We start from the raw sequence: 70,220 nt of genomic DNA, 5'->3' as shown, positions 1-70,220 counted from the left end.
GGGAAACAAAATTTAAAACTACATGTCCCCGTGTGAAAAAGCGTTTGCCCCCTAAACCTAATAACTGTTTGGGCCACCCTTAACAGCAACAACTGCAGTCAGGTTTTTGCCATCCCTTGCAATGAGTCTGTTGCAGTGCTGTGGAGGAATTTTGGTCCACTCATCTATGCAGAATTGTTGTAATTCAGCCACATTGGAGGGATTTCGAGCATGAACCGCCTTTTTAAGGTCATGCCACAGCATCTCAATAGGATTCAGGACATTGACTAGTCCACTCCAAAGTCTTAATTTCGTTGTTCTTCAGCCATTCAGAGGTGGGCTTGCATTGTCCTGCTATAGAACCCAAATTTGCTTCAGCTTGAGGTCACGAACAGTCGGCCAGACATTCTCATTTAGGATTTTTTTGGTAAACAACAGAATTTATGGTTCTATTTATCACAGGAAGTCTTCCAGGTCCTGAAGCAGTAAAACAGCCCCAGACCATCATACCACCACCACCATATTTTACTGTTGGTATGATGTTCTTTTTCTGAAATGCGGTGTTACTTTTACACCAGACGTAATGGGATTAACACCTTCCAAAAAGTTAAACTTTTGTCTTGTCAGTCTACAGATTATTTTCCCAAAGTCTTGGGGATCATCAAGATGATTTCTGCCAAAACTGAGACGAGCCTTTATGTTCTTTTTGCTCAGCAGCGGTTTTCATCTTGGAACTCTGTCATGCAGACCATTTTTGCCGTCTCTTTCTTATGGTGGAGTCATAAACACTGACCTTAACTGAGGCAAGTGAGGCCTGCAGTTCTTTGGATGTTGTTGTGGGGTCTTTTGTGACCTCTTGGATGAGTCGTTGCTGTGCTCTTGGGGCAATTTTGGTTGGCCGGCCACTCCTGGGAAGTTTCTCCACTGTTCCATGTTTTCGCATTTGTGAATAATGGCTTTCAGTGTGGTTCGCCAAAGCGTTTATATAGCGTTTATATAACCTATATAACCTTTTCTTATATTTGAACTCAGCTGTGATAAACCACAGTTTTAACAGAAGGGCAAACATTCATTTAAAAACTGCATGTTGTGTTCACTTGTGTTATCTTTTACTAATATTTAAATCAGTTTGATGATCTGAAACTTTAAAGTGTGACAAACATGCAAAAAAAAAGAAATCAGAAACACCTTTTCACACCACTGTATTAGTTTTGACTTATAATTATATATTTTAAAAACTATGTAACTATTAGTTTTCTGATTGTTTGTATGATCTGCAGTATGTATTACTTTCATATTAATGTTGCCTTTGGATTTTGATGTTTGATACCAGGTAAAAATCTCCTTGTGTATAGTGTGATAACTAAAATATTTGGTTGTAATTTTATATTTAATTAAATGTTTAGAATTTAATGTTATTGCATTTGTAGCCACAAAATTATTCCATCAAAACATCACTAATTAAAAACAAATAAGCTAAAAGGACTTTTCTTTTTAAAAGCACAAAAAAAAATAAAAATATATATATATATATATATATATATATATATATATATATATATATATATATATATATATTTTATTTTTTTTTTATTTTTTTTTTTACTTACATTGCACATTTGGCAAAAAATTGAGAATGACAAAAATCCTAGAAAAGTGTGGAAATTTTGTTTAAAATAATGCAACAATAATTCTCTCAAACAATTGAGTTAATTAAGATATTAATAGGTAAAAAATTATTTTGTTAACTTTAAATTGTCCATAAGTGTGGACACTATACATAAAAAGTGTTATAAGGTTTGAATGACGGTGAGAAGGCAATAAGTCTAAAATCAAATTAATTTATGTTTTTTCACCCCATTACTAAACATGTTCACCTTCATTTTTCTTTACCTCATATTTCATCTTCTCCTTGAGATGTGGGTTGATTTTGCAGAAGTCTTGGCTACAGGATTTACACTGCTCAGAACACAAAAGCTACACAGCAAACTAGCTTTTACGTTACTTATTAACTAACAAAAAAATTTGACCGGATTGTGTAGGATAACAAGGGCAAACAAAAAAAAGTAGCCCAAAATAACAAACTGCATAAACTATTTGAATTAAATGCCTTGTTAATTCAGACCTTGTTCAATATCCCTTGTTCTTCTTATACATTGTCAAAAGTTGTATTCATAAGCAACATGAGAGAGAATGTACAAGAAGGACAAGAGGCATTGGACATGGTCTAAATAAACAAGGCATTGAATCCAGTTTAAGTTGTTTACCCTTTGTGCTATTAATCATCATTCTCATCATTCTTCTTCCTCCAAACACGTTTAGTGGAATAATGACCCAAAAGTTCTATTTTGGTCTCATCTGACCACATGACTTTCTCCCATGACTCCTCTGGATCATCCAGATGGTCATGGGCAAACTTAAGACGTGCCTGGACATGTGCTGGTTTAAGCAGGGGAACCTTCCGTGCCATGCATGATTTCAAACCATGACGTCTTAGTGTATTACCAACAGTAACCTTGGAAACGGTGGTCCCAGCTCTTTTCAGGTCATTGACCAGCTCCTCCCGTGTAGTTCTGCGCTGATTTCTCACCTTTCTTAGGATCATTGAGACCCCACGAGGTGAGATCTTGCATGGAGCCCCAGTCCGAAGGCTATTGACAGCCATGTTTAGCTTCTTCCATTTTCTAATGATTGCTCCAACAGTGGACCTTTTTTCACCAAGCTGCTTGGCAATTTCCCCGTAGCCCTTTCCAGCCTTGTGGAGGTGTACAATTTTGTCTCTAGTGTCTTTGGACAGCTCTTTGGTCTTGGCCATGTTAGTAGTTGGATTCTTACTGATTGTATGGGGTGGACTGGTGTCTTTATGCAGCTAACGACCTCAAACAGGTGCATCTAATTTAGGATAATAAATGTAGTGGAGGTGGACATTTTAAAGGCAGACTAACAGGTCTTTGAGGGTCAGAATTCTAGCTGATAGACAGGTGTTCAAATACTTATTTGCAGCTGTATCATACAAATAAATAGTTTAAAAATCATATATTGTGATTTCTGAATTTTTTTTTTAGATTATGTCTCTCACAGTGGACATGAACCTACGATGACAATTTCAGACCCCTCCATGATTTTTAAGTGGGAGAACTTGCAAAATAGCAGGGTGTTCAAATACTTATTTTTTTTCTCACTGTATATTCCTGGACAGATTTTCAGAAAAGGTGATGACACAGTAGACCAAGGCAGTGTATATGATTTCTATTTATTGTGCAGATTTATTCTGTTTATTCTGCCATTGTCTTCTTCATGTCATCTTTACTGCAGAACCTCCTGTACAACACGAAGACACATGCAGACACAGATAGATCAATCTAGAAAATCTAAAATTTTTATGAAATAAACAGAGACACAATTTATAACTTGAGTTCTGTGACATTATCTTTTACCCTGAAGTGCTCCCATCCATTAATTTCACTGTAGAGGGCATCTCCAGGGCAGGAGGTGTTTACCAGCTGTCTGTGCCCATGTATGGTGAAGTTTGAGACCAGCTTCCCTCCATCTGTGGCACAGTTTGCCAGCTGTTCTCTCACTAGATCCATAGTGCGTTGGGAAGGGAGGCTGGACATGTAGTCTCCTATGAAGGACACGCCGTAGCCTTTAGAGTTGTGGTTTTTGGTGTGGGCACCCACCCAGAGCCAGCCACGGCCTTCATACACGTAGCCATCAGAACCCGCAACAAAGCTGAAGAGGCACAAAAAGAGTAGATTGGAAATATGGGACTATGTGACTGCTAAGTTAGAGGTAAATATAAACCAGAAATTGTAAAGAACCTTGGGACCGGTCTGCTTTTTATTTATAAGTATTAATAAGTGATCATCGTCAACTGTTTTACAGTTGACAATGTTATATATTTGCATACTAACATGATTTTAAAAGCATACTATTTTGACATTTTCATTTTTTAAAGTTGCTAATGTACTTGTGGGAATGTAGAATAATCTTTTTATTGTTGTACCATTACGTGTCAAATGATTGTGGAAAGATTGATGAGCCAGTGGACCATCTGAAATATTTTCAGTCTTATCATAAATATAGTTGATGGCATGCATTTACATTTAAAACACCACTGTTATTTTTGTTTTAATTACTAAATGATGGCCAAGGGTACACGGACACCATAAAACTCATATGTGCTCTTCTGTTCAGGTTTCCCCCTGAATGATAGAATGATTTGGAGGGAGATATTTGACCCTTTCTGAGATAAGAGCATTAGTGAGATCAGGTGCTCATGTAGGGTGAAAAGGCCTGGTGAATTGTAGCCATTCCGGTTTATCCCAAGGGTATTCCTTGGGGGTGAGGTCAGGGCTTTGTCCAGGCCACTCAAATTCTTTTACTCCAAACTTGGCAAATCATGTCTTCATGAGGCTTGTTTTATGCACAAGGGAACTGTCATGCTAGAATAGGTTTGGGCCTCCTAGTTCCAGTGAAGGGAAAATGTAATGTTACACCATACAAAGACATCCTATACAATTCAAGCTTTGAGGAAACAGTTTGGAAATGACCCACATATGGGTGTGATTATGAGATATATACAGATAGCTTTATAGTGTATATACAGCGGAAAAAAAAACATTTAGGATGTATGGTGAACCATGCCATGACTATGCTTCTTCTCTTATATTGTACTAACCATCTGTTCTTTTGCCAAATATTTTGAATATCAGTGGTTTCTGCTCATACCTGTATCCAATATCGTCCCAGCCACGATCATCCTGGTGGAAGCGCTGCATAGCCCTCATGTCTCGAGAGCACTGCTGGAAGGACAGACATGGCTGGGATGGCTCATAAGTGTGATGAATATATAGGAAAGATAAAGGCAGGGATAGCAGAGTGGGAGTGCCCCGATAAGGCTGAGCTTCCCACATGCAACGTGTAATGATGGCTGGACAGACTGAGAATAAGGCGGAGACATAATAGTTAATCTTATAATAGCATAATTGAAGTGACTTCATAATACAAGAGAAAATATATAATAAAATAGCTTCAAAAACTTGTGCTTACATCTAGCCTATATTATAACATGCTACTTTGTGCCCAAGTCTATTTCATACTTCAGTAAATAATTTCACTTGGACACTGTAGATTTGTAGAACATGTCGACTTTTATGCTGTAATTACAACAACTTTTCTGTACTCATTCTTTTCTGTTCTACAAATGTTTTAAAATGCTTTTAAATAACCTAGAGTCATTTAGACTAGAATGGATCAGCATTTGCATCAAATATTTCTATAGATCTAGGGTTAGTGACAATGTCAAATGTCATAAAGCAACATACCCATGTAACTGTGGACAAATTCATTCAGCCCTTCATCTATCTCCACCTTTAGTTTTTTCTTCTTCTGGGATTCATCCAACTTTTGATATCTATTCAGAGACCTAGCTAAATGCTTTTTCAGTGAAGCAATGCTGACAAGCTTTCTAAAGCTGCGTCTGCGAAGCTGGCTGATCAGAGCAGGTGCAGCATCGAGCCCTGAACTGTTCAACTGGTAGGTGTAGTACTGTTTCAGCAATGCGCTCAGTGTTAGCAGTTGTTTGTTAGGTTTAGCAACATGCCTCCCTAAAATCACTCCATCCATGCCTCCATTTATTAGAGAATCTGTAGCCAGGGAGGCCACACCAGAGAGAGTGAAGACCTTAGGTTCTGTCACATTGTCCCAACATCCGCCAGGGCCTAGATTTGATGAGGTGGAAGTTTTGTTAATGGAATGCTGAACGAATGAAAGAGCTAGGTTCTTAGTGAGGGAAAGAGGGTAGAGACCAGGGATACGCGGCCAGGAAGTGGACATCAAACCGGCTTCAAGGCCCAACAGAAGAGGAGTTAGAGCAACAGTGGTTCCATCTGCTGTGAGTACTACACCTTCTTCCACATTCTCCACCACCTGGTGTTTAAGAACGCTGGAGATGAACTCACTGAGTGTTGACTTTAATTGAAGACTCTGTGCATTACTGAGGGGACCAAGATAATGCTGAATAAATGGCGTATCAATGCCAACAGCTTTACGCAAACCCCTCAGCACCGCTAGAGGCCCAAGTCCAGGGTTGTCTGATTCAATAATCTCCACCACTTTAATGAAGTTGTCCATGTGCTTTGTGTAACGGTCTAACCAGAACAAAGAGCAGAGAAGAAATTAGTATTAGCATTGGTATAATAAAGTTGACAATATAATCCATTAGTTATTTTATAACCCCAAATATTAACTAAGTTAAATGAATTATATGATTCATTGACAAAGATTCTAATAATGACCTTGGCAATGTTTCGATCTCCACCTGTTTTGTGACCTTTGTGTCTATGCATTTTCTTATCTACCTTTAATTCGGGCTAAGGCAAACATCTACTGTTGTTTTAAGAAAACTATGTCCTGAAAGCAGTAAAAGAAATCTTAAGATGGTTTCAATTACTCCGCTTAAGACTGAAGAAATTGTATCACCTTTGCATTCATTCAACACAATGGGGAAATATCTATTTAATTACTCAGCAAAATATTTCTAATTACACCAACGCACTGGTGAATTGTTTATAACAGTATTTTGAAATTAGTGTTGACGACAAAGTATATAAATGCTTTCCTTCTAATAACTTATTTCTAAAGTAATAACTATTACCTCTATTACCTTATTAACTTGATTATTATTAACGCTAAGGTAATAAGTAGCAATACGATGGAGTCACAATGTAATGTAATTCTGATTAACTGATATTTAATACAGGAAAAAAACCCAGATTTATATGCTGATGTGTATAAAAGATTTATGGAAGAAGGCTTGGGAGTCTCGTGTGTTTTCTGCCATTATGGAGTCTTTAAGACAGTATTTTCAACGTTTTCCAGTAACAAAACAAGCTGCATTTTTGTGTCAGTAACACTAAGGCTGGTGCTGCAATGAAAATAATAAAAGAAACCTACATCCTACATGAATCCTAGAATAATGCTAAATATAACTATTATTCTATAAACAGTACAAGTGTTTTTCGATGCAATTCAAAATGTATAATGAGTGGTAATTTCTGTGTGATAAAACAATCGACTTTAAAACCAATTATCTTTGGGGTACATTGATAAAGTCACATTTCTTTAGCATTGAACATTTCCTGAGAAGCACTCTCTATATTTAATAAATTTTAAGACGCAAAAAAAATGCAGAAAGCTAAATATCTAAAAAATAAAAATTACAACTAGAGATTAATGAAATGGCTAAGCAGGCTAAACCAGAGAATACTTGGGGCAATAGACTGTAAAAAGGATAAAAACAATTTTTTTAAATGAATGAAAAAGAATGAAAAACAACCAGACTGACTGCTGGGAAAAACACACAGGTAAATTCCCCAATTTAAATATCATGGGGATAAACATAATAATGCTTGGAAGGGGTGAGATCATATCTCATCTCATGTATCAGACAATACATAGACACACATACACCACACACAAACACACACACACACACACACACACACACACGCATATATATATATATATATATATATATATATATATATATATATATATATATATATATATATATACATACATACATACATACATACACACACACACACACACACACACACACATATGTGTGTGTGTGTGTGTGTGTGTGTGTGTGTGTGTGTGTGTGTGTGTGTGTGTGTGTGTGGTGTATGTGTTGCTATGTATTGTCTGATTGTGTGTTTGCATGTTTAAAACATATCCTATTAAAATAGCAATACATTAATGTCATGTGATCGGATGCTGCAGATTTTGTATTTAGTAGGTTTGTTTTAAAAATTTTATAGAAAAATAAAAAAATGCCGACAATAAATTTACTTACCATCTGTGAAACATGTGACTACCAGCACACACACAAAAAACATCCATCTGAATTTCAAATCCATGAGTACGAACCTCTCAGAACACAACAGCTTTAAAAAAAAGAGAACAATACACTGCCTGCGGTATATATATGCTGCCTTTTATATCCACATCCCCTTGATATCCTGTTACATAAGAGTATATACTGATAGGGAAGCCACGTGAAACCGGATTCTGGCCACTGAAATCATGGGAAAATGCCATGTGCAAAATGGGCCCTTCCAGCTTAAACATTAAACTCCCACAATATTTATTTTCCACTCATAAAAAATAAGCCTAAAATTTATTTTCCTTAGCCTAGCATGAGAACATCAACAGCACTGCAGTGAGTATTTATTAACCAGTCTGCCAGAATGTCATTCTACAGTAGTTTTATTATGTGGTACCACTAAATCATTCAAATGCCACAGCATTGTTCCATGTCTGAAGATGGAGGGAACCTATAGATGTACATACAGGAAATCCCACCAATTCAGGATTACAAGGACACGATGTATACGAGTAAGAGTACTGATTCATTCAATAATTTGATTCAACAACCTGAACTAGAAAATAAGGCATGGAGTGTTTCTTTCCACCAAGCAGGAGCAAAGCCCAAACCCAAGTGCTTAAACAAGTGGAATCATGCAGCATTCATCACTGGGAGGTTTTCAACAAGTCAACAGAGGAAAAAATTAATTAGAACTGCCCTATCTTCTTTTTTTTAAGCATTCACATTTGATTTGTGTAGTTGTACAGTGTATTGAAGACATAGGCAATTATTTTTACTAGTGATTAGACATTACAGGCACTACAACAGGTGGTGGTTGTGTGTGTGTGTGTGTGTTGGGTGGATTAAAGCTGCATTAAACTTGCTGAAATATTCACAAAAGTATTAAACACTAACTTGCTGCACAGCCATATGATTTTTAAGGGAAAGGTGCTGAAGCTGTGTGAACAGCCCTGGATAGGAAGTAGGAAACCCCAGTATGGACTATACACAAAGTCAGTATTAGTTCCAGTTCTGCAAGCTGGTAAAAATCAGACTGGACATTCCAGTTATAAAATTAGAAATGTAGTTTTAATAATATAAACAACAGAACTGTGAAAACATTTTTGTTAACCCTGTGAAGCTTGACATATGAAATAATTACCACAAAATTCTATTTTGTGGACAAGTTTGAGTGTATTCCACAGGTTTTTGTTTATACCAGTTGTGCAGAGTTCTCAGAAATTGTGTGCGTGTGTGTGTATATATATAAAATATATATAAAATGATATAGACCTAAAAAAAATCTGAATACTTCATAGAACAAAAAAAAAAAAAAATTGTTAGTGAATTGTTGTCCTTCTGGAAAGTATGTTAATTAACTGTACATGTACTTAATACTTGGTAGGGGGCTCCTTTTGCTTTTACTGCTTAAATTTGGCATGGCATGTAGGGGATCAGTCTGTGGCACTGCTGAGGTGGCATGGAAGCCCAGGTTTTTTTTTACCAGTGGCCTTCAGTTTACGATACAAGTTTCGCTTTTTGTATTGCATTACTAAAATAAAATAATTTTGATATTGAAATACACCTGTATGATACTTAGCATGTGCCAGAAACTTGCCATCTTTTTCCCAGTGGTCAATTATAATACACACTTGGCAACATTTACCAAGCTCAAAGAACAAAATAAACATTCCAAAAATTTTTTTTATTTGGTAATAAGTCTTAAAGAAAATCACTTTTTTAAAATAAAACATGGAAAGAAAAAAAATAAGACAATGTGGGGTTTTATGTTCTTTATTTAAGGGCCATGTAATGGCCCAGATATCTTTACAGGTGTAAAGTTATAAATGTTTGAAACTTGTACAAAAAAAAGTAGTGAAAAGTATGAGCATAATGGAATATATATTTATATATATATAAAAAAAAAAAAAATCCCCAAAAAAAGTGCATCTTCACTACTGCAGACTTCAAGACATGAAGATGGAAAACCAGTCATAAATTTTTACAGGGAGGAACATTAACAGTCATAACATGAAATATAGAAGTTACGCAAGGCAATAAATTATACTGTGCATTTGCAGGTGTGCACAAATTTATCTAGGGGAAGTTAGGAGGGGGCATGGAAAAGGGCATCATGGGTTGCATGGACTGCTGCTGAGGGGTGAAGGGAAACTGTGCATTGTGATTTACACCATTCTGAGCAGCTCCCTGGCTCGCACCTTGGAACGGTTTGTTCTGAAAACCCTGATTACTGAAGCTACCAGCCTGATTGCTATTAAAGCTGGACTGTCCATTGTATGCCCCATTAAAGCCATTACTGCTGGTTCCAATGTAATTGCTGGCCCCATTACTGTATGTTGCCCCATTCTGTGTCTGGCTACTGAAGGGTTTCTTTGGTCCACTGTCGTAACTGCGGTCGCTGCTGTGACTGTCTTTGCTGTAGTTATAATCCCGTCTGCCTCCGGAGTAACGATCCCTGCGATCATCTCTATACCCGCCACCTCTCCCGCCCCTTGAACGACCTGCAGAAGAAAAGTTACATTTAAAAATACATGTGAGACAGTCCTTATTTTTTTTATTGTTTGTATAAAACTTGCGTTGAACTGTCTTAAAATTGCTACACTGAAGACTTAGTGGAAAAAAATAAATGTGGCTGCAGAAGAGCCACAGTTCCTGTATCTCACCAATTGGATTTACCTCCTCTGTCTTCTGCCATCTGGATGAGTTTTGGATTGATGGCCTGGTTGGCTTCACGGAGGACAGACACAAGGTCTTGTGCCTGCTTAAAGTTGTTGGGCGTGAAGAAAGTGTACGCTGTTCCGGTTTTCTGGCTCCGGGCTGTGCGGCCAATGCGGTGGATGTAGTCCTCGGAGTTGTTGGGATAATCGAAATTAATTACAAACTTGACATCCTCGACATCTGTGGAAATCATTGTGATGCAGTGTGGTGGAAAGGGAGCAAAGTATGCACACCACCACAGCAAAGAGACATTAATATATAAATCAACATGGAGGTAATAAGCAAATTAAAAAGATAACGCTAAATTATCAAGCAGCCAAGCAAAACACGCCTCATTGTCCCATGAATCTCTCCGGCTGAGTCTTGAAGCAACTACACTGCTCCCCCTACAGGTTTAACTGAATCAAGTGCTGGGTCTTGCTCAGACAGATGCAAAGACATCCTAAAGTCCAAGTGTTACATCTTGCTTGAATCAAGCCATTAAAAACTCAGATTTGACCATATTAGTCAAGACAGTCTTTACAAATCAATCAGCAGTCACTTGACAAGGTCTCTCTTTGGCAGGACTCGACATGATCGAAGCCAGAACAGGAGGGAACTCCTCAGCTAGCCTGGGAATCACATTCAGTACAGAGGCATGCACATAACCAACAGCTGCTCTCGTTTCAAAAGGCCAAATAGTGTGGAAGTGGCCCCATTGAGTGAGACCTCAAAGTATTTCCACAATGGCAGCTGAAGATATGCTAGAGGAGTCACCGGAGCTATCCCACAATGCCGTGCTCCTCGGTGGCCGGCCAGCACACCAAGGACACGAAAACTCCGACACCTCTGTACACGATTTGATTGGCTGGCAGAAAAGGCAGAACTCCAGCAAAGGAGCTCCAGACCCCTCCGGAGACTCTGGACACGTCATGCCAAGGTCCTGCCTCCAAGACTGCACCTTTAGGTGAAGGATAACTCGGAGAGAGGGACAGCAGTTTAAAATCTCCATGAAAACTACTAAAATGTATTACAAATCATTGAGTAACAAAAACATACGTACCCAGACCTCTCGATGCCACATCAGTAGCAACGAGAATGGGTGCTTTGCCAAACTTGAATTCTACGGAAACGGGGAGAAAAAAATTAATAACTCGGCAACTAAACCCAATGACATACACACATCACGTCATATGTAAAAGGCGATTAAGTAAAATTAAATTTTTCATACCATTGAGCACCCAGTCTCTCTCCTGCTGGCTTTTGTCTCCATGTATACCCATTGCAGGCCATCTAAAACAAAATTCAAAATGTTGAGTGCTTAATGGAAACCACATACAGAATGATACTCTGACAAGTGAATGGATACTTACCCATCCCTGCGCATCCTTCTTGTAAGGTCATCACACCGCCTCTTAGTTTCCACAAAAATGATGGTCTTGTTCTCTTTCTCGCTCATGATCTCCTCTAGAAGGCGGAGCAACCTGAAAGAACATGGGTGGTTTATAAAGCAGCTCTTCGAAATCAAGAAAATCCAGAGCTCTCCAAAACCTCCGACTTTACATTTTTCACAAGCTTAACACACGACGGCAAACAGGTCCTAATGACTTACTGCTCTAAGGGAAATGCTTCACTAAAAGCGAACAAATGTTGAAAAAATAAAAAGAATAAAATGGCACACTCACTTGTCCTCTTTCTCTCCATCATTGCATACATCGACTATCTGTAGGATGTTGTGGTTGGCACTGAGCTGCAGAGCTCCCACATTGATCTGGACGTAATCTTTCAAGAAGTCCTCAGCCAGCTGACGCACCTCTTTGGGCCAGGTAGCGCTCCACATCAGAGTCTGTCTGTCCGGCTGTGAAAAGCACAAGAGATACATTGTAGAACAAGCATTTTCCTTTTAGCCAACAAAAGGAGCTTGATTACAATAGAGCCAATGCTGAAGTATACAAAAATCATACCCTGATCTGGTCGACAATTTTGCGGATTTGAGGTTCAAAGCCCATATCCAACATTCTATCAGCCTCATCCAGCACCAGATACGTGCACCTGCGCAGATTTGTCTTTCCGGCTTCCAGGAAGTCAATAAGCCTTCCTGGAGTAGCAATGCAGATCTCGACCCCTGAAAAACATTACAGGAGGTGAACACAGAACCAGGTGCAACAGTTTTATGTATTAAAAAGATGCAGTAAACATACCTCTCTCCAGGTCACGAATCTGTGGTCCTTTGGGAGCGCCTCCATAGATGCAGGTGGACTTGAGACGAGAAGCTTTGCCGTATTCTGCTGCGACCTGCTGGACTTGTTGGGCTAACTCACGAGTGGGAGCCAACACCAGGCACTGAGGAACAGACCACAGCTTAGCATCTCAACCAGAAAGGCAAAAATATGAGATCAAAAGAATGATCAAACCATCACTTACGATTGGTCCGTCACCACGCTCCAGGAATGCTTGGTGGTTTATGTGCACAATAGCAGGGAGCAAATACTGGGGGAAAAAAAATAAATAAAAAATGAACACCACATACTTACAACACGGCAATCAGTTAGCACGAGTTCTTTCTTACCGAAAGAGTTTTCCCAGAGCCAGTTTGGGCAATGCCAACCATGTCTTTACCACTTAGTGCCAGTGGCCACCCCTGAGATTGGATCGGAGTTGGTTCGGTCCAGTTCTGTTTATTAATCACGTCCATGACATAGGCTGCAAACAAAAGCAAATCTAAATAAATCGAGAACAATGTGCGTTACGGCACTCTTATTTAAAGGGCAGTGTGTTCAACTTACATGGGAAGTTTGCTTCATGGAATCTAATTGTCGGTTTGGGGCAGTCTCTCCCTTTGACTGTGATCTCTTTGCTCCTCCTGTACTGTTCGACTTCTTGCTATAAGTAGTAAAGCAGAATGATGAGTTCTGGGTGACCATAACAGCAGCAATAAAATAAAAATAGAAGTCAGTCAACTATGCCTGTCCATGGGCATGCCAGGACACCGATTTCTTATTAAATTGACAATAATAGTACTATTAATAATAGTAATTGACAAACTTCTTTTTCTTGCTCTGCCAACACAATGTTTTTTAAACTGTGCTGTTATAAGGGTCAAAGCACAGGGTCAACCATGACATAGCATCCCTGAGAGAGGGACTCTTAAGGGCCCAACAGTGGCCCCTCAGACCTTCAGATCAATAACCTCAGAACCATAATCAGAGCTGAATTCAGAAAGTTACTTCTGCTTCATTGACTGTACTGTAAATGTGTAAAATGTCAAATAGGGGTTATTTGATTTGACTGAACCGTGTGGAAATGATCTCTGTATAATGATCTGTATATTATATTCATAGTACATGTATATTCACCTGTATATTATGTTAATGGTACACATACATGTGTAAAATACTGTTTATAATCCTATAATACCATTCTATTTAATTTATGTAAATCATGTAAACACTATATCCTGCACTCTGGTTAGACCCAACTGCATTTCGTTGCTTTGTACTTGTGTAATGACAATACAGTTTAATCTAATCTAAAATGAAGATCGAATGAGATTTCTCACAATCACCGCAAAAGAACTGCACCAATTTTTCCCTTGATGCGCTTACCGACGACATGTGCGCTACATCCGGGTTTTCTTGGTAGAAGTTCTTCTCGAATTTGGGCAGCTCGTCCAGGTTCCAGTGTTTCTTGCGCAGTCTGTCTCCGGGACTGCCGAACTTCTTCCCGGAAGGTGGACCATTTCGACTCCCACCAAACCGCGGAGGGCCGCTGCTGTAACTGTTGCCATAACCCCTGTATAACACAATCACGAACCATTAATAAGCTTCATTAGAACAAATAATCAAGCATGACAATCACTTGAAAAACGGATGAAAATAGGTAAAAAAGATGAAGCCCGGTGAAAATAGTGCTCATGGTCTGAGTCACGCTTTAAAAACCCGCTGCCATTTTACCAGCAGGGAAACAAAGAAAAAGCCGGCCGGCATTTTGTATTAGCAGCAACGCCATCAGCCACATGGTGAGGCCTACAAACATTTCTTATAAAAATACAAGCGACGAGCAACAGATCTGAATCAAAACATTTAATATGAGCAGAAGTCGCCACATTTACACGATCAATCAAGTCTGACCGTATAACCGAAAATTATAATTATTTTAATTGTTAGCTTTCACGGTTATGAAACTAACTTTATATAATCTAAATAGGACCTAAAACATATATCCTATTTGGGATTTCACCGTTACTTAAACGCAAGTTTGTAAAGATAAAACCGATACATTTTTATAAATAATCGTTTTTTTTTTAAAAAAGAAATGAGGCCGCCATGCCGGTGAACCAGCATCCGAGCGGGGAGAGAAAATCTTACCTTCGGTCGCGGTTTTGGTCTCTGTCAGAATATCCGGGCATTTTTTAACGAACGAGGTTAACAAACGAATACTCTAATAAATAAAAAAAAATACAATAAAATATGACTATGGACCTAATTTGATGCCTCACTCCTTCCTGGATCAGCAGTGATGGCGTCTTCAATGCCGGCGGTAACGCGCCCTCGACCGAGTTTTATACCAACCGGAAATGACATCTTGGAAAATACGTCACTTTCATTCACGCGCCTTGGATTACTTCCTGCTTTAGGAAACCCCACCCCCTGTCCGTCTTACGAACACATTTCACCGACATGTTTAATGCGTTCTTATAGAAGTGTTATCATTCATCAATATTATTGACTCATGTTTCATTATTTAGAAATAACTTTAATACAAAATATAGACCATCAACTGACGTTTATTTATCTGGAAAAAAAAGGAACCCTTAAAGTTTCATCATGCTGAGACTGAATAACAAGTAAAAATCAGGAAGTGTATAACCCTTCTTTTAAACACTAGCAGTTATTTATCTATCTATCTATCTATCTATCTATCTATCTATCTATCTATCTATCTATCTATCTATCTATCTATCTATCTATCTATCTATCTATCTATAAAAATTATATATATATATATATATATATATATATATATATATATATATATATATATATATATATATATAATCTCATGAACTACATCATGAACCTTTAAGTGTTCCTTCCTTTTAGATAATGATATAATGAACTTCATCTATAACAAAATGTTGGATGGCTGTAGAACCTCTTGGATTTTTTACTTTATGACCATGAAATGGACGAATTGACATCTCAAAAGTACACTTTGTTCAGCTGGTATTGAGCAAGAGGCATTGTCACAACATAGCTTTACATTTCAGAAATCCAGATATAAAAACCCAGACACAACATTGTCATCAGTCTTTAGGGACAGCATCATATCTTTTTTGCTTTTGCTTTGAGTTTTTCAGTGTCCATGTGTATGACCTTTTTTTCTGTCCCACATGCTTTAACGGCTATTAGATAATTTTTTTTTTTTTACTTATACAGCTTCCTTATTGTTGCTGTTTCACCAAGTAATAACTGTGTAATGTATTAAATGGTCATTAGATAGGCCACACTCAAAACTGGCTGCCACCTGCCTCTGTAACTATTCACTAGGGGCTATTTGCACCCCTTATCCTCTCACTGAAAACAAAAGAAAAATCCTTTATTATTCAAACAAAGGCAATTGCTTTCTTTGTGACAGACACTGAAATATGGCACATTGGAACACCCTGATCTACATTAGAATAGGCAGTCATGATAAATCAATGTGCATGTAATCTTAGAGGTGATACTCAAAAAAAAAAAAAGTCCTTAAAATTGTTTTGGGACTGTTACTAAAACTCTATAGGCACATACACAATCACACAAAGGAAGATAAAGACACATTATTGGTGCCAAAGGCCAGATTTAATCAGAACTAATTACACACAAAAATAAAATACTCTTACAAAAAAAAAGATGTTACATCAAACAAATTTCACCTGTCAACTATGAGATTATAGTCCTGCTAGTAAGTCATGCTGAAATAAACCAGAGATGCCTCTCATTTTAACAGAGCAGTATGACGTCCAGTCCAACATCCGGGAGGCAGCTGTACATCAAAAGTGACAGAAAAAGAGAGTAAAGACTACAAGGAGAGAATCTGTGTGTGTGCACTGGACTTGAGAGTAAACACATTATTTAATAAAATAAAAAAAAAAAGAAAGGAAATCAGTCCATTCATTAAGAGTTTGGTAAATAGATTTTGCCTATTATTTACAGCAATTACAGTCTGCATGTGTGCAAAATGTACCCCCCCCCCCCATGTATTATCATTATTTTATTTTTTTACATCTTTCTATTTTAGTTAAAGATATATGACATTTTGTGATCCACATAGCTGTATAAGGACAATATTTTTTTACTGTACAAAGCACCTTCTCAGGATATTTCTGTTGATTTACCCAGAGGCTTATCTTCGTTTTCAACCCCCCCCCCCAACCCCTAATGCGCACGCACACACACGAGCGCGCGCGCACACACACACACACACAGTCTATTAAAAAAATTTAATACAAGAAGAAGTGTAATTCATTTTCAGCATATGCACATTTTTAAACAACAGTCCATGGTCATAGAAGATTGCTATAGACAAGGAGCATTTCATTCAACCAACTATACGAGCTTATAAAATAAAATAAATATGATGTTTTAATAAAAGAAGAAAAATTGAACCCATTATATAAGAATCGAAAATGTTGATTGGGAATCCTATAATGGAATAAAAGCGTTGCACTATATTTGAAGCTACACGTTTAAAAGAATACAAATGGTACAAGGGACATGCTTTTGAGGCATTCCGCTATACTGTTAACATTTATTTTAATATTTAATCACTGATGCTTTTATTTTCCCAAAAATAACATACCCGATATCAATTCTAACTTTTTAATTACATCAATTTGAAAATACTTCATTACTCAGCATCATTATTTGCCCATTTGCTGCTCAAATTGACTAAACTATAAAAAAAAAATATAATTGGATAAAATTTAAGATGCATGAGTCAGTGTAGGCAAAGTTAGTGTTAGAATTCAGCTGACCCATTCAGTCTAATCCAGACGCTCGAGTTTTACGTCTGCACGGCCTTTGTTAAAACATATTTCAGTACTCAACCAAGATTCCATGACTGAGAGACAGAAAGTAAGATACATTAACACCTCGTCAGCATGCTGCTACATATGCATCTGCATACATGCACATTTGGTTAGGCGGCAAGAGATCCACATTTGTTGGAATAAAATCATTAATAAAAACAATAATAATGCCGCTAAAATAAGTTCCTTAAAAACATTCAGCTTTTTTGTAAATAGCCAAATCACCTAGTAGTCGTCGATGACATTGCAATGTACATATTCTACTTCATTTTCGCATTGTTTCTGCAGTATGAGTAATAAATAAAGTATGAGATACAGGCGGGTGACAAAGAGGGAAAAAAAAGGACTAGCTTTTATGCAGGGAAACATTCCTGGCATGGTTTGCAAGAGAAGCAGGGTTTTTTTTATTATTATCATCAATAAAGTGATTCGGACTGATTCCCTTTATTCTATAATGAAACATTTCTATCTTGTGGGAATCGTCTCTTCCTGGATGACCCCACCCCCTCCAGAGTGCACAAGAGGACACTGAATGGCTTGAAGAAGATAAAAATGAAGCAAATAATATGCTTTGGTGTTAATAATCACCGGTTATCAATGATTTGATCACCAATGGGAGAGTGTTAGAGTTTTCTATTGCAATCATCGATACACCAAAAGATGGAGAAGAAAAACAAAACAAAAACAAACTATATTCATTCCCTAAGTACAGTTTCAGAAACATGTAGACAAAGACATTGTTGTTTATTCCCTTATCACCGGTGTATCTTTTGTTTTTCTCTATTTTCCCAGTCAGCATCAAATACATGTAAAACCGGACCTTTTGTTTTTCTCTATTTTCCCAGCCAGCATCAAATACATGTAAAACCGGACCATCGACCTAATCAGATCATTTATTTGTTCTATCAAAGACACTTCTACATCAGACTACTGGTGAGATTTATTAGGGAATGGAACACAGGATAGTGAAATAGTGTGTGGGAGCTTTAAAAGTGGCCAGTATGACACATCTTTTGACTGCCTTCATCATAGGGCCCACAAATGTTTGCTTTACAATAAGATATTTGCTCACAAAACCTTGCACTACAGATGTAGCTGCCACTGGCATATTTCTATTTGTAGTGCTACTCTGTATGCTTATGCAGCAATGTTCTGCTGGTATCTCAACGGTGTCTCTTTTTTCCTCAGTCAGTTGGTACAGACGCTACATGAAATACTGTCTTTTTTCCCCTTTAATGCTTTAAAAAAAAGACAAAAGAGGAAAAGCCAACATTTTCGCATGTTCCAAAAAAGGTATAAAGTCAAAGAGTTACTAGCAGCTGAAACATGAAGTCCATTCTTCAATAAGAATGAAAAAAATTAAATATACAAGGAAGCAGAGAAACCAAAATGGTCCATCCTCAATAACCTATTCCTAAATTCTGTCCCTTCTTCTGATAACAGGGGCAGTGCTAGAGATCCAGACGCCACACCCTAGCGGTGTAGAGTGACTGGTTTACTCCTTCCAAAAAAACTGCTTCCTCATGTCGCATGCCCTCTAGTGGCAGGATTCACTCGACAGCAAAGCCGCAGGTCTCCTCTATGGCCGTCAGGAGTTTGTCATAGAGCTTGTCATAGTGCTCATATGGAGGAATGTCAATGCGGTTAAAGCTGTAGAGAACAGAGACATGTGTCAAATGTAATACTTTACTGTGGCAAAAAAAATCTAATAAAAAATGGATATTTAAATAAAAGGTTTTAATTGTTCACTCACCATGTGTGAGCTTTAGGCAGGTTATCGGTGTTGGCATCAATCTGATGGATGGTGAACAAGCGTGGACCTGCAGCTCCTGGACCACCAAACGTGAGGAAGAGAAAACGTACACAAAAAGCAATATTACTAAAACAGTGGTGTTACGGCAAAACACGAAACAGCATTATATATTGTATGACTTAAATGTGCGGACACCTTACCATCACACCCATACGTGGGCTTCCCCCTAACTGTAACCAAAAAGCTGAAAGCACACAACATTCTAAGAGATCACTGTATGCTTTTTCCTTACCATTTTCTAGCATAGAGCCCTGACTTTAAAGCAGTGTCCACTAGATGGCACATCAGAGCCAAAACAGCTGTCAATGCGATTGCAGTCATTATCTGCATCTCAATCAAACATACATAAAAAAGTTTGTACTGATCTAGAAAATCCAGAAAAGTCTTACTCATAACCAACCTTATGAGAGCTTAAAGAAGTTATAAAATTCAACCACTAACCCTAATAAGACAACCTTTAATTGTCCTATTCCTATTCTATCCGGCACTATGTGATTTGAAACACACTGCTACCTTTATTTGGTTGAAGAAAAGGTGTCAAATGCTGCTATACTTCCTCTATTAATTAGGGTCCTGTAGAAATTAATAATTAAATAAAGTAATCTCCAAGTACATGCAAGAGCTCCGCACACCAAAGGACCACAAGATAGTTTATTTGCATAATATACAATATTTCTTCCATTAAGTCACAAATTTGGTGTCAAACTATTCAGCAGAGAGTGAATTTCAGTGTCACAAATAAAAAAAATATTTTTTTTTTTAAGATTTGTGGATGATGGGGCCACCACATGGCTATCAGTGTTAGCAACTTGAGTGTAGCTCAATTCATTTATATATTTACAGCATTTCACAGGCAACCAGAGCAATCAATTATTAATAGACTTGCTTAAGAGCCTGGCAATAGCAGCTTGGCAGTGCTGGGGTTTGAATTCATACCCTCCTGGTGAAACGTCCAATCACTGAGCGAACACTTCTCATTTATCCACATTCGAAAAGCTGATTTTTTGAAAGTTACATTTCTTGCATGGTTCAGATGTCCCTTAATAACGAGATCACAAAGAATGGCTCAAAAAGGTCAGTTCACCCTGCCATGTTTTATCCTTACACATGAAATATGCAGATGGCCAGTGTAAATATTTTAAATGGTAAATCTAAAAATAAACCATCATGCCACAGTCACAAAAGCACAATACCACTACAGTAAGCAACCATATTCATAGTTCATCCGCACACGTTAAGGTAACTAATGCTATCAGCCCTCAGATTAACCAAATTTTATCAAAGCGGCCAGTAGCAGTCAGTAACATTTATCTGGTTGTGTTCAGAATAGGAAGTAGTGTGACTCTATTCTTATGCAGAGAAGTTAGTACACTGGGGATGAAACAGACAGTTCTCATATACCTTGTAAGGCTTTGAAACCCTGCAGTGGGACTCTAGATGAACCCGTGACAAACTGCAATAGTCGAGCTCTGCGCTCCTCATCAAATGACTCAACAGCATGCCAGAACCACTTCACAATGTTGCTGTCAGGGGTGCAGTGCTTCAACCGTGTGTTGGACTTCCAGTCATTAACATCAATCTTACCCAGGCCACAGACGATAAGCTGAGAAAGAGCAAGAAGGATATCATGGTAAGCGGACATGCCGGGATAACGTATAGGTAAATCATATTTGCACATCACATTCGTTACAATTTCATAAAGGAATGAATATATGTATGATTTCAGTACCTCTAGCTCTTTTTCGTCGAAGGCTTTGAGCAGATGTTGCGGTATGACCTCATTAAAGCCTTTTTGCAGGGCTAAAAACTGAGCCTCGATGCCTCTCAGGAAGCGCCAGTTCACATAAAGCCTAAATGATGCCCAGACACATGACATCAGCATCACAATGTGGTGAGGGAATAATCAACATTCATTTCGCCTGTCGCATCGCAGGAGTTCAGTTTGAGTACAGGAGCTGTGCACGCTTATGAAATGTACCTGACGTATTCCTTCTTGGTGTCCTGAGTGACCGCAATGCTCTTGCCATTGGGTTTTAGCTCATGCTGAATGATCTCTCCATATGCATTGTGTTCAACACAGAATGTGTGGTCTAAAACCCCTGTGATGTCGTTGTCACTAAGAACAAAGAAATAAAGAGCATGCTTTTATGTCACTGTGAGGAGGCTCATTTTTATTTCAATCTCATCAAACCAGGATAAATTATTGCTTTATCCATATTTTGATGAAATCATTTAAGCCTATATGGTTTAAAATATATAAAGAGATTCATAACATCATAATCTATGGGAGGCCTCATATTACTATATAAGCTTGAAGTGTGTAAAACTGTCTAATACCAAATAACCATACCACAAGCTACGTATTTATATTAACTGGTGTACAGATGATGCAGTGATCAAAGGACACTCACAGGATCCAGACAAGACTATTGTGGAGATCAGGATCCACAGACTCCATATCATCCAGAGTGATGGGTTTGCCAAGCAGCTGCTTGTAGAAGGGTAAAGTGAAGCCGCCATCGATGTAGTGCCCGTGGAAAACGGCCATACCCATTATGCGGCCCACAAAGTGAAAATAGGACAAGTGTTCCTAAAACAAAAACAGTCCTACAATTAATAAGAGCTTTTTACAGTAAATAAAGAGTGCACACACATAAAACTTATAACAGCACTTACAGTAAAAAAAAAATTTAAAAAGCGTCATTTTTTATGCACAAATTGTTATATAAAAAACTGCATACTAAAATTGTACCAATCCTCATGGAGCAATTTTCTAAATAAATTGTGGAAAAAAAAAAAATTGTTGTGACATTTGGACTTACAGTTGGACATTCTGCAGTCATAAAAATGTAGATGCTTTAACCTAATATCAATGTACAGTGCTATTTACCGGATTAACAGCAGAATCTGGGTTGATCTGTAGCGTGTAGATGTCATCACGTGAATACTGGAAGAGTCCATAGTATGGGTTCAACATCTCATGAGACAGAAGGTATAACCACTCTCTGTAAAGATGAACACAAAGTAGACATCGTGAAAAGGGCACCATTCTCAATGCTGGCACTGGATTTTCACACGAATAAATACGATTAAAATGTTCTGTAGTTCAGGGAACAGTATTAATTCTGCAGACACTGTGACCTGTTTGTGTAATATCAGTATGTCACCAGCAGAGGGCAAATGAATTGACCACAGACACAGGTGAACCAAACAGATTAAATGACGGATTCTGTACAAGTGTTCCCATTAGGGATTAACTTTATATATTTAATGATCTGATAATACTAAAAGACTTAACAAATAAGCCTTTACAATATAATGGTAAAAAAAAAAAGTGTAACTGTAAAAAAAAGTCACTGCATTACCTGATTATTTGAATAAAGAAGTTTCAGGTTACGATTATGATACCTTGCTACGCCTCCGTAATCCAGTCCTTCTTCTCCTCTGAACTTCACCATTAGTCTTTTCCAAAGGTCTTTTGGCCTCATCTTCATTACCTGTCTATATGACTCCTGGTGAGGCAGAGTGGATAATAGTAAACATCTCAGAGTAGTTTACTCTCACAGTATCCAGTATTACAGTTTGGTTGTGAAATTTGTGTCGAGAGACAGAAGTTCACTAAACTACGAATTTATGCAAACATTGTGTTCAGCCAATCAGACAAGGGTGTTCACCTGTAGCAAATGGACACATGCTGACAGAAGGCTGTAATGAATTACCTGTAGTTTTAAAACACTATGAAAAACACATTTGCCCGTTTTTACGAGTAAACAAGTGCACACTGACGTATGCGCACGCAGATGTGGACACACAGACAGACTTTGCTCTAGGGGTCTATAATCTGTCTCCTGCAGCCCTGCATGCCTTTCTAGCTCTGGAGGGAAACGCAGAGGAATGAAGGAATGCTGCAACAAAAACAGCCGCACACGCCCAAAAAGACGGATGAGCACAAACTCAGGCAAAATCACTTCAAGCTGTGAAGACAAGAGAGAACACTCACAAAGCTCCAAAGCCTACCACAGCAGCTTCATGGTTAGGGACAAGGTGTCCATGGCTGTGCATCACAATGGGAGCTAATGGCCACCAGGCTAGTGTATCCTTCCCACGTGAGTTCAGCCGAATAAATAAAGGCAGCTGGTGCACTGAGGACAGTTTCATTAGCGGCAGAAAGGATTAATAACAAGGCAAGTGTCCAGGTTTGTTTATCGGTGATTAAAATAGCTGGAAGACTCCGATTGACTGCCTTAATCTGGACTTTTGCCGGTTGAGGGTGTGAGACAACAGAGACGGCCATGGAAATGGAAGCAACAGTTTCACATGGGGCTAAACAAAACAAAATATCGCAGACGCAACCTTTTCTCTTGTGAGAGCTCTTGGATACTCTTCCTCAAATATTTAGCAAAAATAAGTGACTGGCCTTTAACCCAAAATGTTACGGTTGTATATCTCTTGAAGTGTCACTATTAAATAAAGTTGACTTCACTATTTTTGTTTTTGCTTTTATTCGTTTGTGGGGTATTACCTCGAAAATCTCCTCACGGGACACCTCAATGCGGCAGTGCCCTGCCTGTGGCTGCTGCTGGGAAAGCTCCTGCCGGAGGATCTTCAGCTTCTGCACCAGGTCTCTTTTGTACTTGGGCACGGTAAGACACTCTGCATCATCTGGCAGATTCCCGGGAGACAGCACTGACTGGGTCTGCTCTTTCAGCTGACCCACACGACTGCACAAACACAAACACAGAAGCACAAGTTCCTTGGTAATGCTGATTTTCCCTACTTAACACTGACTTTAAAGTAAAACTGAGTATTTTATTTGAATTATAGATTCGAAGATGTGATTATAGAGTAGACACTTCTCAGAGTCAGTGATTCACACTCAAATTGTACAAATAATCAAAAGATCACCTCGTCCATTATTAAGAAACACCCAGTGTGACAGCATCTCTTTACTGTCACACTGCATTTATTTTTAAGGTGAGACTAAAAATGATCCTCATCTGCTCTGACAATTTAATCTTTCTTTTATTAGTCCAGACAGTTAACAGCTAGGTGCTATATGGCTAATTCATTGGCAATGATCATTAGCTAGCTTATGCCCATATTTACTAGTTTCCTAGCAACAATGTTCTCACCACTTGAACTGTGGGTGTATGTTCTGTTTGCCTTGCAGGTCAATAGTAACATTTCACTGTGACAGTTTTAGAACCGGTTTTGAATATTCTAATAAAATATTCAGTTTCCGGTTAGCTAAAAAATATGATTCATTGTAAAGACCTTCAGTGAACTTTATGTAACCTTATTACTGTAAAGAAAAAACTAATTCCTAAATACCTAAAAAAACCAAAACAATCAAGCATTAATTTGTCATTCAGCAGCAAAGAAGAAGTAGCACATGGAAGGACGAGCTTAGGCAGAGGGACTGAGGGAAACAGGAAATGCTATTGTATAAGGACACGAGGGAATCAAAGTTAGAGGAAGGCTGAGAGAAAGAGATGAATGGTGCCCCAAAGAACGGAAGGGTGAAATCAGAGGAACCCGGGGACTCTGCTACAGAGATGCCTAAATTACTTTAGGGCCAGAAGATCAATTCCACTTAGCAGCTAATAACCAGCTCACAACTCATTCTATATATTGTGTGTTTAGTGCATTCTTGTACCAGTCTCACGAGACATCTTTAACAACTCATCACTATACATTAGGAGAGTGCCTTCAATGAAGTCATATACAAGTTGAGGACACATGGGCCCTATTTGGATTGGATTCATTGTGTCTCAGAGGATAGTATTTTCTACTAATCTGGAGGTGCGCACCCTGGTGGTGAGTTCCTTAAATGTCGTGGTTTTACTGTTCAGACTAAGTATATAAATGGGTGCCTCTTCTCAAGCATCCAGGTTTTATTTTGTGATTTGGAAAGTGTTAAATATCTGGGGTTGGTGTCGAAGATGTGTGCGACCTTTAAACCAGAGGGGACTACATTTATTAGATGATCACTGAATTGCCTAAAAACTGCCTGATTCGGCCTGTAATTTCTTTCAGTGGCGTTTGGAGAAAATCACTGAAATGGCCTTTCCAGAGGTAAATTACTGAGTGGTTCCTGTAAAATAGGAAATTACCCCAAAGACCCCATGTAAATGTAATCTTGTCCAGAGAGGGATATTGACGCATTTCATTAAATGTGTGTACTGAATCAGATTCAGAAAGTCAGAAAGGAGCACAGCTAATCCTTTTTATTGCAGAACATATTACTAATGCAAAGCTGTATTGTTGTAGAGACTTATCAAAAAAACATCACCTTATGAACTATAAACTCCAACAACAGTGGCAACAACAAAGGAGCTTCAAGGTCTAACGTCTATGTGGATGCAGCGGGGCTAATTTTTTCCGGTTCGTTTTCTCCACTCTAATCAATGAAAATGTTATCAGATACTATTAGTGAAGACTGCCGTGCCATATGGTCTGTTAGAAACCTGAGTCATGATTCATACTGATTCTGTTCGGACTGCACTGGAACAATCAATAGTCTACGCTATTTCCAGTTTTATCCTCATATCCCCGCTTGTACTCTTTGTACCCTGGATAAAGACTGCTAACCAAATTCAGCGTGCATTCTTAAATATGGTAATGAATCTTACATATAATCATTCCTAAATCAGGGCAATGAAATAAACAACAAAATATAGAATCTTTCTTGTACTTTGCACTACAGCATTGTCCTCTGGAAAAAAATAAAACGTGTTTATACAAGTGCTTTTGCGAGGGAGATGTGCACCCACTGAGCAAGATTCCTCTAATGTTTTTACCAGAGTGTGTCCGTCACAAGGAATGTCCAGCTGGAGAGCTTTTAGATAGCGAGTATGGTCAGGGACTCAAATGGAAACGTCTCATGACTTTCGCGCTCATACCTCAGATAACAAAATGGAGTTTGTCTGGACAGTTCTGCAACCATGCAGTGAAATCCTTTCTATCTGCTCAGGAGACATGCTCAAAGAAATTATTTTATGTGTTATAACATAGCTGCTCTCCATGTAGTACATCCTAAATGCTGCTAATGATAACTATAAACTGTAAAGCTGAAAGTTAACACGTCAATTAACCAGGTACGTTACTAATCATACATGTTTTTCTGTCGTTTTCAAACATGCAAAAACTAGAGTAGAGTGTGTGGCATCGTATTAAGACATTACAACATTCTTTCTTAACTGGAAGGAAGGGGGGGGGTCTTTGATCTGTCAGAACAGGAAAAGGGAAACCTGATCTCTTCATCACTGCATTCTTCGGACACGCATTTGCACACACACACACACACACACACACACACACACACACACACACACACACACACACACACACACACACACACACACACACACACACACACACACACACACACACACACACACACACACACACACACACACACACACACACACGTAACTTAAGCACACAGAGATTGCAGGAGAGGAGCTTTTAGACAGAAAGAAAATACTGTCCAAAGCTTAATGACCAATGCTTTTCACATCTGTGCATAATAGCTGTTTATAACCACCCTTATTTTATTTTATTTTACGTGCTAAATACTGACATGGGTATGTATAGGGTATTTTTAAACAAACAAATGATTGAGGAAGACGGTCATACCTGTTTGGAGTCTCACCAGCGCTTCGTGAACCATTAGGACTAGGACTGAAAGTGCAAACAAATGTGCAGGATAAATATCTAATCTAAATGTACTATTTTTCATTTAGTTTGTGAATGTGTTGATTATTACACTTAAATTAAGCCTCTGTGAATTAATAACTATAGAAAGTGTAAAAGTTTCAAATATACTTAATATTTTAACTTTAGAACTACTGTCAAAAGTTGTCAGGACATGAACAACGCTCACTTGAGGACAAGGTGAAGGTTGGCAGAAAGCCGTGGGTCTGTAAATTGTGTCGTTCTGTTGTTGTGGTCAACAAAGTAAACACGGCCCGTAGCTGTGTTCCGAATCTCCCAACCTGGAGGCAGTGGACCCAGCTCCTCACAATTCACATTACTAAGATCCCTAGAGAGAGAGAGAGAGAGAGAGAGAGAGAGAGAGAGAGAGAGAGCGAGCGAGAGAGAGAGAGAGAGAGAGAGAGAGAGAGAGAGAGAGAGAGAGAGAGAGAGAGAGAAAATTAATATAAAATAATCACAGCAAGTAATTCTTAGCACAAACAGCGAACATACATCAGACTACCACTAAGGACATACAGACACTTAGACAAAAGGCTCGAAGATGTCAATGTCCAATCCCATAGTTTTGGGATGCATTATGTCTCTATTGACCCACGACCGACCCCCAACCCCACCCCATATCAATCCACCACTTTCTCCCATTCTATTGCTCTCATTCTCCCTCTATCCCACCAATATTGTTGAATGTCCTCACAGCAGATGGTAATACTGTATTAAGTGCACATGGTCCACGAGTCTCTCCAAAATGACGGCTTCATCTTGTAAATGAGCTTTTAAAGCTAAATTACAGTTTGCAATTTTCAAGGCATTACTGGAACAATCTACATCTTTCTAGTCTCCTCTTTACCCAAACCCACAGAAGTCAGGAAAGACAAAAGACAAAAGCATAACATTTTTGGAATAAGAAAGACATTGTGTCTCATGATTAGCAGACGCATTTAACATGGTAACGACTGCATTAAATCAATGTGAAGTTTTACCTCGGCACTCTGGGATCATGCCACGTGCTGACGCCCGTCTGAGTGTGCAGGAAGTACACCTGGCCCTGCTGTGTGGTCCGCTGCTCTGTGGGCCAATCAAGGAGAAAGGATGCAGGATAAGTCAATTGCGATTAGTCAAGAGAAAGTATGAGAATAAAAAAAAAAAAAGGATGTCCTTATATCCCTAGTAAGACGATCACCATCTATAAGGATGCATTTTCGTATCTGGAAAATATTTACATATTCTGCTTTTCATTTTCATGCTAAACACATGACTGCTAAAACATACAGAATCTAATTATTTGAAATATCATCCCATGTTAGCTATAGAATTATTGCCATAAAATGGCAAAGAGAATGACACTGTAGTTCATGAGCTTCATCTCACAAACTAAAACTTAATACGTTGCTCCAAGATACATTATCAGGTCCATAATGCCATGTAACCCACATTACCACAGATCCTATAGCATACTTAACACCAGTTCCTTTCTGTATAAACATCTCCACTTACAAACAGCCTTTACATAGTACCTATATCTCCAGGCACTGTTGGTTTTGCTTAAATAAAATAAAAGTCTACTGCCACACCTAATGATTGTTAGTATGTTCAATCCTCAGTTACCAGAAAACTATGGATGAACACTTATGAGTCCCTAAACAAACAGGTGAACTTAAATAAATGGAAAATGGAAACAAGCTTCAGCACTGGGAATATAGTGTTTTGGACTGTGATAGCAAACCATATGTGATAGCAAACCATTTGATTTGATGCCATTGATAACAGTATAATAATATACAGTGAGGAAAATAAGTATTTGAACACCCTGCTATTTTGCAAGTTCTCCCACTTAGAAATCATGGAGGGGTCTGAAATTGTCATCCTAGGATCATAATGTATGATTTTTTAACTATTTATTTGTATGATACAGCTGCAAATAAGTATTTGAACACCTGAGAAAGTCAATGTTAATATTTGGTACAGTAGCCTTTGTTTGCAATTACAGAGGTCAAACGTTTCCTGTAGTTTTTCACCAGGTTTGCACACACTGCAGGAGGGATTTTGGCCCACTCCTCCACACAGATCTTCTCTAGATCAGTCAGGTTTCTGGCATGTCGCTGAGAAACATGGAGTTTGAGCTCCCTCCAAAGATTCTCTATTGGGTTTAGGTCTGGAGACTGGCTAGGCCACACCAGAACCTTGATATGCTTCTTACAGAGCCACTCCTTGGTTATCCTGGCTGTGTGCTTCGGGTCATTGTCATGTTGGAAGACCCAGCCTCGACCCATCTTTAATGCTCTAACTGAGGGAAGGAGGTTGTTCCCCAAAATCTCGTAATACATGGCCCCGGTCAGCCTCTCCTTAATACAGTGCAGTCGCCCTCTCCCATGTGCAGAAAAACACCCTCAAAGGATGATGCTACCACCCCCATGCTTCACAGTAGGGATGGTGTTCTTGAGATGGGACTCATCATTCTTCTTCCTCCAAACACGTTTAGTGGAATAATGACCCAAAAGTTCAATTTTGGTCTCATCTGACCACATGACTTTCTCCCATGACTCCTCTGGATCATCCAAATGGTCATTGGCAAACTTAAGATGTGCCTGGACATGTGCTGGTTTAAGCAGGGGAACCTTCCGTGCCATGCATGATTTCAAACCATGACGTCTTAGTGTATTACCAACAGTAACCTTGGAAACGGTGGTCCCAGCTCTTTTCAGGTCATAGACCAGCTCCTCCCGTGTAGTTCTGGGCTGATTTCTCACCTTCCTTAGGATCATTGAGACTCCACGAGGTGAGATCTTGCACGGAGCCCCAGTCCGAGGGCTATTGACAGTCACGTTTAGCTTCTTCCATTTTCTAATGATTGCTCCAACAGTGGACCTTTTTTCACCAAGCTGCTTGGCAATTTCCTCGTAGCCCTTTCCAGCCTTGTGGAGGTGTACAATTTTGTCTCTAGTGTCTTTGGACAGCTCTTTGGTCTTGGCCATGTTAGTAGTTGGATTCGACGCTGCAGAATGAAAAATGGAAGAATGGGGAGAAAACAGCGAGGGGAAGGTTCCAAAGTTTTTGAGATCATTTCAAACTATAAAGAAAACACAGTACAGTGCATTTACCTTTGTTATGTTAATTTTGTTTACAAATAACAAATGACATTCATTTTAAGGGACCTGTCTTATTTTCTCTTGTATGTTTAGTTTTGCATTTTAATAAAGATAAGTACTTCTTATCTGATTAGACGATTAATCGATGGAATAGTTGGTGGAATACTCGATTACTCAAACATTCCCATAGCTGCAGCTCTACAACTAATCCTCTGATATCACGTGTGTCTTAGTATATGGCTTGTGAACTGACCGTAGCCCTCTGGAAGATCTGGTGGTGTGTGCAGGTGAGTACGGCTCATGTAATTTCGATGCCGCTGTGACCGCACACGCCGCTCCTGCACTCGCAGCTCGCCTGCCTGAGCAACCGCTGCCCCATTGGGTGTCATAATGGGTGTGTTCTCATCGACCAAACAACTAAGAGGACGACCGGGACTTGAGTACTCTGACGCTGGCCTGACAGAAGGAGAAAAGAAAAGACAGACAAACTTGTAAGTCAAAGCATTTAGTGGTAAAATTGTGGTCAGTAAATGTCTAGATTAAAAAAGAAATAAATACAAAAAATAGGTGAAAAAAATAAAAAATTTATTAAATAAACAAGCATAAATTCGCCTATCACATATAATGCATCACTCCACTAAACACATCTCTGTCTTGGCCCTATATTCAAAGGTTTAAATGCTCAGACTGTGCTGAAGACCAGACATATTTGGTGTATACAAAAGATCACTTTAGAGTCTTTCATCACTGCCGTATTCAAAATGCTGCACCGGTCTTAGAAGTGATCCAGCTGGGTATGAGTTCATTTTTTAAAACTGGCAATCTGAATCAAATCTGCTTTTCCACTGCTTTAATCTCGAGTCTCCACTCTTGCTAAATAACATCTCATTTTGGCTTTTAGGCTTTCATAAAGCAAATTCTTTTTCCTTGGGCTGGTTTAACCTTTCAAGTTAAAGGCACATGGATTTACTTTAAGGATAGGCCTGACCTGTGTCCTGAAAATGCACTACAGGAAAAACAGACTGTTGCTTGTTTTTTTGAGAATATTCTATTCGTAGCACCTGACCCACACACTGAACATGTGACAAGGCATAGTTTGTGTGTAAAACTGATTTGTAGGCAGGCTGCCTATATTTTTACGAGTTGACTTCCTAAATAATAGTAAACTGAAGGAAGCTTAAAAAAAAAACCCAACCAAAATGAATAGTGCATAAAGCGACATCTGTAAAGAATCATTAATATATATAAAAATTTGCAGTTACAATACTGATAACCAGCTTCATAAGAATTATGTGGCAGGAATTACTACCGCAGTGGCGGAGCCGACTCTCAAACGAGTTTCATATTTACTATTACACACCGATGTTCAGATATCTGACAAGAGTAAAAGATCAAAGACAGCACTAGAAATTATGACTTAACAAGAAGTCTGCAGTAAACCTAGTTTTAATAAAGCAAATGATGTGATCAGTGGGACAAGATGCTTTCATTGCATTTTCTAACCGTGCATTTCAAAACCATGAAAACCTGTGGTGCTATTAATTAAAATAGCATTATTATGGCATTATTGATTGAGTTATTAGAGAAGGAGGTCGTGCCACATTAACACACTTCCCAAATATAGGCTCATGTCCAGTCACTCACCTGGTTGGTCTCTCCCACTGCGTGCTGCGTGTGATATGGTTCAGGTACTGAATTCGACCAGATGCTGTTCTCCTTTCCTCCCAGCTGTGCCCCACACACACACACACACACACACACACAAACACATAGACACACAATTAACCATGCAACTTATTAAAAGCATGGCACTATAAGCACAGCAAAACACAGCAATGGCATAAGGTGAGGAAGCTACATTTACTTACCCATCAGGTAGATCATTGTCAAAAAGTCGGCTGCAGTCCACCACAGGCCCACCAGTGCCAATCCTGTCTCGAGATTGAAGACTCACTGCATGTACACAGACGGGAAAATGCCACATATAGAATTTAAAATACTCTTTCTGGAATGTTTTACAGGAATAAAGGCAACAATTTAGCTTTACATTTTAGTCTGCGGGCGAATAAGAAACGCCACATAAAAGTCTGGCTGGCTCTTTATGCCTTACGATCTTTTTTTTTTCTCATACAATCTGGGACTGTCAGCTGAGGGGCACAAACGAGGGCAACATATCAAGAATGGGGCTACTCTTAGAGACTATGTTACAAATAGGCTTTACTACTGTAATTAAAGAGTGCTACCAAAATCAGAATAATGGAGAGTATTTGCTGCGCCACAAGAAAACGAAACCGTTTTGTGCGACGATGAAAGGTTCGCACGTGAAGCTGGGCGCTGAACCGAGTTGGGTGTTTCGACTGCCCTCTGGGCCATGCAAGCCATTTAATTTTCTAATGATTTCTCGGCAAACTTGTTGCTGTTATTCTTACAGATCATGGTTCAGGTCAACTTTGACGTGTTTAGGAAAATATCCATATCATTGGGAGGCATAGGCAAACTACTGACCAGTATAATTCTTGTTTGTCTATACGCAAAAAAATCCCCCCCCAAAAACATACACACATTAAAGGCCCTTGTGTTTATGCAATTAATGATAATGATACAAATATTTCCACATGCAACACACAATATGCAAAACATGCTTTGGAACTTTTACATGTAAGAAAATTATCTATTAAGGTGTATTGGTAAATGAAAAAGTAGGATTACAACACACAAACAGAATGTACAGAATTTCTATAATCTGATTTGCTTCAACCTGTTAGTCAGTCGACTCAGGTGTCTGCCTCATCCAGTGACTGTGCTGAGTGAACCGTCATTACAGAGAGGCTCTGAGCCTCTGACTCACAGGAAGACATATTTGAGTGGGAAGAGAAGGAATGCTGTGCAAATTTGGCCACTTCCAAAAAGGAGAAAAGAGGAGCAAATTTTCGAATGGCTAATCATGCGTCACAGGTAGCGAATGCCACCTTTTAGATTTGCTACTCTGTAAATGGCAAGAATGTGAGCACTGGATTAGTCATGGTAAGAAAAAGATGAAAGAAATGGTACACACCTACTATCTGACCCCTCACTGTATCACTGTCATTGGGTCCCAGCTTGTTTAGATCCAATCTCTGATCTGTGAGTCAAGGAGAGGGACAGAGAGAAAGAGAGAGAGAATGAGAGAAAATCACAGTTAGTGTTATTATTACTGTAGCAGTAACGACATAAAGGTCGCTCACCATTCAGTTGTGGCCCAGCTTTTAGCAGACAATGTAAAAATAATATGAAATGAAATAATAAGCCTGAAGCTTTTTTACAATAAAGGACTGAGCCAATGAGAGAAGCCGCGCTTATACCTGTGTGGTATTTCCTTTGACTCTCGGTCAGACTGACAGCCTAGGGAGGCATGTGTGTGTCTGTGTGTGTGAGTGTGTGTGTGTGTGTGTGTGTGTGTGTGTGTGTGTGTGTGTGTGTGTGTGTGTGTGTGTGTATGTGTGTGTGTGTGTGTGTGTGTGTGTGTGTGTGTGTGTGTGGACGCGCTTGTACACAAAGCTTGCTTTATTCTTTGTAGTCTTTAGAAGAAGAGATGCTAGATCTCTCTGTTTCTATGCTGCAGGACGGGAAGAGAGGGACAGGAATAACAAGTAGGACAAACACACGCACACACACACACACACACACACACACACACACACACACACACACACACACAAGATATATGACTAAACAAGTGGTTCAAGTTAGAAGTACGACTGCAAATAGAAGAACAATCAGCAAGCTTGAACAAAGCCAAAACAAAGTCTAATTAGTACTATCTGGAAGAGACGTGAACCGCACTTTACAACGATTTATACGTTTTAAGTTGAACGATGGTTTGTAAAATATCAGTTCGTATCATATCAGTTCGGTGAAGCAATTAAGATGCCTGGGATCGTGCAATTATGAAAAGATTTTATACAATAAATACATAAATAAAGTGATGACAGGATGTAACTTGTTTTATGGTCCTAGGATGTAACCAGTAGCTCAAACAATACTAGGCTTCTATAAATATGAAACTGCTACTTTAGCTTCAGTATTTCTTTCGATAGCTTGCAAGGAAATAAACCACTGAGCACGAGGTTACAGGAAACGCGAATCTATTTCTGAGACAGATCACACCATACCCCCTTGGACATTGAGACAACATCATCTCAAAGTAATAATGAAGCTAAAAGAAATGTCTGAGAGAGATGCAGAGATATGTAAAAAGAAGAGGGAGAAAAGACAGAAAAGGCACTGAGAGAAACAAAGAGAAACAGACAAAGACAGAAAAGCAGACAGACGGCAGGAAATGCAGGGCAGAAAGAAGAATCCCTCCCAGCTGTGGGAGAGGCCCGTGGTTTCCTGTACTTCTTCAGGAAATGAGCCTGAGGGTTTTCTAGGAAACTGGTTGCTTTCAAATTCTCGTACATTTTTGTCATACATAGACACAGAAACTAGTTCTAGTCCCCTAAATAGTAGTAATAGTAATAGTAGTAATAGGAGCAACACACACACACACACACACACACACACACACACACACACACACACACACACACACACACACACACATACTTACAGCCTGTATCTTTGAGACGGTTGATGGAGTTGGAGAGGAGCCGTACACAGCCCAGAAAGCCAGCGCCCTGCTTTTTGTGAATTTTCTTATGGTTCCACACGCTAATAGTGATGGAGTCCAACTTCCCGATGTATCTGTGCAAAAAGACAACATGGCACAAAATCTAATTCGCTAAGCGACGTATTCTCTTAGTCAACCAAGTATTACTGCAGTATTTATTGAGCAAAGGCATAGATCTCTTTTTGTATTACACTCGCACTCTGCACTTCCGGATAGTTATTAAACCACAGATATTCTGTTTAACTAGACAGACGAAGCTCACAAGACCTCGTCTGCAAGCTTTCCAAACATGTCTGAAATGTCAAAGGTCTATAAGAGGCTGCCAAGGTGAAAGAATCCTCTGTTAGGCAAGGGAGCGTGAAAGGGAGTCCGGCAGGAGGATGAAAGGAGGATAAACTAAAGGGAAATGGATAGCATGGCTAGACGTTCAGACAAAGTCAGGCAGGCCAGAGAAGGGGGGAAGGAAGCCCAAACAAAATGCTGCTTCTCTAGAAACAAACATTTATCACTTTTCCAGCACCAGAGGATTTAATAAAGGTCTGAGCTCAGGGGTGATCCAAATTATGTGGAATGCTTGTCTATGCCAAACTATGCTTATTTCCAGACATTACAACAACTTGTAAAAGAACCATGAACAGAGTCCAGGCCAAAAACCTGACCGACATGTAAAAAGTACTGATAAGCTGCCTGAATGGTCATTTTACTGCCCATGAGTCATAAGAATCTTATTGAATTAGCACAAGATATGTTTTCAGATAAACCCAAAAAGTAGTTCTACCAACACAAATTTCGGAGAGTCTTAACGGTTCACAAAATGAATCGTCAAGCTAAAGAAAGGCCCTGAAACGAATGGGTCATCACAAGCAGGTGTTTACAGTAAGCAGACAGTATGGAGTTCTTTACATGCTGATCTGAGTTCAGTAGAAGTGAGCAGGTGTTGAGCTGAGCTGAGCATCGGTTGGTGCACTGAGGCTAGAGAGAGAAGCCTGCGAGTGTTTGGCATAAACTGCATGACTTTTACTGAGCCAAAGATTCTCAATGAGAGGGCCAGCTGCACCCCGGGAACCCAGAGTCCACCTGCTTCCCCCAGTTACAGAGCAAAAGAGACACTGAGGAAGAGAATACTGACATTAATGAAGAAACTCAGTTAGTCAAAAAGGAGCATAGCGCCCATCGACCTGCGTCCACTTCGCTCTGCATCTGACGTTATAGTCTCACTCTGCAGAGTAAATATAGAAGAGCTGCCAGCAGAATTGTGCCAGCATTTATTTCCACCCGGTATCTACATGAGCACTCGATCCACACCGACATGACTCATTAGAATCCACAGACATTGCAAACTGTGCTTTTCTATCGATATGAAACCACTCTTTCCATCTAGGTTGATCATCTAGTTTGTACTTAACTGATTGTTTTACACGCTTTAGAATAAACTTAAGCACAAGTTTTCTCAAACTGTTAGTGTCAGCCATGTTTTACACTCTCGGCAGCGACACATTCCTCTGATGGGGGGTGGAGGGGGGGTTCTGTCCCGTTACCATAGAAACCAAACAAACGGAGATGTGGGCTTCCTCCTGCGTTTTGGGCCACATTGAGAAATTGCTGGAAAATTTCTCCTTCGTTCTTTCCTTCGCATATACTCTCAATTAGGACTCTGGGAAAAGTGACACCGAGTGGCGGAAAGTTACTATTTTTATTTGAAACCTCATCTCACCATCAGCAGACAGAGTGGTGTGTGTGAGTGCTGAATGTGCTTATGGTGACACAGTTAGTAACTTTTAAGCTTCTTTTGAAAGTCTAGGAAATATATAAAGTAGCATGACCTCTGCTCACTGCTGTTAACTTGATCAACACATGCTAGGCGTGCCCTAAATCACCATATCTCCTACCTACACTACAGTAAACACTTGTTTTTCAGGGAACACCTTTACACATTCATTCTAGCATTTATCAAGTGACCCAATAAAGTGGCACCAGTGCGGGGTATAAACTTAAACAGATGCGGGCCATCAGCTTTGTGTAATGTTTACATCAACCACCAAAATAATAGGAAACATGACAACTAAGTTATTTTGACAATGGCACGGTTGTTGGTGGCAGACGAGCCGGTTTGAGTATGTCTATACCTGCTGATCTTTTGGGTTTTTTACGCACACCATTCTGTCCACAGTTTATTGAGAACCGAGCAACAGAACGGAAACGCTTTGTTAAAGGCAAAGGGTCAACAGATAATGGTCAAACTGGTTTAAGCTAAGAGTAACTCGGATAAATTCATTCATTCATTCATTCATTTTCTCCCGCTTATCCGTTATTCGGGTCGCGGGGGCAGCAGTCTAAGCAGGCCCCCGACTTCGACTGCTGCCCAATCCTCACAGCACCGTCCCCTCCTGCAAGTGGTGAGCCCACGGGAAGGCGGCCCGACGTCACGCCGACGTCACGGACCTTGATATTTCCCTCGTAAGGGACCCCCGGAGCATAGAGGGTTAAGGGCCTTGCTCAAGGGCCCACCTCGGCAAACCCGACCAGCTTAAAACCACAAAATGCACCCTGGTCTCAATTTCTGCTGAGGTACACAGATGATAGAATCAGAATGTGAGGCAAAAGCATGAATCCATGCACCCATCCTGCCTTGTGTCAACAGCCAAGGCTGGTGGAGTTGGTGTAATGATGTGCAAAATGTTCAAACCAATCAATCAACTAAATGCCACAACCTATTGTTGCTGATCATGTTGATCACTTCATGATCGCAATCTAACTTCAAACTTCTAATCACCACATGAAAATGCACCATGCCACAAAGCACATTTGGCCTTAAACTGGTTTCAAGAACATGACAGTAAGCTCAGTGGTTTTTAGTGTCCAGTCACTGGATCCAAATCCAACAGTACACCATTAGGACGTGGTAGAACAGAAGATTCATGGCATGAAAGTGCACCTGGCGGAATCTGCAATATTGTCAAAATCTCAAAAGAAAATCTTCTGGAACATGAAAAGAAGTGATGCTTATTTTGAAAGCAAAGGGAGGCCCTAATAAATGTTAGTATAGTGTATGAATGAATGTCAATGGGTAAATACAGTTGAGTCACACATACCTAGGAACATACAAAAAGGGCGGTGGTGCAATAACCCAAACAATGAAAGAAATAATCAAATAATGGTAAAAAGGGGAGAATAAAAGGCAGACAAGCACGACATGGAAATAACGACAGCAGAAGACAAATAAGAGAAAAACAAACCAAAATCTAAAAAAAGAAATTGCCAAAGTTGTTAACACTACAATAAATGCACTTTTTTGCATTGATTAAACTTGATACTTCTGTATATGATTTTTGGTGTGGCTACGATTAACTTGAAATGGATTGTATATTCAGGGTTGCTTTAATATTTAACATGACGGCACTGTTCACGGTGTTCCAGTGACAGTGCCTAGCAACACCGTCTGGATCAATGCATTTTGTGTGTGATATAGTATCCATGTGTGAGACAGTGTGAAGTGATAGGGTGACAGTGATGATGTGTGTGCTCAGCCAGATGCTAAACGTGTGTTTGATAAAGTAAGACAGTACAAGAGATGGACAGGTGTATGACCCCTTGTGTAGTACTCACAAGTCATAGTGTTGGTTCCATTTGGGGTCAAGAGTGTTTCTCACAGTGTCTGTGGAGTGACACTGCCCTGAACCGTCCACCACCACTTTGGCAAAAGGGTCAGGCAGGCCTGGCATAAAGAGATTACACAAAATAAAATCCATTCATTTACACACACACATTTATTACTGCAATGCTTTTTAAAAAGTCCAGTATACTTTTATTCACATGCCATAATGTCCATATGACAATGCTTAATATCATTGTTCTTCTTTTATTTATCCAGCTTGAGCTAATATCGAAAATAGGAATTGAAATACGAAAAAGCACTAAATAAAATTGACCGTATGACACTTTATTTTTACATGTCTGGAGGTCTGGGAAAAACCCCTCACTTGATGAAATTTCCACATTATCACATGTACATATTTCTGGCATGTACAGAATTCACAACAACAGACTTCCTGGACTAAAATGTTTATCTTACAGTTGAACCTCTGCCACAACTAAAACGAATTTCCTCGACTCGGAACTGCAGAACTCGAGTCGGTCTTGCAGTGGAAATCTTGAGTGTGCTGCTATAGGGCTCCGAGCTCAACCCTATAGAAAACAGTCAGGAGGACTGCACCTTGGCCTCCTCACCCTACATCGGTACCAGACTTTACAAATGCCCTGGTGCCTGAATGAGCGCAGATCCACAAGAGTGGACGCTATTATAACAGCAGGTGGGGACTAAATGTGGAATGTGATGTTCAAAAAGCACATGAATCTTCAGTTGAGGTGTCCAAAAACTTTTCTCTGTATAGTGTAGGTTTTATGTCCCCCCCCAACTTGGATAGTTTGGGGGTTTTAAGTGAATCTCAGAGAAATCTAAATATTAAACCTTAGCTAAAAGGTGTGTTTAAGTATTAAAAACAAAATCTGAAAGCTTATGAAAAATGGAAAAAACGTTGGCTCCTTATTTCTCTTTGCTTAAAGCAGTACAACATGACCCAAAAGAAACATGTATTTCTAATATCTGTGCTGGAACAATATGAATAAATATTTAAGTACTCAACATTTTGTGTGATTGAAATTTGAAAGCTCTAAACACACAGAGCTGTAGACAGCACTATTATTAGACAGTACGCAGAAACTGGCACCTGGGTGGCTGACCCTGACAACTTGTTACTGTGATACCCAGAACCCAAACAGCTCCAAACACTCACCCACAGACACCCACACTCTAATTTCCCTCCTGTGCAGTGTATGGCTATGCCCTGTGGCAGTACTGCGTTATTATAACTCTGCGCACACGTACACAATCTGCCGACTTGCAGTCCTCACACTACTGTTTTTCATCTCTTTCCCTCATTCTTCCTGGCTTTTTCTCTTTGCCCCTCTAGGCGCATCGGATCATTTTGCACCGTGTTGTGTGTTGGAGCATGACGCAAACACAAGAAAAAAAGACGCATTATGTTTTTCTATGTAGCGCCCTGCAGTCAGGGGTGCTTTATCTATAAACCGACCCACATTTCTGACGTCTCGTGAGGGAAGAATACTTATCTCGCTCAGCGCACTTCAAACAGACAGAATGACTCAGACGCAAGTAGATTTATATAAAGCTGCAGAAATGGAGCACACGCTTTTCGATGGGTTACTTACGAAAGAAGTCTTTCTTCGCTAGATTCTTCGCACAGAGCACTGCAAAACAAAAACAGAGAAAGGGTGCTTCGTTTAATCGGCAAGCCACAAACATCATTACAGCTTTCAGATAGTCACGTCATCATCTTCATTACCCAATACAATCAAACTCTACGCAGAAGGTCAGTACATATTCTTTAGTCTGGCTGTCAGTGGGGTGCAGTTACAGGATAAGTGTGAAATGGGTCAGATGTTCAGATTTATGCTTAGACTCACACTGAGCTCAAAGCGCACAGATCAAGCAGACAAGTTTTGAAAATGCTTCCTGAGAGTCAGCAGATGTAGAGGCTGCAGCTGGTCTCCATACAGCCAAACTCCTGAAACACGTCTACCGCACGCCATTGTGTCAGAAAAGCTTTCAGTCCTGACACAGTCCTGTTTTTTATTTATTTATTTATTTATTTATTTATTTATTTATTTATTTATTTATTTATTTATTTACCAAAAAATACTCATACAGGATCAAACTAAAATATACCATTTTTTTGTTAGCTACTTATTTTAGGCAGAGTAAAAAAAATACAAAATACAAAATATCTAGAGGGAGAAAAAATACAAAGTATATAAAGGCTGAAAAGAGGGACTGGACCAATTAGGAGTCAACCTGCAAATATTTCATGCAACATAAACAAAATCAGTCAGTGTTAGAAGCATAAGACTGACCCCATCTTCTGTTACATGAACACTACTGTGAAGTCCAACAGGAAACAAGTGATGGGATTATTAACTTTGACTGAACCACTATTTATTTATTATAAAAAACTTTCACGTTTGACTGAGTAATTTGTTTCACTGTTTTTATATCCATACTTTTTCTTGATTCACCCAATCATCTGTCATCCTTCTGCAAATCTGAAAACTGCATCCAGAAAAAGTATTAGACTCTTATATCGTCCAGCACCAGAAGGATTACACGGTTCGTACAAAGTAATGCATCAGCTGCTCGAGGGGAATCTGCTTGTTGAGAATTTGTGTACTGGGAAACACTTCAGATCTCCTTAAATGCCCCTTAAAGCAGGTTTCTTTTGTCTGTGACAAAACCATGTGTTAATGAGGTATGAGCTTAAAGGCCCGTGTGTGAAGTGAAGTGCACTTAATGAGAACTCTTAAATCTTACTACCATTTACCCAGGAGCATTTGAGAAGGACTTCAATAAAAACAGGTAGGTAGGAGCCCATTGGAACCCAGTTTAAAACGCATGCAGCATAAAAAGACGAGTGTATTCTACACAACTCTGAAAAGCTCAGAATAGCTGCCTGTTCATACTACACATATTTAGCAATTTGATTGGTGGATGTAAGAGTGGGGCATCAGGTCCAGTCTTACATTTCAAAATCTATCATTTTAGACAAGCAAAATAAATGCTGCCTGTCCGATTTTGTGAGTTTATTCTAAAACATAAAACATAAAACAAAAAACAAAAAAAAGAAACAAACGAACAATGTGTAGGTGTGGAGAAAACACTCTGTTTTGCTCATTTACCCAGACCCGTAGTGTCAAAAAAGTACATATTCTTATAATAAGAAATTTTTGTGAGGAATAATAAAATTGTACATGGCCATGTTCCTTTTTTTCCCCACTGACAAATTAAAGAATTTTCTAATAAAGCATTATTAGGGGGCATACAGTTTGCCTTTGCACTCAAACAAACTGATGCTAAATTGATTTCAGGGATCTGCTGCACATAACGAGACACAAATTTCCAATCGGACTTCCATTTACATTCATTGCCCTTTTCTCAGCACTGTTCTTGCTATTGCAGCAAAGGGTTCCAGACTACAGAATTACTCTTTTTTTTTTTTTTTTTTTTATCCAAATGCTTGAAACCATCAGGGCTACAGATTGTTTAAAAACTGAGAAAATTCTAAGAAAACCATTCACACAGAGGCAAGTAGCCTATGTTTTGTGTGGTGATCATCACAGTGCCATAAAATCAGTTACTGATTGGCAACTTACGGCTAAAATGTTTGTTTGAACAATACCAGCTCTAAGCACCTGAATCCTAGTTCATTGATTCTGGCAGATTCTGAATGAGCAGGGTTTCCCAGTAGCTGCAGTACACGGCAACTTAAGCTGTATGTAAGGATGTACCTACTTGCTTCACATATTACGAAGAATTTTTCTCTACAAACACCCCTAGGAATGTGTAACGATCCAGTGAAAGCCACCTCATCCCTTAAACATCTGGAAGGCATCTCTCTCTCTTTCTCTCTCTCTCTCTCTCTCTCTCTCTCTCTCTCTCTCTCTCTTTCTCTGCAAATGCCAGTTTCACCACACACACATGGCCCCTGAGAGGGGCTTTAACAGGACTGTTCTGTAGTTTGTTTCTTCCATTAATTATTCACAGACTGTGTGTGTGTGTGTGTGTGTGTGTGTGTGTGTGTGTGTGTGTGTGTGTGTGTGTGTGTGTGTGTGTGTGTGTGTGTGTGTGTGTAGGGGGAAAGCAGACAGGTGAGAAAGATGCTGTGCCTTTTTTACTCTCTTTCCTGAGAGAAAACGAATCTCAACCCAAAGAAAGAAGCTAAAACAAACCCTGTGGGTCAGTTGTAAATCATAGTACTGGCGTACAGGATGAGTGCTTCAAGAGTGGGCCAAGATCATTTTTACGGTTTAACGCTTAGTGACAGGCTCTAGGAAGGGAAAAGGATTTTGTAATATTTTGGCAAGATGACATCAGAGCAAAAAAGGCAACAGCCATCTTTTTCTTCTATTCACAGAGGAATCTTTACCAGTGCAGTATGAACACAGAGAATCGAGACATTGATGAGTGAGTGCAAGTTACCTGCTTAAAACAAACCAGATGTTTATTAGCATACCTTTATTTACCTTTATTTTGGACTGAACTGACCAAATAGGTTACTGATCAGAAGGTCCGGGTTTCATGCTGTATAATGGTGACCCCAGCCGACTAATAATCTGGAATATGCGGAGAAAGAATTTCACTGCTGTAATGTATATGCGACAAGTAGAAACCTCTTTCCGTTTCTGTCCTTCTTAAACCAAACACAAGCCATAGTCACTTTTCCTCTCGCTAGCAAAAGATGGCAGGCTAAGCACTGTATCCAGATTAAGTGATTTCTAAGCATTCTAGTTAGATCTGAATGAGCTCCATCTGTTGTGCCATTTCTCACATGCTCGAATCCCAAAACACTTGGCTTGCATTCTGTCACTCCTCTCAGTGAGAGACTGGGCACTATACTCTCACTAGCCAGGCTGGCAATGCGCTCACACCATCTGATGATTCCATATGTACAGAGATTGCAGGTGGGCTTGCTCATTGGCGGGTTTCCTTGGAATGTGTCTCTTTGAGTGGTCAAAACAGGGAAAAGCCCATCCAACGCATGATTCAGAGTCGGTATAACTAGTTCTGGCCAAGGTGGCCCTAGAGATAGAGCTTAGAGCTTTATTAAAATAAAATAAAAAAATACACCACAAAAGCAGTTAAAAAATGCATATTTTGTTTTCCGTGGTACGTCTATACCATGCTCAGTCCAAAATTTAATTTTTCCCCCTTTACCTCTAACAGCTAAATTAAGACAGGGAGTCTGAAAGCAGCCGACTTAGACAGACTGAATGAATGTATTCGGGTATAAGTGAGCAATTTTTATGCTGTGAAAGGAAGCGGACAGAGGCAAAAGCCAGTCACAGACGACCACAAGCCACAGTCATGACGGGGACCTTGAGCTGGACAAAGTTTGGAATGTATGTGTGTGCATTTCAGAAAGCAAGAACGGTCCTATGATCCAAACACCACTAGGACTTTTTTTTTTTTTTTTTTTATCCCAGACACTTTAACTGGGAAGTAATCGGCACACCGAACTGGCACAAGAAACTACATTAAGAGAGGAAAAAGCTCATTTTCAAAGGAAGTTTGTTACTTCCATCAATACAGGCACACCTTAAAATGTGCCAAAAGAACAGAGACGTTGGGGTGGTGTTGGTACCAGACTAGAGTCCACCCTGCATGATTTCACACAGTAATTGCATATAACTCTGGAATTAGGGAGTCCCTGTCTGTCTCGCACTGTGGCGCTTGCTTATGAGCTTCCTTACGCTGTCTCATCACAGAGAGATGTAGGAGATAAACGAAGGATGAGTGAAGTCACATGGAGGGAGAATGTGAGGCAGAGGAGGAAAGAGGACGTGCTTATGTGGTAGAGTGGCGAGACCAGCAGGAGACAGAAAGGATGCTTGGTCCAGAAAGAAATTAGTGACAACTCCATCGAATTTAACCACAGTGGATCAGACTGAGTGATTCTAAAAGGCGCTACACCTCCTCTCAAGATGTACTGCAACTGTACATACATCCATAAACATTCTCACAATACTAGTCATCACTAAACCATCTTTCAGTTTAATTTAGAAAACAGCAGATTTACACAATGCATACTGGCTTCTTTGCGAGCTACACTTACCCATAAACCCTTTCTCTGCATGGGAATCGCTGCAGAATGAATAAATAAATAAGCAATTATTCTTTCTTCTTCTTACAGGAATACAAATAAAGTTAAAAAATATGACATCAAAGCTTTTCAATCACTGTTCATAGAATAGATTTAGGAATGATCATGGGCTTGTAAGAAGAGGTTGGTGATGACAAAAACCTTCCCAGAGAAAAAGAAATACGATGGCTTGAACCTGCTGGGCTGTGCCGTAAATCTGATTTCATTGGCCATAAGGGGAGTGCATTCTCACGTTGCTCTGCAGTGCACAATGGCCTACATACTTGCAACAAGCGCATACTTGCCCACACACAGCAGGCACACAACCACGCACTCTTCCTGGATCAGTGCTGGGAGAACCGTGGAAGCACTCATTTGGTAAATCAGGATGGAGATGAGGGGAGAAAGCCTCGTAGGATGCGAGCATGCACTGAGATTAGCTCGAAGGTCAGAGACATAGACGACCAGATTTAAAAATCGCCTAAACACAATGACAATATGACAGCTCTGTATTTCCAAAAAAAAAGTTTGTTGCTACTGGACTTCAGCCAGTCCCAAGTGCAGCGCTGCCATAGCAACGGCAGACTTGAGTAGTGTCTGGGGGAGAAGACAGAAGCCTCTGTGTGTGTTTCCGTGTTCCTCACTGAGAGCATGATCCGTGTGCCATGCCAAAACTGCATGAATTGACAAACAGGAGACTTACTCCAAGTAAGTGGACAGAAAGTGAATACGAAAGGGATTAGAGGGAGGAAAGGCTGATCAACAAAAGTCAGGCAAAGTAAGTCCAAGAAACAATTATAAATATTTCTAACAGCATGTTGGGTTATTTAATAATATACTTAACAAAAGGAACAACATATCGGTCTTAACATCTGACATTTAAACCAGTAGTAAACCAAAGTGGATAAACATTTATATTTACATCACTTTGCATTTAAGCCATTTGTGCTTCATATCCTTAAAATAAATTTTTTCTCTCTTGATGCACAAGTGAAGTGAGGCTATTTTTAAAACATATCCATATTTATTAACAGTAGCCTCAGCTTTTATAGTATAAGGAATACAAAAAAAACAAAAAGAAACTATACCTTGGAATGCATACAGCTGATGTGTCATTTATCGTACAAATCTTTTTTTTTTTTTATACACAACAGTGGTTGCACAAAACAGTTCATTAACCAGAGTGGCTGACTTCATTTATTTGTAATTGACCTACATCACTTTCACCTAGTGGGGGGAAGAGCATCCCAATTGATGGGCCTTATACCAGTTTCCCCAATTCTGAGCCTACATAATGGCACAACTGACATTTAAGAAGAATGTGTCTTGACCAACTTTTCTTATTTTCAAAATATCTGTAGGTGTCTACATCCTGGGTTATAGTTAAATAATTGAATCATGTTGCAGTCCAACACCTCACATGCTTCTGAGTAATTTTTTACATGTGTAAAAACTTATTGGAGGCAACAAATAGGTTCCACATATTTGAACCTGTGGTTTAGAGAGGTCACAATAATACAGCTTAAACCCTACACATTTTTAATATACAGAGCAGTTTCAGTTTTTTTTCACTATTCTACAAATGTCCAATAAAAGAGGCGGAGTTCGACACCAGTTGCTTGGATAGAACAATGTTATTCTGAAGGATCAGCTTTATCCTATAATAAAACATTTTAATCCTGATAGAAGAGCCTTGTTCTTACTACAGGGAACATGTAGTGTCTCAGGCTTCCAATAAGGCTGTGAAAGAACTGTTAGTTGTAACTAAATTAAATTGTAACTGAAACATTGACTGTTCCTTAACTAAAATAAATGCAAAACGATATTCATTTTTAAGAAGGTTTGTACAAACAATAACATTAAGTGACACACGTTCCAAACTAAGCTACAACTGCTTCAACAGCCTAATCAAATCAAAAATGAGGTTCTAACCCACACCGAGTGTTGCAAAAAATGTTCTATGGCCCACCTCTGTCATGATGGCACACGTGATGCATTTTTATAAACTCCAAATACATGAATTAAATAGAAGATTCAAATAAAATTCCTCAAATTGATTTCCTTTAATGACTACAATATGTAGCTCATGAGCATAAAAATGATAACAAAAAAAAAAAAAAAGAGTGTCGTTCACCGCTGAAAGGAAATGCACAGGTTTCTGAAATGTGGTTCGTAGTTACGTTGTTATTTTAGTATACTGGTTAATCACAAATTGTGCAAATCTTTTAGGAAGTGGATGAATCTAGTTCTACAGAAACAAAGTGTTCTCTAAGAATGATGGTGAGAAGATTAATGGTCTAATAGTTTGAAGGGAATTCAACTGACATGCACCTCACAAGAGAAAACTTAGTATAAAGATGCAAAAGTGTAATACCGATTAAAACTATTACATATGGATGACGTTTACTGAAAACCTTAATACCGAAACCTACCATAGTGTTTGTATCTTTGGTACAGAGGGAGCTGAAGTGACCATGATAATAAAACCATTTTATATATATATATATATATATATATATATATATATATATATATATATATATATATATATATATACATACATACACACACACACACACACACACACACACACACACACACACACACACACACACACACACACATATATATATATATATGTGTGTGTGTGTGTGTGTGTGTGTGTATATACACACACACACACACACACACACACACACACACACACACACACACACACACACATTACATATCGGTCATATAATCTCTATATTGTCTCACATTGTCTGTTTTGTCTTGTATAGTCTGCTTTTGTCTTGTCTGTTTTGTCTTGTATAGTCTGCTTTTGTCTTGTCTTGTCTGTTTTTGTCTTGTCTGTTTTGTCTTGTATAGTCCAAGCTGAATGTATAGTTTTGTCTGTACTTTGAGAGTCGCTAACAGCTGGAACCAAATTCCTTGTGTGTCAACACACTTGGCCAATAAACCTGATTCTGATATGATTTCTCAATATAAGGATTTGTGTTAATAACTAAATAAATAAATCACTAAGCAGTATAGAGTGACACAGGCTGTATGAATAGAAGTTCCTTAGCAACTTGCAGCTATGAATACTGATTTAGACGGATGGACATGTATCTTAACACATTCAATCAATGGCTGATGCTGAGAGGAAGAGATTCAGTGTGTTACTAGTGAAGTTTGGAAGACACAATAGCGATGACACTTGGTGTAACAGAGGGCATAAAATGACACATCCCAAGCTAAGAATAATACAAAATACACTTACACTTAGTGATGCTACATCTTTTTCTATAACCTTCTCTAGAGAGGCAACTAATTTACCGGTTTAATTTACAGAATTTTTTCAGGTTTCTGCATTACCATTCATCCCGTATTTTATGAAGAGTTTAAAAGTATAAATATGTAGCTATAAAAAAAGGATTTCAACTTGCTCCCTGTCTTTCTCTGACTCTCACATGTACAATGGTGAGGTAAAAAGGGTTCTCACGGTTTTGTGGGGTACAGGGCTGTGAGGTCAGTGGTTTTGTTGTCCACTTCAGGCTGTGCAGCATAAGCAAGAATGTGGGAGTGTGAGAGAGCTGGGCCAGGAAAGCCAAAACTTTCCCAGCTCATTAAAACGGTTGCTTCGATCATAACCGAGCTTCTAAAGAAAACTAGGTCTGTGCTTTTCCCTCCATGAGGTCGGTCCTCTGCGGGTGACTTTTGGTAGCTTATTCAAGCCACAGCATGTCTAGCTAGCTAAGACATGTTTTCTTTCCCCACAAAATGTCTCTACGGCAAATGTACCATCATTAAAGTAGGATTTATTATTTGATCCAATGCTATTGCAATCTGTCCAGGGCAAAAGGACGAGTGACCTTGGTGTAATGAACTGTTTACATTCTGATTAGCCACATCTCTGGTATTGTCCATTTCAGAAACTTCAAACAGGCTAAGGTATCTCACTGGAATGTGTGCCTCCTTCCCTCTCTCTTTCCTCCCCCCCCTCCCCCCTTTACAGTTTGGCATAACTTGTGCTCCTTGCCGTGCTTTGAGTCAAACCCTTACAGGTTACACTCTCACCGGCAGCATTGTTCTTCTATAAACAAAACGCCCCTGGGAGAGAAAAAGTACATGTTTGAATGTTATTGGAACACTGTACCTAATCTCAAATCTGCTTCCTCTTCCACCGCTGTCTGATCACCCTCCTTGTTAAAAGCGCTTTGGGTCCACCCTCTGTCATTCATTAGCTTGGGGTGAATATCCTGAATGTCTGCGGTCACGTGAGACTCGGGACAGACGCTTATCTGCACCGGATTGCCGCTGCGTCAGAAAGGCACGAGGGCTAAGTGGAAGTACATTCTCAGGGAAGTACCCAAATGTTGCCCTGAAAGCCTAAGATTAAAGAGCAGACATTCTCTGGAGTGTAGATGACATCATTGTTTTATGCCACTAATGTACATGTATACGAAACAAATGCACCAGGCTTTATAGAGGACGTTCACAGAGAGGGGGTGCTTAAGATTCATACACCTGATCAACATTCATAAACTTCTTTTCAACTTTTGAATATGGCCTACCTCCACAATCATGACTCACAGGAAATTTTTTTTTTTTTTTTTACTTCACATTGTGGGCAAGCTTATCTGTTACCTGCTGAGAGATTATTATAATGAAAGCTGGGAGGCTTTAAATAAGTACAAAAAAAACAAAAAGATAAAAAAAACAAAAAAAAAAACATGGTGAAATAAACTGTGAGTCACTATGGGCATTGTGTGGGCTGAAAGTTTATGAGGAAACACTGGCTTAGGCTTCATTTAAAAAAAAAGTTATGAAGTTCTTTCTATTAGTTCCAGCTTGAGTAAAATAAGGCTTGAAGGAATCTTCTCTTCCTTTCCCAACATCCCTGATGGGAAGCCCCTTGACACTGGCCAACGGACAGAAAGCACAAGTAGTTGATGAAATGGCCAGCTACAATACACAGCTGAACACGTTTCCCACCATACACCTCCATAGAGAAAATAATTAACTAGAGGAAGTGGTTTCACAAAGTGTGTGAGGACGGTCAAAACCAACATGAAGCCATGCTTTCAAAAAAACTGTTTCAGAGAAACTGCCAAAACCCTTTTATCTAATCTAGGGTTGGACAAAAACATAGCCAGACTGAAACCCAGTGAAGAACTTGCATGCCATGCTTAAAATCCTCATTGTGTTTTGCTGAAAATGAAAGTGTCACCTTGCCAGAGGTGTGAAGTTACAATAAGGCCTGTCCCACATTGTGTGTTTTGTTGCAAGGTGAAAACACATCCTGGGTCCTATACTACTTTCTTAACTACCATTATTAATCTGACAACTGTATCAGTTACTCAAAAGGAAACAGATAACGTAGATCCCAGTGCAAGACACATTCCACTCCTGATTTGTGTTTCTGGCAGGTGTTTTCAAATCTCAGGATGAAGCCAAATACATAAGTTACACTGAAATCTGCTTAGTTAAAGCAGCGCTATGTCATTTTGGTTAGTTAGCAGAAAGCCAGCACAAAAAAAAGACCTTAATTGTTCAGCTGATGGGTTGAAAGAGTAAGAATGCAAAACATTGTAGTACTGGGACTCTATGAATGCAGCCAGTTACATATCAGGAAAAAAACAAAAAAACAAGGGTGTGCCCTTTGCCTTTATTTTAATATTGGAATAATTTCAAAAGTTATAAAAGGGATATTTGATTAAACATTTCAATGTACAGGTGTAGGCACATGTTCAATGTGAAAGAATGAAATTATCACTGGGGAAAGAAACGCTAAATATAAATGCTCTATGCAAAAGGTGTGTTCGCACGTGTGGAAGAGTTACTTTTGCTGTATATGTCTAATCCATGGATGCGAGGGTACTTCATTTGTTTACATTGTAGACCAGGTGCAAATTTAGGGGTCAGGAGTACATTCCAGCGGCACATACGTTTGTCTGTTGTCTGTATTACAGCCTAGATTTTAGTCACCAATATGAGCACCTTCGGGCCACAGTGAGCATGAGAAGTGAAGACACCCTGGATGAGGCACGCTTCTTTAACACGTAGGAGGACGTGCAAACAAAGCTAAATACAGAATCATAATACGGAATCAAAATTTCGAGCGTTAACGCAAAAATAGCCAATAAAAGTTCTCTCTATATCAAACACTTAAAAGAAAACACACAATACTCCTGTTAATAATATCGATTTGCTATCCAATAAGTGCTGTCACTAAACAATTCATTAATCGCTATATTTAGGCTGCTGCATCCTGACATCCGTCTGCTGTACTTGTTGAAAATAATCGAAGATAAAACATATGATAAAATATACCAAATGTGTTAACTGGACATGAGTGACCCATAAAATATAAATAGCTGTTAGAGTAGACCTGGCGATACCCAATTCACCACACTGTTTCTGCAGACAGTTTGCACTGGACATTTATTCCATGACCCAGCAAGCCATTTTAAATGCTGTGGCAGATTGAACTGAAGAAGTAGTACATTTCATTTGCTCTATTTTCAATGCTAATCGATCAGAAATGTTTCCGTCTCTAAAAAGGTTGAGGTCCGTCATGTATTCAGCTGGACATTACACAATGTAGCTGCAGTAAAACTGCAATAGATAAAACAATATAATATTTTAAGGAATAGTATTAGTAAAGCCAATTTAATGTCTGGGACTGCAAACGTTGTAGTGCTTTTAATTAATAACAACGATGAGAACACTTAATAGTTTCTGTACTCTTCTAATATCTGTCTCTTAAAACTCATGCTTTTTTTTTTTTATTAAGAAACTGGACTGCTACTGAAGGGTGTGTGTGTGTGGGGGGGGTGTTGTTAATTCAGCTCTTCGGTCTTATATGACGTAATGGCGTAGGGCTGCAGAGAAACACGAGGTAACTAATGTCTTTACCAGAGTCCCAGTCTTTGGGGAGGCAAGTGATGTTAATGGAAAAAGACATTCCTCCCCTGAAAGAGAAAAATTTTTACAGTTTACATTTCATGCCATCATTCCCAGATTTTCCCCCACACATGAGAAGAGAGCAAAGAACACAACTGAATAAACGAGGAGAGAAAGAGGAGACAACTGGAGTGCAAGGGAGAACACAGAACAGCAGAGCAGGGAACATCAGACATAAGAGTAGAGAGGAGAGGCGAGAAGAGAGGCGAATATGGAATAAAAGAGCACAGGATGCTGAGGACAGGAAAACAGTGTAGAATGCAGCACAGGAGAGAAAACCACAGGAGAGAAGAGCAGAAAAGTGTAGAGTTGGAAAAGAAGCAATTCAGATTAAAGAAGACTTTTTTTATTCTATTGGAAATTTGAACTAAGAAAGTGTACATTAACCTAATGAGAGTGTGTGCAATGCATCATTGTTCTACTGTCCCCTTCCATCTATTGCTGAAAGATGAATATTAACACACTGGCTTTGGAGAGGTGTAGGCCACTAAATGGAGGCAAGAGGTAGATGTGGACAGATATTAGGGCTGGGCGATATGGCCTAAAAAAAAAAATCCCAGATTTTTTCACAAAAAATCCGATTTGCGATTTAAATCGATTTTTTCCCCCTGCTTAAAATCAACCTGCATATGACAAAGAAAATGTAAAAAAAAATAAGTTTTAACTTTATTAAATGGGTTAAAGTGCAATCAGAAACAACAAGCCATTGTAAATTGTGAAAATAGAACGTAACATAACATAAAATGAGCTTAAATGTGGAACATGATTGAAAATGCACCTGAGGTTTGGAGTGATTTTGCCTTTACTTATCTCCAAAACTCCACAGTAATATGACTTGAAATTTAACAATAAATTTCAAGTAATAGACAGGGACACTGTAAATTAGAAGTATTTGAAAGATTGAGCAAACCTATAAAGAAAAATGTTTTATGAGTGTTTGAATATGGTGATTCAAATGCTCTGATTGTTCTGTTTCTTAACAGAAACGCCGTTCTGAAGCGTCTTTACAGGTATTTTGACCGCTCCCACCACCCATACCGGAAGTGTACGATTAGACACGCAACACTAAACAAAGTGCGGCTGCTTGACCGTGTATTTTCGGGATGCGGCTGCTTAACCGCAGTCTTGTGCTGCCGCTGTCTTGTTAATTTCGTAGGGCCCTACATCTCTCCCACTTGACAGCATGCCTCTGTTTGAGGTGCTGCAGTAAATTGGTGGTACTGCTACCTTTGCTTGCTTTGTACATATTGTTTGTGTATCTCTATGGCAAACGCGCGGGGGGTGTGTGTTTCGGCTGAGTTCGTTCGAAACTATGGAAGCCCAGAGGGGAGCGTCGGCGGACATTAAAGAGGAAACCGATTTTTATCAAGACATATCGATGTAAACTACACATTCGAGTTAATCGATAAAATTGATTTATCGCCCAGCCCTAACAGATATACATAATTTGTGTAGTGTACATGTTTAAACTGGTTGCTGGTAGCTGGCATTGCGTAAGAACAGTACTGTTGTAAACTTTTGTCATGCTCAATGATATTATACAGGCTGCACGTGTGCATCATAATGAAGAAGGTAAACAATCACAGCAACTTAATAAGTAATTAAGTTGGTAAACTGTGCAGACACGGCCTCCTTGCTGTGGTGCGCTGAAGTAAAGGCTAATGAGAGCTAAAAAATTTTATAAGTTGAAAGGAAAGCTGGCAACTCCCCTCCCACATTACAATGAAAACAGCCTACATCATTCACCACAGAGCTACACCTATACGATCATTTGTTTTTTGGAGATTAGGGGATTATGTGTATTGCATCAGGTGAAGGGCGAGATGTGGATTTACAATCCTGGATGAATGACATGATTTCATAATTACGTCTCTACGAAATTCTCATCGAAGCGGTGGTTACAGGAGAATGGGTGCTGGAGCGAACCAACACAATAATGTCAATAACATCTCAGAAGAAGTCTGTTGAAGAAATGAATCCAGGCTGAAACAGGGTCTTTCACATTGGGAGCGGAGAACACCGGGGGTATGTAGTATCAGCTGCTTAACTTCGAGTGAAAAAGCTCTGCTTGGCTGACACCAGACTAAACAACACAGGCCAGAGGAAGTGGGAAAGACTACCTGGGTGCTCCTGTACCTACTGCACATGGAAACTCATGAGTGTCTGTGTTTATATAAAAATCACATGTAAATTCTCCATTTGGTCTATAAATGAAGAGCACCACACATGTAGATAATAAATAGTAATTAAAATTAAATAAGCAGAACATTATTATAGACAATATCTTGCAATATATTGAATTCTCAGTGTATACAACATAGGAATAAAGATGTGATAGTTTGGATTTATTCAGGCAAAGACTGAAATTAATGTATGCCACAATCATAAATGGATTATTATCGATAAACGACAAATAACTGGTGTGACAAAAACAAATACCTGATATGTAAACAATAAGTAAATCTTTTAAATGCTAGATAAAAAAAAAATATATATATATATATCACCTTAATAAATATGCACTCCATATTAAGTAGAAGAAAATAGTTTACAAGCAGTACGGACATATTCCACTGAAATATGTTGATTTAAACCGCAAAAGGGGTTTTCTGAGCGAAGAGAGAAAATATATAAAAGAACATTGAGCAAAGACCTCTTGATAAGTAGCAGGCCATAATCGTGCACATTTGAATACATTCTGTTCTAAAAGTAATCTAATGGATGGGAACAGGACAAAGGGAATGTCGGGCAAGTGATTTTCTGTGCATTTCCAGCACTTTGAACACCTTGGGTTTACGAGCACAGATGCTGGCGGCAGGAACTCTACCTCAGCATCTGCAGAACATTACAGAGACGGGACTCAAACAGAAAGAGGCCTTCAAGGCCTCGCTCCCGAAATGAGCGAATTAGTCTGTGCTCGGCAAACGTCTACAAACGTTATAGCTCTCGGCTAGACTTGTGGTGGAAAGGCAGACAGACTTGACACAGCTGGTACAGGACTGCGGTGCAGTTATGAGGCTGCATTCATGAAGGGGCTCCAAAGTGCTGAGGTAGGACTGCGTTCCCCCATCGTATTCCAGGACATGCAGTGTGCTTAAGTGCAAGACGGCTTTAAGGAACAAGGCTGCTTTATACTGGACCAATATGAGATGAATAAGAAAAGAGCTCTGTGTGATGATACCACTGGAACAGCAAAAAAGAAAAAATAAATATGCACAGCGTCTCTCATTAACAGAGCTTTGCAAAATGAAGGCATGCAAAGTCACGTGCATTTCCATACAGCACAAGAGGAGAAGAGTGAGAAGGGTTCGCTTAGCCACAGAATTAAAAGACATCAAAGAGCTAAATTAGAAATGAGCATGAAAAAGGATAAAGAAAGAAAAAAACTATGTATTCATCTTAAACAACTATTCTTCGTGCAATAAATATTTATGAACGGGTCAGCTATCGTATGCATGTTGAGTGTTTAATAAGCAGCTATCAGGCATCGAAAAAAATTAGAAAACTAAAGACATGAAAGTAATCTTGAGAGAGAGAAAGAAAGAGAGAGAGAGAGAGAGAGAGAGAGAGAGAGAGAGAGAGAGATTGAAACTTTGAATGTAGGCTCAAAGTGAAGCTGCTGTGATATTTTTACGCTTTAAAACAAGTGAATAGAAGTGGAAACTTCACCTGAGGTTGCCAGCTAAACTCTCAGTAAATGACACTAAGCCATTATAGCACATGAACCTGTCACAGAAACCGATGTGTTCCATCTAATCCGTTTATAAAACTTACTGTAAACAATAACATTATGCAATCAAATACACACATGCCCATCGCAAAATAGCGACATGGAATGCACGAAGCGCAGCTGCAGCTCTATACGATCCTAATCCCACAGCCACCATAAAGTCAAGCATTAAATAGCTGATTCTTAATGGTGAGCTTTTCAACCAAAACTGTACAAATCAGCATTAAAGTAACAAATAGACCTCTAGTGGCGCTCAATCTGCTGTTCGTCTGCCACATCTGACCTTTCATAAAAAAAATTCTTGTTCAAAATGATCGCATGTAAAGAGTTCTCTCACAGTTTCCCCTCTCGACGTCTGGCCCTCACGGCACGGCGGACGGTTCGGAGGCGAGCGTCGTTCCCTTTGTCCTTCCCACAGGGCAGCTGAACCAACAGGAAATCCAGTCGCACTACATTAATTTGTGGAACCATTTCGATCATTTAAGGGCCTCTCGGTTGGAAAAGAAAAACGTTTACAAATGACGTGCAATTATGCCGCTTTTTTCCTCCCTCGGCATGCTTCGGTTTTTGCTTTCGCTGCTGTTTAAACAGAACGTGGAACTGTTTGGTCAAATGCACTTGTGAAATTTGGCAGCCAAGTCAGCTCAACAAAGCTAATGGGTATTTTTACTACACATACTGTGTCAACACCGACATAGCCAAAATCACTTCCATACTTGAACGCCATTAGCAAAACAGTGAACTTAAATTACTTTTTTTTTTTCGTTTTTTTTTTTTTTAAACGGCCAACTTAAACTTCACTGATGCTCCTCAGGCATCAACCAGGCAGGCTACACACCTCAGTGATAACTTGTCATGTCAGAATGATGTCTATAGGTTATATTAAATAAGAAACCAACAATTTATTGAGGATACATACAGAGGATCATTTCTCACATGAGTACCTGATGAAACCTGAAATGTGAGTAAACCTTACTAATTAGCCTAACTAATAAAACCATTATAAACATTATACTCCATAACCCTAATTTTCGCATGGAAAAAGAAAAAAAAAAAGTTCATGTCCCTGGACGATGCATGATTAGTAATTAGTCACGCTGCGTAAGGATGAATGAACGCGTGTGTGATATATTTAGTAGGCAGCATATTTTCTTAATGCTAATAAAGATCCCATGCAAATTTCAGCGGACTGAGACACATCAACAGTGATTCAAATGTGCGCATGTGCAATGTTAAGAAGAGAAAAAGAAGGGAAATGTGCAAAATTACTGCGACAACATTTTCACTGCTTCTGAGCTCATGGCTATGTTTAACAGAGAGTGAAATTTTTCTTTTTTATTATTATTATTATTTTTTAACTTCAAAGAAGAAAAATCAGAGGCGCACGGTTCAGTCCCCATGTAATCATGACATTACCATGCACAATTTTCACACACTGCTTCTGAACGGCACACCAAAATATATTCTGTGCACTTTACAAAAATGTAGTTAGTGTGATTATGTATGTTAAATACTGGGCAGGAGCACCAGTGATGCCAAGTTATAGCTCCAGGATACCGGAGAGTTTAATCCTGAGCTCAGGTTACTGTCTGTACATTTTATACATTGTCCCAAAACCAGGCATGTAAGGGAAGGTGGACCGGCTACAATGCTTGTGTGTCTATATGACCATGAGTGTATCATTATAATTGACTGGTGTCCCAGCCAGGGTGTATCCCTGCCTCCCGGGAAAAGCTCCAGTTCGGACCTGGATTGAGCTTGTACTTTAAACAATTCCGGCTCGCTGAAACAGATCGTCAGAACAGGCCACCCCTGTTGTCTACTTTGTTTCATCACTAACATTACAAGATTAAATATTTCATTTGGCCGCTTTGGAGATGAGTGGTGGAGAGGCGGGGGTGGGGGTGGTGGAGTTGATGCTGGAGATATATCAAACACAGCCAGCTCTCGTCTCCCTTTCCTGGTCAAAACAGCAGGCTCTCAGAGATCCTGCTGTTTTGACTGGGAGACACGATGAGAACTGGGAGTACTGGAGATCTGTACTGACAAGATTTTTCCTAACATAATACAAATTCAAAGACTAAAAATTATAACTGCCACCTGAAACCAGTTGCAAATAGATGTTTATAAATATATGACAATGTTTACACACATACATTTTATATATATATATATATATATATATATATATATATATATATATATATATATATATATATATATATAATCATAGTGATCAGGCTGAGAGAGAAAATGTGGCTCTGTGATGCACAGGCTTCCTTCAACTACACCAAACCTCCTCACCTCATTCAAGCTGTGACCCTTTACATCTTAAGAAAAATACAGCGCAAACACGGTCACCTTGTCGAATCAAAAACCTTTTTCACACTATAATCAAGATTAAAAAATGTCATTAAGTGATAAAGCAGTCGACTCGATGAAATAGAAGATAAAAGGTCCATCCTATGCGAGCTAAGCAGCTAAGGCGCAGAGTGAAACCAAGCGCACTGCTGAACGCCTATTGTAGAAAAACATCTAAAAAAATACATAAAAAAGACTAAATAAACTATATATTGCGACCAATTGGAAGAGGAAATGTTCATTTTTTTTATTCTAATAATTTCAGCTCCTAGCTATTGTAGGCTAGCTAGCACAAACAAGCTAGCTCATTATTACACACAGTTCAACTGAACTAAAAGAAAACGCTTTTAGTAAAAGTAATTGTACGACTTACTCTCAAGAAGTTACGGGATATATAATGAGTTGTATGATTATAAAAACACAACAGAAGTAGTTAAGAATGGTGTCTGGCAGCAGGCTAGTCAGTTTAGCCGCACTGTTAGTATTGGCTAAAGTACAAACTCTTTACCTGTTAATCGCAGCTTCACGGGTCCATTTCTCCTTCCCCCTTGATTCGACATCTCCTTTAACTTTCCACTTTGAGAGCAGAATTTCCGCGTTAAAATTTTTAAGTTTTTAGGTTATAGATAATACACTGTCAGATTATTTTCCCCTCGTCGCTCCGGCTACGTTATGCTATGCTAGTGTGCTAGCCAGTTACTTTCACAGTTAATTCACAATAATGGAGTCCCGACGCAGTGGCCCGGATGTGCGCAGATCTGCCGAGTCCATAGTCGCGATTTCCCGAATGCGAATTTCCTCAGCGGGCGCCGCTTCCCGGGTGCATCCCGCGGTGCTGAAACCAGGCTGAAGCGCTGACGGAGGGAGGAAGCGGGAGGATGATGCGCTTCTCTTTCTGGACTATAGAGGTTGCACGCTGCGCTCGGTATTTTCCGCACTGCAGAAGAGTGCGCGTGTGGAAAGTTGCGCTGCTCGGAGAACGAGCTCGTCCTCTTAGCTGGCAGATGTTCAGCTCCGCCGTGACGTCAGCAGTCCCCTCCTTTCTTCTGTGTGTAGTCTTTCCAAAACTTCTGCACGCTCCCACCTCCCTCCCTCTTACCACTGACCCCCAAGAATTCAGAACAAACGCCCCACTATCCCCAAAAGAACTCGGCACAACCCCCACTGCTCCAAGAATTCAGCACAACCCCCACACCCATTTATCCCCATGAATTTCGCACACATGCCCCACTCCCATTAATTGCCCAAGAATTCTGCCCAATCACCCCACCCCAGAAGTCAACAATAATGGCCCTCTTACCAATAACTTCCCAAGAAATGAGCCAACACCCCACTGACCACTAACTTGCACACATTTCCCACTCCCATTAAACCCTAAACAAATAAATAAAAAGTACAACCTTCTCACTACATGACACTTTATACACCATTTTGTTCTCATGTGGTGGTTTGGACACAGTCAGTTTTACCAAATCAGCACAAACACCCCATTTACCACTAATCCCCAATAATTCAGCACAAATTTCACTCCTTGTTAATTTCAGCAGAAATCCCAAACTGGAGTAAACTCCACTAGCCCACAAGAGTAACACAAATGCCAAATGGTTTGTACTTACTTTATTTACAAAGTAATAAAACTTGGACAGTTCCATATGTACAGCTTCATAGAACAGATTAGATTGAACTAGACAAACATACAGAACAGAAGTACATGAAAAGGGAAAAAAAAGATCTAGAAAGTGTCTAGAAATTGAAAGTGCCTTGGTTATCATTGATCTGAAATGCATAGCCTTCATCTGTGACTTCAGGGGCAATAGATTCCTCACAGTCCTCCTGGAGGAAAAAAAAAGAAATTCATTGATTATTTCATAAAATAAAAAGAAATTCAGCATGGAGAAAAAAAAACTTAACGTTATTAACAATGTGGTTTAACTACCTCATGATCACTGCCACTAACATATGTTTCACTTTATTTCTAACTGAAGAGAGCAATAAAAATGCTCACAACATTCTAGCTCTTTAGGCCCCAAAGCTTTAACTTCCATTTGCTAGGGTCCAAAATTCAGCATTCAAATTTAATACAACAAATCTCCTTTTATTCACCACTGAAACTGCCATAGACAGCAGCACATCTCACAACATGGGCATAAACAAGAGTTATGAAAGCTAATGCTAAACATTTCTATATAAACACATTTGATTGGTTTAAGGGCGGACTTTGCCCTTAATGAAAACTTAAAGCAATAGGATCGAAAAGGCACTCAAACGCTCAGCCCTCTTTAATGGACTCACCTCACCAGTGAAGTATTTCTCAATTATGTTTAGTGCTGCCTTGTACACCATTTCGTTTTCATGTGTCTGCAGAGCTTCAATTTTATCCAAACCACCGCATTCTTCAATCATCAGACACAGCTTATCAGTCTCCCCAATCTTCTCTCCAGCCTAGTGATTAAACGAGGAGTTATTGCACGCAAACAATCCACCATATATATTTATATACACATGAAAGATCTACATTATATTAATAGTATTACATTATATTTGTGCATAGGTGACATACCAGGAAGATATTACTGACTGCATCCAAAATGACCAAAATAGTCTTGCTGTCCTTGACAGTCAGTAGATTGAGCAGTGGCTCCAGGACATTGGCCTGCACAAGATAGATAACTTGCTCTATGGTGCCTCCACTGGTGAAGTTAGTCACAGCCCAAACTGCCTCCTTCTGAGTCTTGTAATCTCCCTGCACATGGCAAGATTCTTTCATTCATTTTAATGAAAACAAATACAACTGGTTAACAAAACTCCTGCAACTTAAATTATACATGGCACAAGCTTCAAGAAAGTGCTGTCCACAATTAAAATGAAGTGAAATTATTATTATAATTGTATTTTTTTTATTTTATTTTTTTTAAGTCACCCATCCCAACCTACTGGATTTCTGGTTTCAAAAGGAGTTCATTATTTCAACTTAAAACCAAATGCAAGCTTTTGCGTAAGGCTGAAATTTTAAGTTTGTGTATTAAATTTATTGTCTCAAAACCACTAATGTTCTGCTAACTTATTGGGCTTGTGCTCCCGACCAATCACAGCACTCAACATACCCTTCTGAGTACATCCACCAGGCATGGGACCAGTTCGGCATTAATGACCTCCTGGATCTGAGAGTCTTTCCCGGCTGTGATGTTGGACAGGGTCCAGGCAGCTTCCTTCTGAATGTTGCTCCTGTTATGCTGCAAGAAGCCTTTAAATAAGGGGAGGATCCCAGCATCCAGCACCATCTGTGTCTGCTCGTCTGTGCCAGTCACAATATTGCCGATCGTGCGCAAGGCAGGAGTCTGAAGATATAGATATATAGTCTGGGGTTAAACACTGTACTTTTTAAAGAAATAAATTGTGAATTATTTATTGATTATTTGATTTTGTGTGCTGGTGGTTGGGGGATAAACTACAATAATCAATGTACTTTATAATCAATTATATTTAACCACTTCAATGTGATATAGCGATACAAGGCTAATGCTACATTAACATGCTCATTCTAGCATAAACTGAGGAATTGTTTTCTGAAAAATTAAACATGAGTTTAACCAGACTTGAGAATTTAGTGATTTATTATAAAACAGGTTTAGACCCAACAGTTTACCCACCACAACAGAAATCGCTCCATGTTGAAGCAGGTACATGAGACTGGGAATCACACCAGTCTGGATCACCACTTCTATCCGTTCATTAGGACCATCAGTCAGGTAGGACATGCCCCAACAAGCATCTGCCTGCACCTCAGGGTCTTTATGACCCAGCAGGCGGAGTATGAGGGGCAGCATCTGGATCACAGCATCAAGGGGTGGCGCCGGATTCTTGTTGCGACACAGGTTAGACAAAGTCCAAGTGATGTTCTTCAGGTACACAGGCTGTCCCCCAAACAAAACAAAAAAAAAATTAGAATAAAATCACTGGAGTTTTGGCACATCCTAGTGGTAAGAAGCAATTACTACAGTTGCAATTGATTGTGTTATGAATTTACCAATTAGAACAATGGAACTTTTAAGCATGACATCTGAGAATTATTTTAAAATTCAGCCTAAAGGATGCTTTAAAAAAAAAAAAAAAAAAAAAAAGTACAACATGCAGCTTTACATAAACTAGAACTGTGTGCATCCCAACCCTGCTGAAATTTGCAAGCAGCAATTAATGTGCCACTGAATGGTCTTCAAGAGTAACTTTTTCAACTTACATTATGCACGTCGAGGTCATTCACGTAAAGCAGATGCAAAAGTGGCTTGAGCGCACCATGCTTGATTATTAGATCTCTATACATGGCACCATCACCTAAAAAGGTGAAGACAATTTTTCAAAATCCAATAGAAAAATAAATAACTATTACCATTTATGTTGCAGATTTGCAATTCCTCACTCACCAGCAATATTCCCCAGGGCCCAGATAGCCTGTTCGCTAACATCAGTATCACTGGATGAAATTAATTTAATAAAAGCTGGAATGGCGCCTTGTTCCACCACAGCTCTAGTCTGTTCCGTCGTCCCAGACGCAATGTTAGTCAGAGCCCAGGCTGCTTCAAACTGAATAGCTGGACACTCAAACATACCCAGGAAGGTTACAAACTTGGGGATCAGGCCTGCACTGATGATCCGTTCAATGGGTGGGTGTCTCTCTCTAGACAGAAGCTTCCTAAAAATGGAGAATTTTTTTTTTATAAAAACACCATAACAAAAAGACAGACAAATTGGGGGTATGGTGGGAAATGGATTTTCATTAAAAAACTACAAATTATGAGCAGACTCACCTTGCAGCTCGGGTTGCCTCCAGCTGAACTTCAGATTTAAAGCTGTTAATTCCAACAACTATCTCCTCCAATGTCCAGGTCTGACCCTGTCGCATGAAATACACATTTTAGCCAACTCTATTTTACAATACACCATACTACTGACTAACAATCAAAATGGGGGAAAGGCATCATTTAGTTACCCCAGAGTATACATAATGAGAAAACCTACATTTATATTATACAAGTTATAAAATGTTTTATAAATAAAGTTTTACACATACAAGTTTTCCTATGGGAAATGAGTATCTGGGATTAATATACGTGGGCATGGCTTAAACAAAGTATTGAAAAACAATTAACTAAATAAACGTTGCTTATTTACAGACTAAAACCAGCTACACTTCTACAGGTCTCTTTCTAGATTTCTTGGTTACCTGGCAGTTCTGGAGTTTCTCTTGAAGAGGTGAGGTGGCATCATCAGATGTAGTGCTCACATGCCTCCTCTTCAAAATCTGCTCGTCTTTCTTCGCTTTACGGAGCTCAACGTTTACTTCCACCCTCCGTCGTCGAAGCTCCTGCAAGTACATGTACAGAGTTGATTAGAAATCTCACTGCAAGCATTTTATGATTCCTGAATGAAAAATCACTTGATCACAATAGGATAATCTGAGGATAATGAGAGAACTCTCCAAATACTTTGCAACCTTTTAGCTTGAACAAATTCAACTCTATTAATGACCTCAGCGATGTTAAAGAATTTATTGATCATTACAAAAGATATCAGGAGGAAAACATTTTTTTAATTCTGGGCACCCAAGGATCCGACCCCCACCCCCCACACACAGATTGTCAGCTCTGAGGAGGAGACAGAGGAACAGGCTGTGGAGGAGACAGCAGGGGATACAGTATGGGAGAAAGTAGAAAAGACCATTAGAGGGGACAGTGGAAGAGGCAGTGGACAGGAAAGAAAAACATTAAATAAAAGCATGATGTCCCCTAACCCTATTTTTATTTATTTTTTTCGAAGCATCAAAATGCGCCAGAAACACTTTCAACGCAAAAGACAATTTTGAGCTGAAATTCATCAATTTTACATCAAAAAAAAAAAAAAATTCACCACTTACCGCTACATCTTTCCCTTTGTTTTTGAACTGATTCAGACGCGCGCCGCACTCGTTAACTGCAGACATTTTCAACACGAGTTTCCTTAAGAAAACCGAGTAAACATATAAACCTGAAAAGAAAAAAAATCAAAAATTAGCAACTTTAGCACAAATAAAAGATTTAGAAATAAGACTGTAATACATAAATATATATAATTTTTTAAAAAGCGGTGTAAACCAGTGACATGCCTCTCACTATGACCGCAGAGAAAATGTGCGCTAGAGCGGCGCAGTAAAGACCTTTAAATTGCCGGCTAAGACCGCTCCTATTGGACAGTTTGAGCAAAAGCAGCGCTCCATTGGTCTGTTTGAAAAATCACATGTCGCCCCGGAAAGCGTGGCGTCCGCGCAAGTCACGTGTATTATCGCGACATTATAGATGACTTTCTTTTGACTGAGTTTGTCTTTGATATGACCAAAGTAGAGATGTAGAGAAATGAAAATCGAATAGAAACTAAAGGAAAAAAAAGGGTTGATTTATTTTTTCTTACAAAAGCAATAATATAGAAACAATACGTCACAGCAGTTTCAAACAAAAACTGGGCGGAGCTTCTACAGTCCAAAAAGGTTGTTGCTTTACCTAATACTGTACGCGTTCTTTTCTTTTATTAGGTATTAGCTATTTAAAAAAAACTATTAAAATGGTTTTAAATAAGGTCACATTTCAATTGGTACATGCATAAGATGCACACGATAAGCAATATTTTAAAACATTAACCATGTTACATATATATATATATATATATATATATATATATATATATATATATATATATATATATATATATATATATATATATATATATATATATATATCCCTGCATAATGGCATCCTGGGGGTAAAATATATTTTGGAAAATTCCAAGTTGTATTCTTGGATACCGCACAACCTGTTAACTCACAATGTCCCTTTCACATCACTTTTTGTTTCTCTATTTGGGCATACATATAACCTCTGAGTTAAATGATTTATTCTCTAAAAACTACTCACTCTTAATAGCAAGATATAAATAGGTAGACCCCTTTACCAATTTCTGTCTTTGGAAGAATTAACACAATGAAAACGAATATACTCCCCCATTTACTCTATTTATTTCAGTGTAAACCCTGTTATTTAAATCAGAACTTTTTAAAAAAAATCTGAATGTGGCTATTAGTAAGTTTATATGGAATACTAAAAAATCAAGGATCAAACTTGCTTCACTTCTCAAGCCAATCGAGTGTGGGGGTGTTTTTTTAGTCCAACATGCAGCTCTATTATTGGGCTGCTCAGATTTAACAAATGCTTAGATATTTTTTAAATGATACAGACTCCTTGTGAGTCAGGATGGAATCTTTTGGCTGCACGCCAAAAATGCTTACATCCACCCATTTATTTATAACGTTAGGGAGGTCTACTCAGTAACTGAAAACTTTTTGTTATTAAACACTCTTTTGGCTTGGGAAGATGCCAGAAAGTATCTCAATGTCCCCAAGAATGTGTCCATGCAATCACCAATAGCTTTAAATCCTGATTTCCATGACTCAATAGCCAGTATGGGCCTTCTGACCTGGGCAGAAAAGGGTATATCTAATTTAGCCAGTTTATTTACAGGAAAGGTTTGTAAATCTTTTGAGAATAGATTTCCAAATTCCCAAAACAGATTTTTTCTTTTTATTTCTCGAATTACATAATTTTATTCAGGCTGAAATGAGAGTGGAGAAAAATCACTGGGAACTTTCTGATATTGAAAATAGTCTTCCTCTTCTTCTGGAAGAACTAAGGGTTAGATTTCCTATCTGTATTCTCTGTTATCAGAAGCCTCTTCCTCTTTAAATCCTTTTAGAAAGATTTGGGAAAGGAATATGGGCCAACCTGTTACTAATGATAAATGGCTCTATATTTGAGTGCATGAGCAAAATTTTAAATTCATATACAGAATATATCTATACCCAGAATGCCTCCATAAAATGTACCCAAATGTATCTCAGCTGTGTTTTAAATGTAAATCTGAAATAGGAACCTTGATGCATTTATTTTCGGACTGTAAGAACATCAAACCTTTTTGGCATGAGGTACATGTTATGGTTCAGAAAACGCTGGCTGGAAAATTTACTATGTCTCCACCTATATATTAAATAATAAACTGCAAAACATCATTAGATTTCTCTACTGACTCACACTCTTTATTAAATGTCAACTTATATGGCAAAGAAATGTATATTTATTCTATAGTCATCACCACAGGCATGTAACTATGAAGATGTATTTAGCCCAAGTGGCTAAACTTCTCCCTTTGGAAAAACTTACATATGACTTGCAAAACAAATCTGATTTATTCTGGCGTATTTGGGCCCCTTTGTATGATTTATTTGAACAAGCATGACCATAGCCCTGACTTATGTTCTTTTTCACCCTTTGCTTTTCCATAGTCACTTTCTCATATACGTTACTTCACTTTAACAATACATTGTTGTTATATTGTTATTAATAAGCTTGAATGCATGCTGTGTGTGTTGACTGATCGGCTCTGTTGTTGTTTTGTTTATGTCTTAATAAGAAATCAATAAAACTATAAAAAAAAAAAAAGTCTATGTGGAAACATAGCAAAAATTTCCATTTGGTTTCCTGATGATTCACGTAATTAAAAACACCATAATTACTTTAAAACATTTACAAGGATATTTTGTCTTCATGTTCTATGTGAATGATAGTTTCACTAATAATAAATATACATTTGCATAAAGCATCAATATTTGTCCATGCCTATGTTAATTTGAGTATAAATAACTTGAAAAGTATTCATTTATGTATCTTTTTTTTTTACAATTACACTCAGAATGTTTTAATATATATCATAAAACTGTAACACATTTTGCTAAGCTAAGCTTATTTATATCTTTTTGTTAGGGCCAGATTTTTCTGTTGCTCTTTTAATACGACAGTCCTGCTATTGCAAGTCTCCAGATAAGATTTGCTCTTGTCTTGTTTTTTCTGTAACATCACTATGGTCCACCATCCTCTACTTACATTTACAGAATTTGGCAGACACTCTTATCCAGAGAGACTTATAGTTATCACAGTTATACAGCTGAGCAATTGAGGGTTTATGGCCCAGCGGTGGCAGATTAGTGCTGGGATTTGAGCAAATGACCTTCTGATCAGAAGTCCAACATCTTATACACTGAACTACCATTCCCTCCTTCTGGTTAAAGATGTTCATACAGTGTTCAAAGTACATTTAATGTTTTGAATAATCTTTTATATTCCACTCCTGAGCTAAAATCATAGAAAGATTGAAGGGATGAGTTGGAGTGTGGATATGGAGCCAATTCTGGTGATACAGGATGAGGGCACAAGATCACACTCACTCACACTGAGTGGCCAATTTATCATTGCCAGTCTGGATGTTTTGGATAGTGAGATTAGTGGGAATATATTATATATAACTCTGTGTGTGTGTGTGGGTATATATATATATATATATATATATATATATATATATATATATATATATATATATATATATATATACAGTGGGTACGGAAAGTATTTAGACCCCCTTAAATTTTTCACTCTTTTTTATTTTGCAGCCATTTGCTAAAATCATTTAAGTTCATTTCTTTTCCTCATGAATGTACACATAGCACCCTATATTGACAGAAAAACACAGAATTGTTGACACTGTTGCAGATTTATTAAAAAAGAAAAACTAAAATATCACATGGTCCTAAGTATTCAGACCCTTTGCTGTGACACTCATATATTTAACTCAGGTGCTCTCCATTTCTTCTGATCATCCTTGAGATGGTTCTACACCTTCATTTGAGTCCAGAAATTTTTGATTATACTGATTAGACTTGATCAGGAAAGCCACACACCTGTTTATATAAGACCTTACAGATCACAATGCATGTCAGAGCAAATGAGAATAATTAATGTCAAAGGAACTGCCTTAAGAGCTCAGAGACAGAACTGTGGCAAGGCACAGATCTGGCCAAGGTTCCAAAAAAATATTTGCTGCACTTAAGGTTCCTAAGAGCACAGTGGCCTCCATAATCCTCAAATGGAAGACGTTTGGGACGACCAGAACCATTCCTAGAGCTGGCCGTCCGGCCAAACTGAGCTATCGGGGGAGAAGAGCCTTGGTGAGAGAGGTAAAGAAGAACCCAAAGATCACTGTGGCTGAGCTCCAGAGATGCAGTCGGGAGATGGGAGAAAGTTGTAGAAAGTCAACCATCACTGCAGCCCTTCACCAGTGGGGCTTTATAGCAGAGTGGCCCGACGGAAGCCTCTCCTCAGTGCAGGACACATGAAAACCCGCATGGAGTTCTCCAAGATGGTGAGAAATAAGATTCTCTGGTCTGATGAGACCAAGATAGAACTTTTTGGCCTTAATTCTAAGCGGTATGTGTGGAGAAAACCAGGCACTGCTCATCACCTGTCCAGTACAGTCTCAACAATGAAGCATGGTGGTGGCAGCATCATGCTGTGGGGGTGTTTTACAGCTGTAGGGACAGGACGACTGGTTGCAATCAAGGGAAAGATGAATGCGGCCAAGCACAGGGATATCCTGGACAAAAACCTTCTCCAGAGTGCTTTGGACCTCAGACTGGGCTGAAGGTTTACCTTCCAACAAGACAATGACCCTAAGCACACAGCTAAAATAACGATGGAGTGGCTTCACAACAACTCTGTGACTTTTCTTGAATGGCTCAGCCAGAGCAATGACTTAAACCCAATTGAGCATCTCTGGAGAGACCTAAAAATAGCTGTCCACCAACGTTTACCGTCCAACCTGACAGAACTGAAGAGGATCTGCAAGGAGGAATGGCAGAGGATCCCCAAATCCAGGTGTGAAAGACTTGTTGCATCTTTCCAAAAAAGACTCCTGGCTGTATTAGATCAAAAGGGGGCTTCTACTAAATACTGAGCAAAGGGTCTGAATACTTAGGACCATGTGATATTTTAGTTTTTCTTTTTTAATAAATCTGCAACAGTGTCAACAATTCTGTGTTTTTCTGTCAATATAGGGTGCTATGTGTACATTAATTAGGAAAAGAAATGAACTTAAATGATTTTAGCAAATGGCTGCAAAATAAAAAAGAGTGAAAAATTTAAGGGGGTCTAAATACTTTCCGTACCCACTGTATATATATATTTGAGAGCGAGAGAGAGAGAGAGAGAGAGAGAGAGAGAGGCACTATTATAGGTGTTCGATTATAAATAAAATGTAAATTTAACAGTGTTTGTAAAGGTTTTCTGAAATAAAATGTAAAATATATTAGGATTGCAGGCTATATGAATATGAGTTGAGAAGAAGGTGATCATTTTTTATGGACTTCTGTTACAAGAAAACATTAAACAATGGGCTGGAGGATGTGGCCAGATGTGTAGCAACTGGTAACAACTGGTACTAACATGTTTCATTACTATTACAACAGAAATTTTCTCATGATTCAAATAAATTCATTGTATTCAATGTATGACACCTCATTTTAATTATGTAAAGTTATTGTTGCTGATCGACAACAAAACAATTTGGTTCCTGTTTTGACTTTAGTAATAACTGCTATAAACTGGGACTGTTCCTCTAGACTCTACTATGGAGGAAAACTGAAACACAAGGCATAAGGAATAAACAATTTCTTACAAAATATAGCATAATTTTGATTGTTAAATAAGAGCACAGAAGTGCTATGTGCTTTATTATAAACCTGATTGTACCTGGAGTGTAAAAAATGTGTTAAAGCTAAAAAAAAACTTCATTGTCAAATACTCTCCAGCAAGTAAAAAATAAATCTAACATTTTATTATAATGACAAAAATGGTCCAAAAGTGGCACATTATTAATTTATTATTATAAACAGTTATTACTTTAGGTACATTTTTAATAACAATTTATAACTAATTTTAGTAAACTTGTGCCTGTTCAACGTATGGACGTAATTTACAGACACATTTATAAAGCAAAGAGAAATTAACTATACTAAATTAGCAAAAGTTTGCGGACACCTGGTCATAAGTTCAGTATGTGCTTTTTGAGCATCGCATTCACATTTAGTCCAAATTTGCTCTTGTAATTCTATTTACTCTTCTGGGAAGATGTTCTACTAGATTTTGGACAGTGCTTGTGGACATTTGTGTTCATCAGCCACAAGAGCTTAAGTAGTCAGATACTGATGTAGGTAGACCTGGGGTGAAGTCAGTGTTCTATTTCATCCCAAAGTTGTTCAGTAGGGTTGGGACATCTGATTTTTTTTAAGCTCAAAAAGCGAGCTCCATGAAGATACGCTGTACATGGGTTGAAAAGAATCTTGACTTCTTGAAAGGTTTAGTGGCCTGCTACAGAGCTCTGATCTCAACCTACTGTACACCTGTACACTTACTAATGCCCCTGTGGCTGAATGAGCACAAATCTCCACAAACACACTCCATAGTGAACCATCTTTTCAAAAGAGTGAAGATTATAACAGCAAATGTATGAATCATAAAGCACACATGAATGTGTTTACATAACTCTTTGATCATTTGGCCACGTACAAGGCTTTTAGCACAATTAGTAAAATATCATTTGAATATTATCATATTTATCATATCAAACATAAAAGCTTATGATAAGACCTCAAGAAA

General features: G+C 38.9%; 4 protein-coding genes and 1 long non-coding RNA gene across 6 annotated transcripts; 1 reads left to right on the top strand and 4 right to left on the bottom strand.

The window, feature by feature from the left end:
- Nucleotides 1-3,215: 3,215 nt before the first annotated feature.
- On the bottom strand, nt 3,216-7,989 carry pglyrp6 (peptidoglycan recognition protein 6). Its single transcript, XM_083567158.1, has 5 exons — nt 7,841-7,989; nt 5,307-6,131; nt 4,711-4,921; nt 3,417-3,711; nt 3,216-3,300 (listed from the first exon to the last, which is right to left on the bottom strand). The coding sequence occupies exons 1-5, from the start codon at nt 7,902-7,904 to the stop codon at nt 3,286-3,288; spliced, it is 1,410 nt and encodes a 469-aa protein (XP_083423284.1). The 5' UTR covers nt 7,905-7,989; the 3' UTR covers nt 3,216-3,285.
- Nucleotides 7,990-9,630: 1,641 nt separating this feature from the next.
- On the bottom strand, nt 9,631-15,165 carry ddx5 (DEAD (Asp-Glu-Ala-Asp) box helicase 5). 2 transcript variants are annotated; one of them, XM_083566347.1, is made up of 13 exons: nt 14,938-15,165; nt 14,176-14,362; nt 13,357-13,453; nt 13,140-13,273; nt 12,995-13,060; nt 12,772-12,913; nt 12,535-12,695; nt 12,256-12,428; nt 11,944-12,054; nt 11,802-11,863; nt 11,634-11,693; nt 10,550-10,771; nt 9,631-10,374 (listed from the first exon to the last, which is right to left on the bottom strand). In XM_083566347.1, the coding sequence occupies exons 1-13, from the start codon at nt 14,976-14,978 to the stop codon at nt 9,950-9,952; spliced, it is 1,881 nt and encodes a 626-aa protein (XP_083422473.1). In that variant the 5' UTR covers nt 14,979-15,165; the 3' UTR covers nt 9,631-9,949. The 2 variants fall into 2 exon arrangements, with proteins under 2 accessions (XP_083422473.1, XP_083422474.1); XM_083566348.1 differs by having other exon boundaries at nt 10,537-10,771; nt 14,938-15,163.
- Nucleotides 15,166-16,823: 1,658 nt separating this feature from the next.
- On the bottom strand, nt 16,824-58,739 carry smurf2 (SMAD specific E3 ubiquitin protein ligase 2). Its single transcript, XM_083566303.1, has 21 exons — nt 58,166-58,739; nt 40,135-40,173; nt 38,512-38,620; nt 34,846-34,979; nt 33,313-33,378; nt 32,126-32,210; nt 31,902-31,985; nt 30,511-30,713; nt 28,152-28,236; nt 27,341-27,499; nt 27,094-27,138; nt 23,978-24,176; nt 22,864-22,967; nt 22,346-22,460; nt 21,867-22,045; nt 21,434-21,571; nt 21,185-21,305; nt 20,857-21,058; nt 19,396-19,471; nt 18,463-19,292; nt 16,824-18,409 (listed from the first exon to the last, which is right to left on the bottom strand). The coding sequence occupies exons 1-20, from the start codon at nt 58,215-58,217 to the stop codon at nt 19,193-19,195; spliced, it is 2,295 nt and encodes a 764-aa protein (XP_083422429.1). The 5' UTR covers nt 58,218-58,739; the 3' UTR covers nt 16,824-18,409; nt 18,463-19,192.
- On the top strand, nt 41,964-47,124 carry LOC310739993. The gene is made up of 3 exons (XR_014537533.1): nt 41,964-45,432; nt 45,786-46,964; nt 47,085-47,124. It is a non-coding gene; the product is annotated as an uncharacterized lncRNA (long non-coding RNA).
- A 520-nt stretch (nt 58,740-59,259) lies between the features above and the next one.
- kpna2 (karyopherin alpha 2 (RAG cohort 1, importin alpha 1)) lies at nt 59,260-63,801 on the bottom strand. Its single transcript, XM_083566304.1, has 10 exons — nt 63,569-63,801; nt 62,879-63,019; nt 62,463-62,548; nt 62,079-62,347; nt 61,895-61,989; nt 61,308-61,571; nt 60,762-60,995; nt 60,218-60,400; nt 59,950-60,099; nt 59,260-59,490 (listed from the first exon to the last, which is right to left on the bottom strand). The coding sequence occupies exons 1-10, from the start codon at nt 63,632-63,634 to the stop codon at nt 59,401-59,403; spliced, it is 1,578 nt and encodes a 525-aa protein (XP_083422430.1). The 5' UTR covers nt 63,635-63,801; the 3' UTR covers nt 59,260-59,400.
- Between the last annotated feature and the right edge of the window lie 6,419 nt (nt 63,802-70,220).

Source organism: Silurus aristotelis (assembly GCF_946808225.1).
Source record: "Silurus aristotelis genome assembly, chromosome: 17".
NCBI lineage: Eukaryota > Metazoa > Chordata > Actinopteri > Siluriformes > Siluridae > Silurus > Silurus aristotelis.
The sequence above is the reverse complement of the archived record's forward strand: the minus strand, read 5'-3'. Positions and strand labels throughout refer to the sequence as shown.

Excerpts from the sequence above, each read along its gene's own strand:
- pglyrp6 (XM_083567158.1), bottom strand. The coding sequence starts at position 7,904 with ATGGATTTGAAATTCAGATGGATGTTTTTTGTGTGTGTGCTGGTAGTC. Across the intron at positions 4,922-5,306 it reads ATTTGTCCACAGTTACATGG|TCTGTCCAGCCATCATTACA; the intron begins GTATGTTGCTTT and ends CCTTATTCTCAG. Across the intron at positions 3,712-4,710 it reads TGGGACGATATTGGATACAG|CTTTGTTGCGGGTTCTGATG; the intron begins GTATGAGCAGAA and ends GTGCCTCTTCAG.
- smurf2 (XM_083566303.1), bottom strand. The coding sequence starts at position 58,217 with ATGTCGAATCAAGGGGGAAGGAGAAATGGACCCGTGAAGCTGCGATTA. Across the intron at positions 40,174-58,165 it reads CGTGAAGCTGCGATTAACAG|TGCTCTGTGCGAAGAATCTA; the intron begins GTAAAGAGTTTG and ends TTTGTTTTGCAG. Across the intron at positions 21,059-21,184 it reads TCGACGAAAAAGAGCTAGAG|CTTATCGTCTGTGGCCTGGG; the intron begins GTACTGAAATCA and ends GCTCTTTCTCAG.
- ddx5 (XM_083566347.1), bottom strand. The coding sequence starts at position 14,978 with ATGCCCGGATATTCTGACAGAGACCAAAACCGCGACCGAAG. Across the intron at positions 13,454-14,175 it reads ATGTAGCGCACATGTCGTCG|CAAGAAGTCGAACAGTACAG; the intron begins GTAAGCGCATCA and ends TACTACTTATAG. Across the intron at positions 10,772-11,633 it reads TGTGGCATCGAGAGGTCTGG|ATGTCGAGGATGTCAAGTTT; the intron begins GTACGTATGTTT and ends TGATTTCCACAG.
- kpna2 (XM_083566304.1), bottom strand. The coding sequence starts at position 63,634 with ATGTCTGCAGTTAACGAGTGCGGCGCGCGTCTGAATCAGTTCAAAAAC. Across the intron at positions 61,990-62,078 it reads GGCCCTGGGGAATATTGCTG|GTGATGGTGCCATGTATAGA; the intron begins GTGAGTGAGGAA and ends TCACCTTTTTAG. Across the intron at positions 60,401-60,761 it reads TGGTGGATGTACTCAGAAGG|GGAGATTACAAGACTCAGAA; the intron begins GTATGTTGAGTG and ends TGCCATGTGCAG.